General features: G+C 34.8%; 1 non-coding gene across 1 annotated transcript; it reads right to left on the reverse strand.

Moving 5' to 3' along the window:
* Positions 1–14864: 14864 nt before the first annotated feature.
* On the reverse strand, positions 14865–14971 carry LOC121205773 (small nucleolar RNA R71). The gene has a single exon (XR_005900848.1). It is a non-coding gene; the product is annotated as a small nucleolar RNA R71 (small nucleolar RNA).
* Positions 14972–72089: the final 57118 nt, after the last annotated feature.

A 72089-nucleotide genomic window follows, 5' to 3' on the forward strand; every position in this document is an offset into this window, starting at 1 on the left:
GACCACACGACATACCCATACGACCGTGTGACTCTCAAAAGTAGGAAATCTTTCTAAGTTATCCTAAAGTTTTTCAAAGTTCTCAGTTTAGTCCTGACCCATCCTCGATGTATGTTTTGGGCCTCGTAGGCCCATATAAGAGACAATTTGCATACGTATGAATGAAATTGATTTGAACAAAAGTTTTATGGCCCGGTTTTGTATGATTGGTTACATTTAGGTCTGGTAATGCCTCAAACCCTTTCACAACTTTGGATACGGATAAGGGGTGTTACATTTAGTGGTATTAGAGCTACAGTTTAGTTAATTCTCAGACTATGTAGCATGTGCTTGAGTCTAGCTATACATGCTATACATAAATTGTAATAGTATGATGACTCCTGACGATTTTAAACTGTGTTTTTCATATAGTAATGGATCCCGACAGAGTAGTGGTAGATGATGTTGAAAGTAATACGTCTGCTCTCACTGAAGGCGCGGTGCTGTCTGATAGTAGACCCACATCTGTTAGTAGAGTAGAATGAGGCAGAGAAGCCTTTCTCCATATGATAGATGCCTGGTACGCAGAATTCGTTCGAACGAACCCGAACGCTCAACCTCCTCTACGCCCTCTAAATCCCCAACCCGTACCCCAAGTGCCCCAAGGTACGAAATTTATGAGATTTCATAGAACTGCAGTTGATAAGATTCAAAAGCAAATAGTTGAGGAATTTAGGGCCAATGCTAATGATGACCTTGAGAAAGTGAAATTATGGCTTGAGAATTCTATTCGGGTATTCGATGAGCTATCGTGCACACTCGAAGAGTGTTTAAAATGTGCTATTTTCTTGTTGAGAGACACGGCATATCATTGGTGGAAGACATTACTTTCGGTGGTTCCTAAAGAAAGGGTTACATGGGAATTCTTTCAAAAGGAGTTTTGAAAGAAATACATCATTGAGTGATTCATCAATCAAAATCGTAAGGAAATTCTTAATTTGAAACAAGGCCGCATGTCATTTACTGAGCACAAAAGAGAGTTTCTCCAGCTTACTAAATATGCTCGAGAGTGTGTATCCTCCGAGGCTAAATGTGTGGAAGGTTTGAAGACAGACTTAATGAGGATATTAGAGTGTTAGTGGGTATTCTTGAGCTGAAGGAATTTGTTGTACTCATTGGCCGGGCTTGTAAAACTGAGGAGCTGACCAAAGATAAGAGAAAACCTGAGGTTGAGGCTAGAGATATAATGAAGAGGTCGATGAGCAAGTCACATCCATCCCAGTCTAAGAAATCTAGAGATATGTATTCCCGTTCTTATGTTTCAGCTGGGCATTCGTACAGAAATCATAAGAAGCTGAATTTAAGTTTTAAATCTCAAGCTACATCAGTGGCTAGTGTGGGTAATGATAGAGCTTCTAGACCCGAGTGCCAACAATGTGGTAGAAGTCAATTTGGTAAGTGTAGGGTGAGCGATAGATCTTGTTTCTGATGTGGTTCACAAGACCACTATATCAAGGATTGTCCTGAGATGGTTGAGAAAGAAAAATTTCAAAGTACAAGGCCAGGTAGTACGACTACAAAATGGAGACTCTTGAGAAATGTCGGTAATAGGGCTAGTAAAAAAATGTAATAAGGGATACAGCAGTGAGATTCGAAGTTAAAGCTCCTGCTAGAGCCTATGCCATATGTGCGCGTAAGGACGCATCTTCTCCCAACGTGATTACAGATACTTTTTCTCTCTATGACACTTTTGTTATTGCCTTGATTGACCCTGGTTCTATTCATTCATATGTATGCATGAAATTGTTATCTAGTATGAATATGCCTGTTGAGTCTACGAAATTTATGATTAAAGTGCCAAACCTGTTAAGCAAGCATGTCTTAGTTGATAAGGTATGTAAGAAATGTCCTTTGATGATTAGAGATCATTGTTTTCCGGCAGACTTGATGTTATTGCCGTTCGATGAATTTGATGTTATATTGGGCATTGATTGGTTGACACTTCATGATGTTATATTAAATTGTAGACAAAAAGTTATTGAATTGAAATGTGAAAATGGTGAAATTCTCTAGGTTGAATCAGATGAGTCAGATAAGTTGCCAATTGTGGTTTCTTCAACGTCTACTCAGAAATGTTTTAGAAAAGGATGCGAAGCGTATTTGGCTTATGTATTGAATACGAAATAGTTTGAATTGAAAACTGAATCAGTGCCTGTTGTATGTGAGTACCCGAATGTGTTCCCGGAAGAGTTGCCTGGATTACCTCCTATTAAGGCAGTTGAGTTTGGTATCGAGTTAGTCCCTGGAACAACACCTATCTCAATTGCTCTATACAAAATAGGTTTGACTGAATTGAAGGAACTAAAGTCACAATTGCAAGAATTGAGTGAAAAAGGGTTTTATGAGACCGAGCTTTTTGCCGTGGGGTGCTCCAGTATTATTCATAAAAAAGAAAGACGAATCCATGAGGTTATGTATAGATTACCGACAGTTCAATAAGGTAACGATTAAGAATAAGTATCCTTTTTCAGGACTGATGACTTGTTTGATCAGTTGAAAGCAGTGACATGGTTTTCTAAAATAGACTTGAGGTCCAGATACTATCAGTTGAGAGTGAAAGACTTGGATGTACCGAAAACTGCTTTTCGAACGAGGTATGGTCACTATGAATTTCTTGTATGCCTTTTGGTTTAACGAATGCTCCTGCCACATTTATGGACTTGATGAACCATGTTTTCCAACCGTATTTGGATAAGTTTGTTGTTGTTTTTATTGATGACAAATTGATTTATTCTTGTGATGAATCTGAGCATGCCGAACATTTGAGAACTATTTTGCAAACCTTGAGAGACAAGCAGTTGCATGCTAAATTTAGTAAAAGCGAGTTTTGGCTTTGAGAAGTTGGATTCTTAGGCCACATTGTTTTAGGTGATGGTATTAGAGTTAACCCAAGTAAGATCTCGGCTATTGTTGAATAGAAACTGCCAAAGAATGTAACTGAGGTTAGAAGCTTTCTAGGCTTGGCTGGTTATTGCATACGGTTTGTTAAAGGATTCTCCATGATTGCTACTCTGATGATGAAGTTGTTTAGAAGAATGTCAAGGTCGAATGGACAGAAAAGTGCCAACAGATTTTTGAGAAATTAAAGGCATTGTTGACTGAGGCTCCGGTTTTGGTACATCTTAAGCCTGGTAAAGAGTTTGTGGTTTATAGTGATACTTCCTTAAATGGTTTGGGATGTGTACTAATGCAAGAGGGTAAAGTCATAGCTTACGCTTTGAGACAATTGAAGCCTCACGAGAAGAACTATTTGACACATGACTTAGAGTTAGCTGCCATGGTGTTTGCTTTGAAGATTTGGCGACATTATTTATTTGGTGAGAGATGGCATGTCTATACTGATCATAAAAGTCTTAAATACTTGATAACTGAAAAGGATTTGAACTTGCGGCAACGAAGATAGTTTGAATTTTAAAAGATTATGAACTTGTGATTGATTACCATCTGGGTAAAGCGAATGTAGTTGCCGACGCTTTGAGTAGGAAGTCATTGTTTGCCTTGAGGGCTATGAATACACAACTAACTTGGTCTGATGATGGTTCGATTCTAGTAGAGTTTAGAGCTAGACCGACTTTTCTCCAATAGATTTGTGATGCTTAGAAAGTTGATAAAGAGTTTCAAGCTAAGAGAATTCAGTGTGAGTCCAGCAGTGAACCTCATTTTCTGAGTGACTCTGATGATTGTTTGAGATTCTGTGGTAGGATTTTTGTTCTGAAGGACACTGTGTTGATTCGGAATATTTTAAATAAGGTACACAACGGTTGTTTGTCAGTTCACCCGGGCAGTACAAAAATGTATAATGACTTGAAGAAAATGTATTGGTGGAATGATATGAAAAGAGATATCTTAGAATTTGTATCGAAAAGCTTAGTTTTTCAGCAAGTAAAGGCTGAACGCCAAGTACCCTCAGGCTTATTTCAGCCCATCACAGTTCCTGAGTGGAAATGGGACTGGATTATTATGGATTTTGTGACAAGTTTGCCTTTAACTCCGAGAAAGAAAAATGCTAGATGGGTTATTGTCGATAGACTGACTAAATCGACTCATTTTATTCTAGAGTGTACTGATTACTCACTTGATAAGTTAGCCGAATTGTACATTGGTGAAATTGTTAAACTTCATGGAGTACCTATATCGATTATATCGGATAGAGATCCGAGGTTCACTTCACAGTTTTGGAACTAGTTACAAGAAGCTTTGGGTACAAAGCTGAATTTTAGAACTGTTTTTCATCCACAGACTGATGGTCAATCTGAGCAAGTAATTCAGATCTTGGAAGACATGCTCTGATGCTGTGTATTGGAGTTCCAAGGTAATTGGGAAAAGTACTTACTATTGGTGGAGTTTGCCTACAACAACAGTTATCAGTCGAGTTTGAAAATGGAGCCTTATGAGGCATTATATGGGCGTAAGTGTCGAATGCCATTGTATTAGACCTAAGTGTCGAATGCCATTGTATTAGACCGAGCTCAGAGAAAATCAAATTCACGGAGTTGATCTGGTCAAAGAACCCGAAGAGAAAGTGAAGGTAATTCATGATTGTCTGAAAGTCATTTCGGTTAGATAGAAATCCTATACGGATTTGAAACGGAAAGAAATTGAATATCAAGTTGGTGACAAGGAATTTTTGAAAGTGTCTTCGTGGAAAAAGGTTTTGAGATTTCGCAAGAAGGGTAAGTTAAGTCCTAGTTTTATAGGGCCGTATGAGATCACCGAGAGAATAGGGCCGGTTGCCAATTGGTTGGCTTTACCATCAAGGTTGGAGAAGATTCATGATGTATTTCATGTGTCTATGTTGCGTCGTTATAGATCAGATCCTTCACATGTGATTTCACCGACAGAAGTTGTGATTCGACCAGATATGACTTACGGGGAGGAACCAGTTAAGAATTTGGCCCGAGAAGTTAAACAATTGAGAAATAGCCAAATGAGTTGGCTCATGAAAGTATTTTGATTATTTTGTATATGGCCATGTGAGGTGGCTCATAATGATTATTTGGGTTGTAACCCTAATTATTGGTGCATGCATGGAAATGTGGTTATGCTTTAATGTGGTTATGGTTGCTTATGGTTAATGAGTGTGATGGATGACATGTATGTTTGGTGTATGAAATATGATTAATGTGTATGTCAATAAAGGTGATGCAAGTGTGTAACTTGAAAGTAGGTTACTAAAGATGATAGAAAAATTTGAAATTGGTGTGGAATGCTATATGAAAGTATGATAGATTGAATAGGTGATATGTTGACATTACCAAGTCATAATTTTAACCATGAATATGAATGCTTGAGTAGCCAAATGTGCCATGTTGCATGCCATGAAGTGAGTGTAGGTATGTAAGTGTTTAAGGGTGGCAAATGGCTTGGAAATTAGCCTAGAAATTGTCTACACGGTTAGACACACGAGCATAGGTCTTGACCGCTAAACCTTCTCTACTTTTGAAGATAGACTGTAAAGCAAACTCAAAGAATAGCTAAGTGAAAGTTCCCCATGGGCGTGTGATCCGGCCATGTGTCTTTTGCACCCTAATTATGCAAAATAGAATGCCTAGTAGTAAACATATGGGCAGAGACTCGACCATGTGTCTTAGCCGTGTGAAGGACACGACATTAGGACATGGGCGTGTGCCCAAGCCATGTGAAGTCTACACTTAATTTTTGGAATTTAATTTGTCGCACGGCCTAAACATATGGACGTGTGAGTTGGCCGTGTAACCTTCAATGGTTGATGACATCATAGTCAGAGAGTTACACGGGCTGAAGACACAGGTGTGTCCCAAGCCACACGGGCGTGTGTGACCGCATGGGTATGTGTGACCGCACGGCCTACCCACACGGGTGTGTGACTCTCTAAAGCAGGAAATTTTTCTAAGTTATCCTAAAGTTTTCCAAAGTTTTTGGTTTAGTCCTAACTCGTCCCCGATGCATGTTTTGGGCCTCGTAGGCCCATATAAGAGACAATTTCCGTATGTATGAATGAAATTGATTTGAACAAAAATTTTATAGCATGGTTTTCTATGATTGGTTACATTTAAGTCCGGTAACACCTGGAACCCTGTCCCGGCTTTGGAGACGGATAAGGGGTGTTACAGAATCTGACAAAACTAATTGTACTACCAATGTTATATCGACAATTTCTGCTCAAAAACTGGTTAGGAAAGCTTATGAAGCATATCTTTGCTTATATACTAGATTCTCGAATGTCAGAATTGAAGATCAATTAGGTATCAATAGTTAATGAGTTTATTGGTGTGTTTCCAAAAGAATTACCTAAGTTAGCACCAAAACGAGAAGTTGAATTTGCTATTAATTTAGTTCCAGGGACTGATCCGATAGCTATCGCACTGTATAGAATGGCACCAACAGAGTTGAAAGAATTAAAATCATAGTTACAGGAGTCGATAGACCGTGGGTTCATTTAACCGAGTGTGTCATCTTGGGGTGTGCCAGTTCTATTTGTGAAAAAGAAAGACGGGACACTAAGACTATGTATCGATTACAGATAGCTAAATAAGGTTATTATAACAAACAAATATTTGTTACCTTATATTGATGATTTGTTCAACCAGTTGAAAGGAGCTACTATATTCTCAAAGATTAATCTCAGATCAAGTTATTACCAGCTTCGGGTTAAAGAACTACATACGGTCATTACGAGTTCCTTGTGTAATAGCCCAATTTTGGGCCTAGTCGAAAATGTGGTTTTAGAACCACTATTTCAGGGCTGGAGAAATTATTTTTATTGATATTTTATGTGTTATAGCATGATTATATGAGTGCATGAAAGTTTTGGTGAAATAATTTTAGCAATTTCATGCTTAGTTGCGAAAAAGGACTGAATTGCATAAAGGGAAAAAGTTTTGTTTTGCTAGCTAAATATGTTAAATAGCTAGAGAACCAAAATTTGGGGTGTTTAAAATGCAAACAGACCTTAAATAGGGTGCTTGGCTGGCCATAGGGAGAAAGAGTTTGAAAAGTCAAAGTTGTGGGTATTAGGTAGATTTTTTTTTTGGAATTAAAATAAAACAAAAAGAAAAAGATGTCATCTTTTCATCTCGAAAATACCAGCAAAATAGGGGTTTTGAAAGCTCAAAATTTAGCAACTTCTATCCCTTGCAAGTAAGTGATTTTGATGACTTTTCTTGATGATTTTTACATTTTTGGGACCCCTAAAGCTTAATCTAGCTATTGAGGGGACTATTTTGTAAAATGGTTGAGAGTTTAGGGTTTTGACATGAAAGCATGTGTGTTGTTAACTGAAATTTTATGGAAGAATAGGAGTCTTGGTTGTGTAATAAACAACTTTTTTGAAAGGATTTTCATGGAAAACACCTAAAAGGGTTATTTTGTAAAAGGTATAAAATAGGTTGTAATTGTGTGAAATAGTTGAAATTTGGGGTTGTCATCAGAGTAATAATTGGTTGGTTAGGCTTGGCTAATAAGGAAATTTGATAAAAATCAATTTCCAGGCCTAAGGGTAAAATGGTCATTTTGTGAAAGTTTAGGGGCAAAATGTTCATATTCCAAAAATGTGAAATTTTGATTTTCCAAATTTATTTAGTGATTAAATGAATGAATTTCATCATGTTAGATAAAAAAATCGAGATTTGGGCTTAAATCGAGAAAGTGCGTGGTTAAGGACAAAACGAGAATAATCAGCCAAAATTGCAATTGAGGTATGTCCATGTGATTAAATGAGCATGATATTTATGCCATTGTTATTATACTTAAAAATTTATCTTTCCATGATTGTATTAAAGTTTAGGTTGATGATATTGTATATGAGAAAGTGATGTCAAATGTAAATAACATTTATGTGTTGATTGAATTGCTTGGTTGTGGAAACTATTATGTTTGATGAATATTGAGATAGTAGAATTCCCGTTTGAACCTTAAGAAACAATTCGGATTTTGATTCCATGACATTCAGGTTATTTGTGTGCCAGCGTAAGACATGTCTAGGACATACATCGGCCTCGAGATGTAAGCCAGCGTAAGACATGTCTGGGACATGCATCGGCTACGAGATGTGTCAGTGTAAGACCATGTCTAGGACATCGCATCGGCACGGATATGTGAGAGTTGTGTAAGATCATGTCTGGGACATGGCGTCGACCTTGAATTCGATAGTCAATGTAAGACCATGTCTAGGACACGACATTGACTTGATGGATGAGCCAGTGTAAGACCATGTTTGGGACATGGCATCGACATTGTACCCTATGTTTGAGGCTTTGTGAATATCCGATAGCTTTCTAAATGGTTCAACGGTGAGAGTTATAGTTTAAGCTATATAAGAAAGGTTATGACCATATTATGAGTGGTACAAGTACTTACATGAAATTGATGAGTTGTGAATTCAATTCATGTTATATGATTAGTAAGGAATGAATATGAGCATGTTGAGTAACACAAGTATTTATGCCAAGCTCATGAGAAATGATTTCAGTTTATGATGCACATTTGGTGAAGATGTAAATAGGTAGTTCATGCCCATGAGAATGATTTTGTGATGACCTTGTGATTATAGGTCTATACTTATAATGTATGAATATGTAACCTTACCAATGTGGTGAAAATGAATTAATATGGTGTGATAAACTTAATATCGTTAATTTAAATTAAAACAGTTTTGGACAGCAGCCATAGTCCGATTTTGAAAATCCACCAAAAATTTTGGAATTTGATTTAATGGCTGAATAAAATATGAAATTAAATCCGTATGACTCTAGTTTCACATAGAAGAAGCGGTGTAAGCAAAAGAGTTTCATCTTACGAAATATTTAAATTTTTGTGAGACAAAGTCAAAATGACTTCGAAATCCCCTATTCTTATTTTATAAAATCATTTAAAATTGTAAAAAAATATTTATGGGTTATAATTATATTCTTATAATTCTTAATGAGTATATTTTCAATAAAAATAGATGGGAACATCATCCGAGTCCCGTATTATGAGATAATTAATTTTTAGTGAAGAGGGATCAGAACTGTTAGACAACAAAAAATGGGTAACTTTAAGGAAAAAATTTACTAATTGGTGCAACCAAAAATCCTTAAAATTTTTTTGTAAGAAGATATGTGAGTCTAGTTTTAGGTAAAATTAGCAGAACTTAATTTTGAGTTTCGTAGCTCCAGATATAAATGATTTAGTGACTATGACTCGAGAAAATAGCTTGACTGGAACATGAGTAAAAATGCAAATAGTGTTGTATTACCATGAGAAGCAAGTTGATAAATTGCTTCTTATTTTCATACGGTCTTACTAAGCTATAAAGCTTACTCCCTTCCTTTCCTTCCCTTTAGTGTTTTCAGGTTAGCTTGAGGTTGGAGATTGTCAAAGGCAGCATCACACTATCAAGTCGCTACCTTTGGAATAGTGAAGTATATATTAGAAATTTCAAGTGAGTGGCATGTATAAGGATCTAGTTGATTGCCATGTATCATTTTGCTTTGGCCAAATGTGTTGACATATATTGAGTTATATGTATATGGCCATGAGATGTGGCTCATATTGATTATGGCTTGTAAGCCTAGCTATTCATGTCATGTCTAATGTTTATAATGTGATTATATTTGTTTGCCATACATGGTTAGTAATATGACATGTGTGTAGGATATATGCTCTATGACCAATTGAGGTGGTCATAGTCATGTAGTAATTACACGTTATAAACACAACATGGTAATGATTTGAACATGAGTGCTTGATGGATAAGTTGGAAACCAGAGTATAATGGTAAAAATGGTCATCAAAATGACAAGTCTTATGAATGTGAAATAAGGAATCTAGACTTGGTATTGCATGATTAGATGCATTACTTGTAAGGGGACATGTTAATGTTAAGGATATGTGTTAATAAACAGTGTTTAATCACTAAAATGATGCCATGATTTGCGACTTTTTTGTGCATAAGGTTGTAAGAGATTATGGGTAACATGAAGGCTTGGAAAATAGCCTAAGTGTTGGCAACACAGATTGAGACACGGCCATGTGTCTCAACCGTGTGAAGGGCACGTCCTGGAGACATGGGCATGTGGCCCAGCCGTGTGGTTCGATGTGCATGCTCACGTCATAAACTGAGAGTCAACGGCTTGAGGACAAGGGCGTACCAAAGGCACACGGACGTGTCCCTATGTCCATACGGGCGTGTGACCCTAATTCATGGGAAAATTTTCTAAGTTTTCCTGAAACTTTTCAAAGTTCTCGGTTTAGTCCCGAATTAATTCCGATGAATGTTTTGGGCTTCATAAACCCAAATAAGGGATGACATGCATGTGTTTGAAAGGTTTTGAATTAAAAGAGATTTTATGGCTCGGTTTTTGCATGAATGTGTATGTTTAAGTCCGGTAATGCCTTGTACCCTGTTCCGGCGGCGGACATGGAAGGGGTGTTACACCTTGTAATGTCGTTTGGTCTAACTAGCGCCCTTATTGCGTCTATGGATTCGATGGATCAAATATGTAACACCCCTATACCCAGCTCGACCTAAGGAACCTGATATAGGAATATTACATTTGGCGCCAAAGTAATTTTGGCTAATCACTAATATATTTGAACATTAAAAAAATAATAAATTTTTATAATTTATATTTTATCCCCTACTACTTGGAACATACTTAATCTTCCTAAGTACATGTCATTCTATTCAAAATATTGAAACATACCCTCTTGGCACTTGGAGATGTGATGAGATGAATGCTCACAACGTCGATTACAATTCTTCAAAATCACTGTAACTAATCTGTGCACAGAAAACAAAGCATACGCTGATAAAAAAACTCAGTGGTATTTCTATAATTAGAATATTTAAAAATATATATATAATATAATAATAAGCACAATTAAATTTATAATGACATATTAATGTCTTGTATGATATCATAACTATCATTTTTCATTTATTAAACAATATCCTAATTCACACAATTGTTATATAAATGATTATTCACATATCAACCATATTTATTCGTACAATGGCATCAGTCATGCAGTACTCAATTCATGAATACATCATTTCATACCATACTCAATTCATGAGTATATAACTCATATACATATATTGTCAACATATGTCACATTCTATTTTCAATTCACTAAATCACTTCCATTTCTCATGTTATTTCATTTCAATATCAATTGTAAGACTTTATTATTCATTTACCCCTATTAACAAGACTCGGACTTGGATAGATACACGAATCCAACCAAAACACACCAGTTTGGCACCCAGTGCCTCATCGGATAATTCAAAGTAATAGATTGACACCCAGTGTCTCATCGGCCATGCTGAAGTAAATTGGTACCTAGTACCTCATCAAATTTATCCGAAGTAATAATTTGACACCCAGTGCCTCATTGACTCGTGGTCGAAGCATCCCTGGATTCTTTCAATCCTATGGCATGCCAACTATATCCGGCGCAGCCTGATACAGTTAATAGGGTTTCGGTTCACTTTTCAGACACAACCAATATTCAGTATTCCATTGTCACAAAACTCAAATTTCAATACCAATCAATAATTTCATTAATCACAAATTCATATAATCTCAATTCAATATCATGATAATAATAAATAGCACTCACCTTAATTACTTATCATACACATTAATTTAAAATACAACAAATAAAAATTTCTAAATTCGGATTATAGAAATACAAACCGTAGTTCTCGAGCTACTCCTCATTAATCTTGTCTTTTCTTTTCTTAGCTGAGGTCTCCGGCACAATGTTAGCTACGAAAATTAAAACAATTTCAAATCATTAATACAGACAATTTCATATTGAATATTTAAATTTTTATTCAACTTTTGCTCACATTTCAATTTAATCCTTAATCAAAAGTAGCTTTATTTTTTTTAAAACTAATTTCATATTTTCATTCAACTCCCACTTTAGACTAATTTCAACATTCAAATTTCACCAAAACCCTAATTTTGAAATTCCCTCAATTTAGTCCCTATTACTCAAAACTTATGATTTGTTTTACAATTCAATCCCTTTTTTACTTCTAACTTAAAATTCTATCAATTTAACCCCTAACACTTCAATTTATTCAACATGAACAACTTCAAAAAATTCACTAACTTCTAAAATTTCAATATAAATCAAGTAGTATTTTGTTCTAGGATTTTAAAAACATTAAAATTTTAAGAAAATTGACTAAATTGACTTACCACTTTGAGTTTGAACCTTAAAACCCTAAATTTTCTCCTTTCTTTTTCTTTTTCCCTTTTTCTTCTTTCTTTCCCCTGTTTCGTTCCCCAATAATATTATAATATAATATATTTTTAGTTATACAATAAGAACTACATGTATTATCATATACATATGATTATTATTTTTACACATGTATTTCACCAATACCATACTTTTGTCATAATTTTGTTTAATTACTTATTTATTTTATACTTTAATTATAATATAATATAATAATATTTTCTTAAATAATAAGTAAGTGTATATAATTATTACAAGTATACGTATAATATTGTTACACATGTAATTTACTACTACTATACAATTGTAAATTTTATGGTTTATTTGCTTAATTAGTCCCTTTACTTTTCTCTATTCTATTATTAAGCTTTCTCACTTTATTCAATTTAATTCTTATACCTAATTAACCTTAATTTAAACAAATTCACCTAACCAAAACCTAATTAACTACATTAGTAATCATCGTAAATATTTTTAATAAATATTTACGAATTCATTTTTTAAAAACGGAGACCCAAAATTATACTTTCCGATACCTAGTAAATCATAATATATACATGTTTTTACCCTATGCTTGGCATATTTTTGGAAGGATTATCATAAGATTTAATGAATTTGATGCTCCTAATCCTTTAATTGCATGTTTCATACTCAAGAGAGCCTAGGATAGCAAAAAGAGCAAGAAACGGGCCAAAAATGGACAAACTGGGTCTAATTCAGTGTTTCACACGGCCTAGGCACTTCCACACGGGTAATCCACATGCCCGTGTGTGACATACGGGTAGGCCACACGCCCGTTTGGCATGGTCGTGTCGATATTAAACCAAGTCAGAATTGCACACGGCTTAAGGACCTTCACATGGGTGTGGCACATTGTTATGTCCCCGTTGAGCCAAAGTCTAATTCTATTTGGAAAAGGCTAATTTTGGGCTATTTTAGGCATTCCGAAGTCTATATAAACACCCTATAAGAGGATCAAGGGGGACACGCAGAGTAGAAAAGAGAAAATACTCAAGGACAGCCATCGGAATTAGCTCGGAAGTAGGACCTACTTCAAGACTGAAGATCTCCATTCAATTTCCTTAGAAGTTCTTTGGGTTTCTTTATGTTTTGTTTTTTCTCCCAATTTTGAGATGTTTTCCATTATTATGAACTAAAATCCCCAAATACCTATGGGAGCTGAAACCTAAGATGGATCTGATTACTATTTGAATTATATGATAAATAATTGTTCTTATTCTTAATTGTGAGATTTAATCCTGTTTTAATATTTTAGGATATTAATTCAGGTTTTGATGTGCTTATTCAGTGGAGAAAAAGTCCCTGTTTAAGAGTAGATCGTTCATAATTAAGCGGAGTTGCATGCAATCCTAGAGATAGGACAACATAAATCTACCGGCTTAGAGTCAAATCTAATAAGGGAATCCATAGATCGAGCTAATGTGACAATAGGGGTTTTAATTATAAAGAGATTTCAATTAATCAACCTAGAGTCAGTTGTTCTTAGTCTCGAGAGAGATATTAACATAAATCAGGGATTTCTACGGATTAAGTCAAGTGAATAAATCATCTATTTCAGAAGTGATAAGTGAAGTCTAGGCGGATTCTTCCTTGGGTATTGTCTTCTCCATCAGTTTTCTAAACAGTATTTTTGAACTTTTACCTCTGTCGTAATCTTAGTTAATTAGATAATTAGTCTTAGTTAAAACATTCCTTTAATTTGTTAGGCTTGATAATAAAAAGATAGTAATTACTAGTACTTTTAGTCCTTGTGGATACGATATTTTCAGTCTCACCATAACTATACTACTGTTCGATAGTTGCGTTTGCCTTAGTCCAATTTTTAGTTAGTTTAGCGATCATTAAGTTTTTGGCACCGTTGCCGGGGACCAAGATATTAGCAACGCTTGATTTTTATTACTTTAGCCATTTTTACTTTTATTGCAATATACTTTTTGTTTTTAGTTTAATTTTTCTTTTCTAAATTTTTATTTTTAATTGCTTCTGGCAGGTGTCTCTAGTTTATGACTAGGAGGAACCCGTCAGGACCTCTGCTTTTTGACAGTGAGATTGAGAGCACAGCTCGCAGAAATCGAAGAGAAATAAGGCAAAGTTTACAATACATAGAGGAAGAGCGAGAGGATGATATCCGTACTACAATCGAGGAGATGGCTTATAATCAGAATAATCCACTACCTCTTATGGTTGTTGCAAATCTAGTAAATCAGAATCTTGCACCTCGTACTATGTATGATTATGCTAAACCTACTTTAACAGGAACTGAATCGAGTATAGTTAGACTTGCTATTTCTGCAAATAATTTTGAACTGAAATCTAACACGATTCAAATGATACAACAGTTTGTTCAGTTTGATGGTTTGCAGGACGAGGACCCAAACACTTATTTAGCAAATTTTCTAGAATTCTGCCACACCTTTAAGATCAATGGCGTTTCTGACGATGCCATTCACCTTTGGTTGTTTCCCTTTTCATTAAGGAATAAGGCCAAACAATGGTTGAACTCGTTACCACGAGGGTCAATCACTACTTGGGAACAAATGACCGAAAAAATTTTACTTAAATATTTCCCGCCAGCTAAAACGGCTAAATTGAGGAATGATATCTCTTCTTTTATGCAGATGGATTTAGAAACTCTTTATGATGCATGGGAGAGATACAAGGACTTATTGAGAAGGTGCCCTCACCATGGGTTACCTCTATGGCTACAGGTTCAAACTTTCCACAATGGTTTGAATCCTCAACTAGACAAATGATTGACGCAACTGCTAGTGGAACTATCAATAATAAGACACCTGAAGAGGCTTATAAGTTCATAAAAGAGATGTCACTGAATAATTATCAGTGGCAAGTCATGAGAACAAAGCAAACAAAAGCAGCCAGCGTTTTTAACGTCGATTCGATTGCTATACTTTCCAATCAGGTAAAACTTTTGAATAGAAAAATTAATGGTCTACTTGGTTCTACACAGGTTCATCCAGTAATGCAGTGCGATGCAAGTAGAGGTGGAACAAACAATTCAGAATATCCACCCTACGGTCCTAACATGGAGAACGAGAAAATGACTTATATGGGTAATAATCCTTGACCTCAAAATAATCCTTATAGTAACACTTACAATGTAGGTTGGAGGAACCACCCAAATTTCTCATAGGGAGGCCAAGGGAATCAAAGACCACCACCCCCTCCAGGCTTCCAACAACAAACTTACCAACAAGAGAAAAAGCCGAATCTTGAAGAGATGATGACAAAGTTTATTTCAGTAGCGGAAACCCATTTTTAGAACACTTAAATTGCACTTAAAAATCAACAAGCATCAATTCAAGGACTCGAGAATCAAATCAGATAGCTGGCTAAGATGATTTCAGAAAGACCACCAGGGAGTCTACCTAGTAACACCAAACCCAATCCAAAAGAGCATGTAAAAGCAGTTACACTAAGGAGTGGGACAGTGTTAGCTGAACCTGAAAACAATGAAAAATTTGGTGTTGAGGGAATATAAACCACCAATCCCATATCCAGCAAAGTTGAAGAAAGACCTCATACATGCACAATTCAGTAAATTTCTTGAACTTTTTAAACAGTTACATATTAACTTACCTTTTGTTCAAGCTATCTCACAGATGCCTACATATGCAAAATTTTTGAAAGATCTTCTAACAAATAAAAGGAAGTTTGAAGAATTGTTTACAGTGGAACTCAACGAAGAGTGCTCGGCCATACTCCAATATACACTGCCAACCAAACTGAAAGATCCAGGAAATTTTACTATTCCCTACTTAATTGGTAGTTTAAATGTTGAGAAGGCACTAGATGATTTAGGCGCTAGAATTAATTTGATGCCCTACAAAATGTTCAAGCAGCTTGGCCTTGGGGAACCAAAACCTACTAGGATGAGTATCCAACTAGCTGACAGATCTGTTAAACATCCTAGGGGTATTACCGAGGATGTACTTGTAAAAGTAGATAAATTCATATTCCCTGTTGATTTTGTTGTGCTTGACATGGATGAGGATGTTAAGGTGCCTTTAATTTTAGGTTGCCTATTTTTAGCCACTACTAGGGCTATTATTGATGTGGGTAACGGTAATCTTGTGCTTAGGGTAGGTAACGAAGAGATTATTTTTAAAATTTATGATGCCATGAGATTTTTTAGGGAATAAGATGACTCATGTTATTTTATTGATTCTATTAATCATGCTACTCAAGATTCTTTACAGGAAATCGTACATAAGGACACGTTGTAACTGTGTCTTGCCCAAGGAGAGGAGGTAAATGATGATGATTCTGCGATAGGTAAGGTAAAAGCTGAACTAAATTCTAATTAGCCTTCACTGAGACAAAAGAGCTACGAGGGTATTAAGGTAAACAATGAATTAAAATTAAAACCCTCTATTGAAGAACCTCCTAATTTGGAATTAAAGCAACTACCAAATCACTTAGAATATGCGTTTCTTGGAAATAATTCCACATTACCAGTGATTATTGCTTCAAATTTATAGCCAACTGAAAAGGACGAGTTACTCCAAGTGTTGAAGGAGCACAAAAGAGCCATAGCTTGGAAGATTTTTGACATAAGAGGGATCAGTCCTTCTTTTTGCACACATAAAATTTTAATGGAAGATGAATATAAACCTTGTGTGCAAGCTCAAAGGCGATTGAATCCTAACATGAAAGAAGTTGTAAAAGCTGAGGTAATTAAACTTCTAGATGCTGTAATTATTTATCCTATTTCTGACAATTCTTGGGTGAGTCCTGTGTAGGTTGTTCCTAAGAAAGAAGGCATGATTGTTGTGGCCAATGAGAAGAACTAATTAATCCCAACGCGAACAGTCACAGGATGGAGAGTTTGCATTGACTATAGGAAATTGAATGATACCACAAGAAAAGATCACTTTCCCTTACCGTTCATTGATCAGATGTTGGAAAGATTATCTGGGCATATGTATTATTGCTTCCTAGATGGACTCATTGGTTATTTCCAAATCCTAATAGCTCTTGAGGTCCAAGAGAAAACGACATTTACATGTCCATACGATACATTTGCTTATCGATAAATGCCTTTTGGATTATGTAATGCTCCTGCTACTTTTCAGTGATGCATGTTGGCCATTTTTGATGAACTCGTGGAAGACATTATGGAGGTATTTATGGATGATTTCTCGGTATTCGGTAACTCTTTCCATCTTTGCCTTGAAAATTTAAAACGAGTTCTAATAGGATGTGAAGAAACGAACGTTATACTGAATTGGGAAAAATGTCACTTCATGCTTCATGAAGGGATTGTGTTAGGCCGCAAAATTTCTAGTAAGGGAATCGAGGTTGACAAAGCGAAAGTTAAAATTGTAACACCCTGATTTTGGGCCTAATCGGAACAGTGGTTTTGGGACCACAAATCTGACGATGAAAATTTTATTTTTTATTATATTTTTATGGTCTGCGATTTCACGAAATAATTTCGTGAAAATTTCGTTCGAAAATTTTGACGTTCGGGCACTTAATTTAGTCAAAAGGACTAAATCGTAAAAAGTGCAAAAGTTGAGTTCTACATACTAGAGGTGTCCAATTGTTATGAAATTTTAAATTGAGGATCCTTAAATGGTAATTAGACCATTGGTTAATTTTTGGACAAAAATAGACATGAAATGGGTGTAATAAAATATTTTTAAGTTAAGGGTATTTTGGTAAACTAATAATTAAAAGAATTAAAAAAGGGAAATAAGCCAAATTAGCTATCATCTTCTTCATTCAACCATTTCTACCAGTAGCAGCCATGGTTAAGATTTTTTCAAACTCCCAAGCTCGTTTGTAAGTGCTCCCCAGCCCCGTTTTTAAAGTTCTTTACATTTTTGAAATCCCGGTAACTTGGTTAATCTTATTCTAGCAATAATTTAACCTAGGGTTTATATTTGGAAAAATCCCATAGGTGAAATGTGTTTATTTTTATGTTTTATGGTAGAATATGAAGCTTGAAATTGTGTTAAACAACTTTTACTAAGCTATTTTATTTGAAAACGAGTAAAACGACATAATCGGTAAAAATACCTAATGTTCATAAGTACATGTTAGAGTGCGAATTTGATGTTGCTATAGAAGGTAAAAATGACCAGCATGTCATAAAACATAAGGAAATAGGATGAAGTTTAATTTACGAGCCTAAGGGAAAAAATGTAATTTTGACAAAGTTTAGGAGCAAAATTGTAATTTTTCCAAAATATGATTTTCAGTTAATTTGAATAATCTGAGTCCTAATTATGCTATATTTGAAATGATAGAGCAAGGAAAAATCGAAATTCAGGCTAAAATCAGAAAATATCAGGTTGTGGACAAAATGGTAAAAATGACCATTTTCGCATATGAGGTAAGTTCATATGATTTTTAATAATGCAATGTGTAATTTAATGTTATTGCCTTGATATTAAATGAGATGTAAGTTCATGTGTAAATGTAGTAACATAATTATCATTTTAAGTAATTTAATGTTATTTATATGATATGATGATTATTATTATGAAATATTATACTTTGTGGATTATTATTTAGTAATATGCAAATTATGTGAGCTACTTGATAAGTATGAAATGCTACCAAGTATCGGTTCCAACATTCTGTGGAAGACAACAAAGATGTGTGATCGAGGAAAATCCCGTTTGAACCTTAGGAATAGATTAGGATACAAGTGACATGTCACTAGGATATTTGAGTTCTGAACTCGTTGAGTTGAGTCCGAGTTCGTGAGATGTAACTAGGCATTCGAACTCGTTGATTTGAGTCTGAGTTCACTTATGGATGCGAACAGCCGAGCTCGTTGAGTTGAGTCCGAGTTCACTTATGGGTGGGTTCATGGTAGCTTGGCTACACATATATTCCCCAGGCTATTGAGTTTGTCTAGCTGTGGGCATGGCACTTATGTGCATGCATTCCGTGTATCCGATTATATTTTGAGAGTTCAACGGGTAATTTAGCGAAGTATTCGTTGATGATCCCAATGAGATAAGCCATTGGTGAGTATGTCTTTGAGTTATGTTACAATTTGTACAGATATGTATACTAAACTTATTTGTGATGCCTTGACATGTGATGATCTATAATGTATATAGTATTTGGTGAATATTATGAAAATTACATGATTTGGAATAAGTCCTTGATCCCTGATGACATTGAGATTATGGATTTATGCTTATGAAGCATAATTATGCGTTCTTACCATTATGAATGAAATGATATTGTATGGATTTAGAGAATAATAGTAATGAATGAGTAAATTTAGCCTTGGCAGTTTTGGGTTACTGCAGTGGTGCAAATTTGTAAATTCACCATAAATTGTGGAAATTGAATTAGGGGCTGAATAAAATATGAGGTTAAATCCCAATGAGTCTAGTTTCACATAGAAGAAACGGTATATGCAATTGAAATTTATATTATGAGATATTTAAATCATTGTGAGACAGAGTCTGAATGACTTCGTGATCCCCTGTTTCAATTTGAAAAAATCATTAACAATTGTATAAAAATAATTATGGTCTGTAATATATAATATTAAAATCCTTAGTGAGTCTATTATCTAGAAAGATAGATTAGAGAATTATCCAAATACTGTACTATAAGAAAAATAATTTTTAGTGAAGAGAGGTCAGAACTGTTGGACAACAAAACAGGGGAAAATTTAATGAATAAACTGTACTAATTGGCTAAGCCAAAAATTCTGGAAATTTTATGGGAGAAATGTATATGAGTCTAGTTTCAAGAAAAATTAATGAAACTTAATTTGGAGTTCGTATCTCTAGATATAAATGAATTAGTAACTATAACTCGATAAAACAGCTTAACCTGAACAAGAGTAAAGTGTACAATTATGATGTTTTACCTTAAAAAAAACATGTGGGTAATTGCTTATTAACTTCATATGGACTTACTAACTGTAAAGCTTACACGTCCTCTCTACTTCTTCAGTTTTGATAGGTCGGCTTGGGGTTAGAGATCGTCGGAGGCAAAAACACACTATTAAGCTATCAGTTTTGGGAGAATTAATTCAAATATTAGAAATATCAAGTGAGTGGCATGCATAGGAAGTTGGTTTGTGATATGTGTTATTATTATGACTTTGACCATACGTATCGGTCTGCAATGAGTTATCGTATATAATCATGAGATGTGGTCCTTATCCATTATGGTTTGCAAGTTTAATTAATCATGCCATGTCCTATGTTTTGATGTGATGATATAGCTAGCTTTGTTTGTTATTGCATGATTATGGATGTGTAAGTGTTCATTTATGCCACGTTATATGTCTTTAAATATGAGTTTATGCATGTGTTTGAAAAGTTTTGAATCTATTTGTATGTTTAAGTCTGGTAATGCCTCGTACCCTATTCCTTCCTTGGATACAGGTAAGGGGTGTTACAAAAACTATTGAGAAATTACCTTCCCCCTAGTTCAGTTAAGGCCATTCGGAGCTTTTTAGGACATGCTAGATTTTATAGAAGATTTATTAAAGCTTTTTCTAAAATAGCTAAGCCTTTAACGAATTTACTAGAAAAAGATGTGCCTTTCAATTTCAATCAGGAATGTTTAAAAGCATTTAATACTCTTAAAGATAAATTAATTAATCTCCAATTGTAGTTGCACCTAATTGGAATTTATCTTTTGAACTAATGTGTGATGCGAGTGATTTTGCAATAGGTGCAGTTCTTGGACAGAGGAAAGACAAGCACTTTCAACCGATCTATTATGCTAGCAAAACATTGACAGCTGCACAAGAAAATTATACGGCAACTGAGAAAGAATTGTTGGCTGTGGTTTTTGCATTCGATAAATTTAGACCATATTTAATAAGTTGTCGTTTACACTGACCATTCTTCTCTTCGGTACCTCCTTACTAAAATAGATGCAAAACCTCGACTAATAGGATGGATTTTATTGTTGCAGGAATTCGATTTAGAAATTCAAGATAAGAAGGGAGCAGAAAATCTTGCAGCAGATCACCTATCTAGGTTAGAAAACCTACATCTCAAGGAGCTTGATGAACATGAGATAAATGACTCATTCCATGAAGAACAACTCTTTGCTACATCTGACTCCGAGGAACCTTGGTTCGCAGACATTGCAAATTATTTAGTTGCTAACGTTACACCAAAAGGGTTGACACATCAGCAAAAGAAACGCTTCTTTTCCGATCAAAAAAACTACTTTTGGGAAGATCCTTTTCTTTTTCGTATATGTGCAGATCAAGTCTTTAGAAGATGCGTTACGAAGTCAGAAGAAATTAGAATCTTGGAACATTGCCACTCAAGAACAACTAGAGGACATTACATTGGGACTAGGACCGTACATAAAACACTCAAATCAGGTTTTTATTGGCCCACACTATTCAAAGACACCAACAGGTATGTTACTTCTTGTGATAAATTCCAACGAACAAGTAATATCTCTAAACGTGACAAAATACCTCAAACGTACATGCTTTCATGTGAAATATTTGATGTATGGGGTATTGACTTCATGGATCCATTCCCTAGCTCATTTGGGAATAAGTATATCTTAGTAGCCGTTGATTATATGTCTAAATGGGTGGAAGCCCAAGCCTTACCTACTAATGATGCTAGAGTGGTGGTGAGGTTCCTTAAGAAACTCTTCTCTCGATTTGGAACACCTAGAACAATTATCAGTGATAGGGGTACTCATTTTTGTAATGCTCAATTTGATAAAACCCTTAAGAAATATGGAGTTTACCATAGAACAGCTACTCCTTACCATCCTCAAACCAGTGGACAAGTCGAAGTTGCAAACTGAGAGCTTAAACGTATCCTAGAAAAGACTGTAGAGTCAAATAGGAAGGATTGGGCAAAGAAAATAGATGATGCTTTATGGGCCTATAGAACTGCTTTTAAGACCCCCATAGGAACATCTCCTTACAGACTTGTTTATGGAAAGAGTTGTCATTTACCTTTCGAACTTGAACATAAAGCATTTTGGGCTATAAATTCCTAAACTTTGATCCTAAACTCGCAGGTGAAAAGAGATTGATGCAGCTGAACGAGTTAGATGAATGGCGAGCTAATGCATATGAGAACTCACAACTATATAAAGAAGCCACGAAGCACAGCCATGATGCTCGTTTAAGGCAACACAAGCAATTTGAAGCTGGAGACCTTGTCCTGCTATACAACTCAATGCTCAAATTCTTTCTTGGGAAGATAAAATCACGATGGTCAGGTCCATTCATAGTCCAAACCGTTTTTCCATATGGCACAGTAGAGGTAAGTCATCCAACCCAAGGCACTTTCAAAGTGAATGGACATTATCTTAAACTTTATAACGATGAGGATTTTAAAGACAATGGAGAGGAGATACGGCTCAGCGAATCTGCCTAAACATACCCACAAGGTAAAGTCAAGCTTAGACTCTAAATAAGCGCTCCTCAGGAGTCAACCCGAGCACTAACCCCACTAAATAACTTTAGTTTGTTTTTCTATTTTTTATAATCTAACTGCAGGTAATCACGGCACACACGGCCAGACACACAGGTGTGCCCTAGGCCGTGTGCTCACCACGGGTAGGAGACACGGACGTGTCTATGACCGTGCTAAAACAGGACAAACATTTTCCCCAAGACAGGATGACACACGGGCTGCAATAAATAGCCACGGCTGTGCAATACGTCCGTGAGCACAACACAGGTAAGGGACACGGGCATGTCCAGACCGTGGTGAAACTGTACTTTAATTCCCCAAAAATCAGCTAACGCATGGCATGTTAAATCACCACGGCCATGCGAGGTAGCCATGGAAAGCACACGGTCATGAACACGGGCGTGCCTGAGGCCGTGTGGGAACTTGCACAAACAACTAAAACTTTCAACAAGTCAGAATACAATACGAACGTATGGCACGGCATGCCAGAAAGCCGTGTGCAATCCTAATTACTAGACACGGGCGTGTTGGACTTACCACGGGCATGGGAGAAGCAAATGAAGCACCACATGGCAGTACGATATGGTCGTATCGGTCACACAGCCTAGACACACGGGCTTGTCCACAGGCCGTGTGCGATACTGACTTAAATCATCAGACCATAAGCACAAGTCATGAACACGGGCGTGGGAGAAGCGAACGAGCATGCACACGACCTTGGCACACGGGCGTGTCTAAGGGGCCGTGTGCGACATTGACTTAAAATTTCATGAAAAACACGGGCTAGAAGCACACCACACGGGCATGGGCCACGGCCGTGTGGACAAACACGGGGTTGGCATGACCATGGCCCCCTTTTATTCCCCTCCCCCAACCCTAATTTCTTTTCACCCCTATTTAAACCCCACTATTCATCCCTTTCACTCCCTTTACTATTCATCTCCCCTACAGCCGCCGCAAGTCACAACCTCTTTTACTTCGGCCACCATTCTCTAACGAGCCGTCGGTGACAAACTTTCCCCACTATCCTTTCCTACTCACACTTACCCCTTCTCCCTTCTTCCTCCTTGTTCACCCCCTCACAGCCACAAAACCTCTCCTCTCCTCCCTTTTTCCCCTGTACCACTCACACAACCACCCATACCTTCAACCAGTAACACCGACTGTTCAACTACCGTCCACTACCACCGACCACCACTATCGGTTCCCTTTTTTGCACCCCTAAGTGCTTTGCAATATTTTAGTTGTTTTATTACTATTAGTATTTTTAGTATTATTATTCCTATTACTTTACTCCTGTTTATCATATTAATTCCATACATTGTTATTGCTCCACTGATATTATTGGTTCTTGTTGATGATTTTATACCTAAGTTAAGTTTTAAACGTTCGTAGTACTCTGCATCTATATTTTAGGGTCATTTGTTTGTTGATTTAATACATATTTTGCTGGCTCATCTATATTCAGTAATCATTTAGTTAGTTTCTACTAGGGGTTAAGGGTCTACTATTTCATCTGCTTGATTAAAGTAGACTATGGCTGCTTCCTAGTTTGCCCATTATATTAATTTGTCCAAATTAAATTCTATGTTTACTTTCGCAGGACATTATGACAAATACTCGCGGGAAAAAGGCTACAGTCCCCGCTTCTAAAAAGCAGAAAGGCCTAGGAGCGACATCCTCAGGTGCCACCACTGAGATACGCCATGCATTCCTTCAATTTCCACCAGATCCCCAGGAGGAATTATTTCAGATTCTACATGCCTGACCTATTGGTGTGGGCCGATGCATCGGTTAGGCCGCATTAGAGCAGGTCCACCTAGCTGATTCAGTTTGGGCCCTCCTCGCTACCGCTCCTTGGGACCGCTTTTTCGACATCATTGAGGCGACATACCTAGAGCTCACCTTGGAACTTTGCTCGACCTTTCAGCTACAGACAGTTATGGCGAAGTACGATGACCTAGGCACAATCCAATTCCGTCTTGGCAGACTTGTGCAACAATTAAGTATCCTAGAATTTGGGGTCGCCTTGGGACTTTATACAGAAGACTTCATGGAGGCCGACAATTTCCCCCATCTCCACCGTCACATCCATTACGCACCCTTCTCTTGTTGGGCTTCCCTCATGCCTGCTACCGGCGTCTATGATCCTAGCTGTTCCAAGGCATCGGCTCTCTCTCCAACATTGCTATACCTTCACGCCCTTTTAGCTCACACCTTAACAAGGCGATGAGAGAGAACCGGCGTCGTTAACACTCATGACGCATACTTTCTATGAAGCATGAGGTAAGGGCATATTTTTTATCTCGCATACTCCATTGCCTTTTCCTTTCGCCATCAAACCGAACGGCACTGAAAGGGAGTCATCAGCATCGGCCCTTATGTGACTCGACTAGCTCGACACTTTGGGCTCCTGAACACATCAGCATAGTCCTCATCGCTCACACTCATGGGCCAGATGTCCCCACAGGGCATCTCGAGTATGCTCTACATGAGGATGATAGAGCGTCGTCGTGGGTTCGATCCTCCTCAATATCGACTAGCACGAGCCACTGATGAGGATGACCCCGAGGATATTCCTGACGATATCTCTTCATTTCATGAGGACCCATCGTCTCTGCCACCACCAAGACACCGACCAGTTCATTCAACTGCTTCATTAACAAAAATTTCTGACCACCTAGATCGATTTGAGCAATATTGTACTCGGCGATTTGACAACATAGAGGTGACTCTAGAACAGATTTGCCAGCATTTCCACATTTTGCCTCCAGTAACACCACTGGACGATCCAGCTGCCGATGAGGACTTTTGAGTCCATTTATTCACTTTAGTTGTTTTTCTTTTTCTTTTTCTTTTTCCTTTTATTTTTATTTCTATTTCTATTTTTTTATGTTCTAAAAAGACTTTGATTAGTATATTTTAAATCCCTGAATTCTATAGTTGTTCCTTTATAAGTAACCCTAACAACCCCATCAATATAACTCTCTATAACATCACTGGTGATATCGCAGTTTCAAAAGGCTCACTAGATTGGTGCTACTCAGAAATATACAAACAGACCCATGAGAAAAGAGAATCCACGACTGCCATGTCCTGCTCGACCACGACCATAGCCACCACGACACCGACCACCACGATAACCTCTTCACTGGGCGCTGTGATTATGGAACCCAACCTCTACCACCACCTTCACTCCTGTCTAATGTCACATGCACATCACTTTCAATGTCTATAAACCCACTTTCGCTCTTCCAAGGACTACATCCAAATTCAGGGCAGTTTCACTTCTCCCCCTACTCTATGATATTATGCTTATATTATTATTATATATCTTTGTATATTGAGGACAATGTACACCTTAAGTGTGGGGAGGTTCTGATATTCTGTTTATCAAAAAATCCTTGAATCATATCGTGTTCTTAAATAATTTTCTCATATCACTATTAGAATGGATTTTGATTGATTTATAATGGTTATTGATATGTTTTGAATTAAATCATAGGTAATTATGCTTTGAATGTTTAAACTTTAAGTCATTATAGAATCAAGCATGATAAGTTAACTTTTGAGTAGTAAAATTGTTAGGTTGTTTCCCTGAATTGAGGTATTATCTTGAAGTTTTGAATTTCCAAGAGTGACATCAAATACCTATAATTTTCATGAGATTTTGAGTCTTTTTGAGCATATATCTTTCTTGCTCACTTATTTTATTGGTTATGAGTGTGTCAACATTGATTTGCTATTCTAGAACTTGCATCGATTATACATGTCGAGAGCACACCTTTGAATTACTAAAATGATAAAGGCACTTAGGTTTTAACACATTTACCCCATAAAAAGCCTACCCACATAATTGACCCCTAGTGAACCTCTTTGAGCCTTAACCATTGTTTCATGATTTTCCCCTTAACGATTTACCCATGACTGAACCCTTTTTGATTCGTTAAGAATTTCTTTTTTTATTGACTCCCTTTTTATCGAGCTTTGATTTGATTAGTTACCTAACTATTTCCGTCCATTTTAGTTTCTAAATTATTATGTACTATCTATTACTTGTTCTTATTCTAAAAAAAATGTATATTTATATTCATTCAATTACATATTATTTTAAAGAGCTTGGATAAGTTAAAGTTCATATATTGAGGGAAAGCTCACTTCATCTTAGAAAGTTTTATTTCAGGCACATGTTTGCAATCAGTAATTTGTTTTTTTTTCTTCTAAGTTGGGTAATTTATTAAATTAATCTCAATTCTAACCCTCTTTTTCAACCTTTATCCACACCTTTAACCCAAGCCCCATTACAACCTTGTTAAAGACCTTTTGATTCGTGAATCATCTCATTTTTTGTGGTGAGGATTTGATTTTCATGCAAGCCTATGGTAATAACTTTTCATGTTTGACTATTGAATGTTTAATTATTGAACCTTAAACACTTTGAGTGATTTGAGTGAATCTTTAGTGAGGATATCAACTCTTGTCAATTTGGAATTAAAGGTGATTACCTAGAAAAAGGGGGAAACATATGATTTTATGATTAAAATGCTCAACTTAGATTGTTTGAAACTTTGATGTTCTTTTAGTTGAATTCTCAATGTGTGATTATCTATGGATTACTTCGAAACATTTTTTATGAGAATTATAAGTTAAGAAGAATTAATTTTAATTGTGAGTTGAAAATTTTTGCTTGAAGACAAGCAAATGCTTAAGTGTGGGGATATTTGATAAACCATAATATATACATGTTTTTACCCTATGCTTGGCGTATTTTTGGAAGGATTATCATAAGATTTAATGAATTTGATGCTCCTAATCCTTTAATTTCATGTTTCATACTTAGGAGAGCTTAGGATAGCAAAAAGAGCAAGAAAGTGGCCAAAAACGGACAAATTGGGTCTAATTCAGTGTTTCACATGGCCTAGGCACTTCCACACAGGTAATCCACACGCCCGTGTATGACACACGGGTAGGCCACACACCCATGTGGCATGGCCGTGTCGACATTAAACCAAGTAGAATTGCACACGACCTGAAGACCTTCAAACGGGCGTGGCACACGACTGTGTCCCTGTCGAGCCAAAGTCTAATTCTATTCGAAAAAGACTAATTTTGGGCTATTTTGGGCATTCCAAAGTCTATATAAACACCCTAGAAAAGGATCAAGGGGGACACGCAGAGTAGAAAGGAGAAAATACTCAAGGACAGCCATCGGAATCAGCTCAGAAGTAGGATCTACTTTAAGACTGAAGATCTCCATTCAATTTCCTTAGAAGTTCTTTGGGTTTCTTTCTGTTTTGTTGTTTTCCCAATTTTGAGATGTTTTCCATTATTATGAACTAAACTCCCCAAATACCTATGGGAGATGAAACCTAAGACGGATCTTATTACTATTTGAATTATATGATAAATACTTGTTCTTATTCTTAATTGTGAGATTTAATCCTTGTTTTAATATTTCAGGATATTAATTCAGGTTTTGATGTGCTTATTCTGTGGAGAAAAATTACTTGTTTAAGAGTAGATCCTCCATAATTAAGCAGAGTTGCATGCAATCCTAGAGATAGGACAACATAAATCTGTCGGATTAGAGTCAAATCTAATAAGGAAATCCATAGATTGAGTTAATGCGACAATTGGGGTTTTAATTAGAAAGAGATTTCAATTAATCAACCTAGAGTCAGTTGTTCTTAGTCTCGAGAGAGATATTAACATAAATCAGGGACTTCTACGGATTAAGTCAAGTGAATAAATCGTCTAATTCAAAAGTGATAAGTGAAGTCTAGGCAGATTCTTCCTTGGGTATTGTCTTCTCTATCGGTTTTCTAAACAGTATTTTTCAACTTTTACCTCTGTCGTAATCTTAGTTAATTAGATAATTTGTCTTAGTTAAAACATTCCTTTAATTGTTAGGCTAGTTAATAAAAAGATAGTAATTACTAGTACTTTTAGTCCTTGTAGATATGATATTTCCGGTCTCACCATAACTATACTACTGTTCGATAGGTGCGCTTGCCTTAGTCGAATTTTTAGTTAGTTTAGCGACCATTAATACCCATGACTATCGAGTCGTTACAGGATACTTCAGTCATATCTGGATAAATTTGTTGTTGTATTTAATGTTGGTATTCTAATTTACTCAAGGTACGAGATTGAGCATGCTCACCATTTGCAAATTGTATTACAAATTCTGTGAGATAAACAGTTGTACGTGAAGTTCAGTAATGAATTTTGACTCTGAGAGGTTGGATTTTTGGGACATGTAATTTTTGTGCATGGCATCTGAGTTGGTCTGAATAGGATTTCTGTAATTTTGAGCTGGAAACCTCCGAAAATTGTTACTGAGGTAAAAAGTTTCCTAGCCTTACTCAGATATTATAGATGATTCATTAAAAGCTTTTCGATGATTGCTTTACCATCGACAATGTTGTTATAGAAAAATGTTGATTTTGTTTGGTCAGAAAAGTGCCAATAGAGTTTAGATCGATTGAAATCCATGTTAACAGAAGCTCTAGTTTTGACTTAGCTTGAATCCGGGAAAGAATTCATCATTTAATGTGCTGATTAATTAAACGGATTAGGTTGTGTGTTGATGTAGGATGGTAAAGTAATAGCTTATGTCTCTCGACAATTGAACCCACACGAGTAGAACTATCCAACACACGATATAGAATTAGCAGTCGTTGTTTTTCCTTTGAAAATTTGGCGACATTACCTGGATGATGAGAAATTTCATATCTTTACCGACCATAAAAGTTTGAAATGCTTGATGACTTAGAAAGAATTGAAACTGAGGCAGCGTCAATGGCTTGAACTGTTGAGATATAATGATCTGGTCATTAATTCTCATCTAGGTAAAGTTAATGTGGTACCTAATGCTTTGAGCCAAAAATCTCTATTTGCATTGGGAGCTATGAATGTCTAGTTGACTATGAGACGTGATGGTTTTATTCTAGTCAAGATAAGGGCTAAATTGTTATTCCTGCTGAGAATTCGAGAGTTACAAAAGGATGCTTCAGAGTTGCAAGCTAAACAAGAATTGGTTAATAATGCACAGACAACTGAGTTCAATATTAGTGATGATGAGAATTTGTATTTCCACAACCGATTGTGAATACCAAATGCTTCTGAGCTAAAACAAGACATTTTACACAAGGCACATAACAGTATTTATTCTATACATCTGAGCAGCAACAAAATGTAAAACGATCTAAAATAGACTTATTGGTGGTCAGAATGAAACGTGATATCTCAGATTTTGTACCAAAGTGTTTGGTATGTGAGCAAGTGAAAGAAAAATATCAGGTTTTGTCTAGTTTGTTACAACTTGTTATGATTCTGGAGTGGAAATGGGAGCAAGTTACAATGGATTTCGTATTGAGTTTACCTTCGACACTAGAAAAGAAAGATTTGATCTGGGTAATTGTTGACAGATTGACTAAATCAACTAATTTTACTCTAGACAGAATTTATTATTCACTTAGTAAGCTATCTGAGTTGTATGTTGCTAAGGTTGTTAGGTTACTCGATGTACCATTATCCATTATTTCTGATTGTGAACCAAGGTCTACCTCTAGATTTTGGGGTAAATTACAGGAAGCTTTAGGGAGTAAATTGAACTTTAGTATAACTTTTCATCCTCAGACGAAAGGACAATCATAACAAGTAATACAGATTCTAGAATATATGTTCTGATGTTGTACCATTGAGTTTGAGGGTAGTTGGAAGAAATTTATGTCGTTAGCTGAGTTTGCTTATAGTAACAACTACCAAATGGGCATAAAAATGACACCGTGTAAGGCCTTATGTGGGTGCATATGTAAAACTCCATTGTATTGATTCGAGTTGAGAGAAAGCAAACTTACAGGAACTGATTTGATTTGTGAGTGTAACACCCCTCACCCTTATTCAACGTCATAATAGGGTTACGGAGTATTACTGGACTTGTAACATAAACAACCATCCAATTTGAATAAAAAATATCAACCAAATGTAATTCCAATCAAATACAATCACATTGTCCCTATTACAAGCCTACAAGGCCCTAAACCTACTGTGGGAGTGGTTCGAGAATAAATCGATAACTCAAGAAATTTTTACAAAGCTTAGAAAATTTTCTTAAAAACAACGGACTCACGCCCGTGTGGCCCGGCCTGTGTCTCACACGGCCAAAGACACTCCCGTGTCACAGGCCGTGTGGACATTCAAAATAGGAGTACATGGCTATGTCTCAGCCCGTGTTCAACCCCGTGTAACTCTCTGAATTGGGTCACACGGCCAACACACATGCCCATGTGGCTAGCCCGTGTGCCCTAAAAATGGCAATGCACACAACTATGTGCCAGGCCATGCCAAACCTATAGGTTATACTGACTTATGCCACACAGTCATGTCACACGCCCGTGTGTGAGGCCTTGTGAAGCATACTAGCTTGATTTCTAATTCAACACCAGGGGACACACGACCATGTAACCTGACCATGTATCGCACACGGCTGAGACACATGCTCGTGTCTCTACCCGTGTGGACAAAAATAGGCTATTTACCAAGCCAATTTTCCACCCAAATTTACATGTACCTACACAAACCAAATGGTACATATTAATAGCATAAATGAACATCTAACTTAACCACAATCAAGGCTAAATCATACCATTTCTAGTGCTAGCAACGAACATGCTTATAAACTCATGTTTTACTCATTCAAAACATACCAAATAAACATATACGAATCAACTAACTAAACCTTTCCCAAACATACATTATTTTGCACCAATTCACAAGCACAATTCATATCTAATATCAACCATTTAACAACTATATTACCTATCACAAGCAATTATGAACTCATCAATAAAGAGCAGTAACACATATATATGTATATATATACATCACCATCTTAGACAAAATAAGCCAACACAAATGGCCAAAATACATATACCAAAAAGACCAAATCCCTATACATGCCATATACTTAAAATACCACAGTTCATAGGTACCAAGTGATAGGTGGATAGTGTGAAGTGATCTCTGACAATCCCCAAGTCCGAGCTAGCTTGATAACACTATAAAACACAGAAAAATAAACAAAGTAAGCTATAAAGCTTAATAAGCTCGTATAAAATAAACTCAATTCAATCACAAGATTATAATTCAACAATTTGAATATATCAACATTTAGCATATATTAGCTAACAAACCTTTCATATACACAATTATGATATTTATCACATTCTTCACAAGTTTCTTCGAACCAAAGCTTATACATGTCACGTACGTACCTATACCATCTTATATCATTCTCATACTCAATCACATCATTCGTTTACCTATTGAACCATTCGAAATAGAAGTCGAATACTTAAGAGTCTCACACATTAAGTACCTATACCATGGCTAGAAGACAAATCAAGGTAAGCTTATATCCGAAATACTTATATTATGGTCCGAAGCAATATCAGCTAATATTCATGGCCCGAAGCCAAATCAGTATAACTTGTACCCGAAGTGCTAATATCATGGCCCGAAGCCAACTCAATGTATCCCCTAATGACATGTCACTAGTATCCTAAACTATTCATAAGGTTCAACCGGGATTTCAAATGTCGAATCGTCGTTGAATCACTATCGATCATATCCATAGTCTCGTATTCACTATTTATGAAATATCAAAGCATATGAAATACATTTTTATTAAAACTTATAATATACGAACTTACCTCGGGTTTAAAAACAATGAAATTGGTCGATTAATCGATTACTTTGTCATTTCCCCGATCTAATTCCAAATTCCACTTTTCTTGATCTATATAATATCAAATTCAGCTCATTTAATTATCCCTCTATTAAATTTAGTCCAAAACACACTTTAAAGCATATTTACACTTTTGCCCTTAATATTTCAAAATTTTTACAATTTACTGCTTATTTTACAAAATTACAAATTCATGAAATTTAATCACAACCCATGCTCACTAAATTACCATTATACCCCTAGTAGCCCATACTTTTCATTTATTACACATTTTAACCACTAAATTTACACATTTCATAATTTAACCCTTAATTTGCATTTTCACTAAAAATCACTTAACAAAACTTTTATATCTATCAACAAGCATTCATAATCTATAAAGAAACTTCAAAATACATGCTTCTTCATCAATGGCAACAGTCAAAATCTTTAACAATTTTTCAAAATAGTCCTTGGGCTAGCTAGACCTAGTTTGTAACACCCTTCACCCTTATCCAACTACGGGACAAGGTTCGAGGCGTTACCGGACTTAAACATTCACAAACATACAAAACTGGGTCACCAAATTTCGCCCAAAAATAAAAATTTTCAAACACATGCATATCGTCCTTTATACAGGCCTTCGAGGCCTAAAACATACATCGGAGAGGTTCGGGAGAAAACCGAAAACATTCAATAAACTTTGGGCAACTTAATAAATTTTTTTACTTTCAAGAGTTACACGTCCGTGTGGGTGGGGCCGTCTGGTCACATACGCCCATGTGGCTTGGGACACGCCCATGTCCTCAGCCCGTGCAACTCTCTGTTTTTGATGTCAGTAAAATAATTTATACCGCACGGCTAGGCCACACGCCCGTGTACTAGGCCGTGTCCTCCACACGGTTGAGATACATGGCCGTGTCTCTGCCCGTGTAACTAACGCTTAGGCTATTTTCCAAGCCTTATGTTGACCCAAAACTTTTACACATCATAGGCACAAATTATAACATCAATTTAATGTTTAATCAAACTTTGGTGAAATTCAATTAAATAATTTACATGTTGTCATACATGTGTTTATTACTCAACACTTAATCTCTACACATTCAACAATTGTCCATGTTCAATCATTATCATCTTACTACCATGCCACACATTCAATCCATGGCCACGACCATCTCGAATGGTCCTAGGGCATTCATCATGTACATGTTTCATATACTTCTCAGACATAATGAACAAGCATAATCACATAACCACATCACAAGACATTAACACATACCACGGACGAATAGGCTTACAAGCCAAAATCATTATAAGCCACATCTCATGGCTATATACAATAAATTAATATAAGACAACATCTTGGCCAAAACATAAAAACACATATCAATAATTAAGTCCCTATACATGCCACTCACTTCAAGAAATTAAGTTTCAACAATACTCCAAAGATGGTAGCTTAATAGTGTGAGGTTGCCTCCGACGATCTCCAACCCTGAGTCGACCTAAAGACACTAGAAGAAATGGAAGGGAGAGTAAGCTTTACGTTTAATAAGTTGATATGAAAATAATAAGCATTTTAACAACATGTTTCCTTAGGTAAAACAACTATACTTACACTTTTACTCATATTTTGGTCAAGCTGTCTACTCGAGTCATAGTATATAAATTATTTATAACTTGAGCTACAGGACTCTAAATTAAGATCTATTAATTTTCCCTAAAACTAGACTCATTTATCTTATTATGATAAAATTTCCAGAATTTTTGTTCTAGCCAATAAGTACAGTTTATTCTTTAAACTTTCCCTTATTTTGTTGTCTAACAGCTTTGACCTCTATCTACTAAAAATCAAATATCTCATAGTACAAGACTCGGATAATGTTCCTGTCTCTTTCTATTGAAAATAGACTCATTAAGGATTTCATTCATATTAATTTTAACTCATAATTATTTTTGTACAATTTCACGAGATTTTCAAAATTTAAGACAGGGGAGTCTGGAATCACTCCGACTCTGTCTCACAAGAATTCAGATATCTCATAATAAAAAATCCTTTTGTGTACATTGTTTCCTTTATGTGAAATTAAAATCATTAAGCTTTAATTTAATATATTAGTAAGCCTCTAGTTCAACTTCTACCATTTATGGTGATTTTTCAAAGTCGGGCTACTACTGCTGTTCAACACTATTTTGGAGCAAAATCACAATAGCTATCATAATTTCATTATCACATTGATCATGGACTTATTATTTCCTAAATCCCATATTCAATTACATAATGTAAGTTAACATGATATTGCAACACAAGTCATAATCATAAGCATAAAGATGGTTCGTCTTTCAAATCTTTTCACTTGTTCATCATGTATACACATACATATGCATGAATTCACTTACTCATCATTTATCACATTTCAATAAGGCATCACTTATGAGTATAATGTACGTACCTGTACATATCCATAGCATATTGATTAACTTTACCTTTATCACCACACCCATCTCGAGACTTTCATCGCGTTATTCATTATAATACCCATTGAATTTCTTGGAACTCTCGATGGATAGTCTATTTATCGTCAAGTCATACAAGTGATCATCACAAGTACGCGCTCCTGCAAACCTCACATCTTACGGGGGGATTACCTGTCCAGGCTAAATCCCCCATAATATAAACTCATAGAGTATTGTCGGGATTACCAGTCCAGGCTAAATCCCCTACGACGACATATACTTAAATGAGATCGGATCTGAATTACCAATCTTCAGATCCTAATCGGATTACTCGTCCGGGCAAAATCCTTACTGCACACATATTCTTCAGGAGGCTCGATCACTCAAGGAACACCCGTCCAAGCTAGATCCTTTTCTATATTTGAGATCAAAGGATTACCCGTCCGAGCTAAATCCTTTTCTGCAACACATGCAGGATCTCAAGTCATGTAAGCCATGGTTTATCCATCGGATTTCCCTTTTATTCAATCGGGATTTTTCTCTTTTCATCAAGTATCTCATTATGCATAGCTGATCATGCAATGTACATCCAATTCAACACATTTCCATGTTTATTTAGACATTAGTCCATGAAATAAACATGGTATTGCATACAATTATATTTAGGCATTTGTTACAATATATAATCTTTATATCAACTAAATAAATATCCATCACACAATGCTAATACATCAATTTAAGTTCAAGTATGAACGATAATATGATTGCATTGTCATTGACATATGAACTTACCTCGGTTTCGAGTACGACTATTTATTTCAAGTTTGTGCTTAACCTTGTTCAACCTCGTTCTAAGCTCGAATCTTGTTTTCCTTGATCTATAATATCACATTTAACCTACTAATTAGTCACATTATTCATATGGGTCTAAAAATCATATTTTTACAAATTTACATTTTGACCCTTAAACTTTCACATATTTTCACTTTTTTTCCCAAGACTTGTAAAATGATTTTTATTCAATTTCCTTCCATTTCAAGCCTAGCCAAATCATTTTCATAACTATCACAGCCCTTAATTTCCACTAACTCACCCTTTTATGACCAATTTTACAATTTTTACAAAACGGTCCTTTCAAACATTTTCATCAAAAACCGCTTAGTAAAAGTCGTTTATTACACACCGAGCCTTCATATTCTACCATTAAACATCAAAATACATGCATATCATTTATGGGTAAATTTTTAAACACAAACCCTAGCTCAAATAAATGGTAGAAATAGCTAGAACATGTTATCGGGACTTTAAAAATGCATAGAACGTTAAAAACAGAGCTCGGAATCACTTACTATTGAGCTTGGAATCTTGGTCAAAACCTAACCATGGTTGCTCTTGGTACATTTGGCTGAAGCAAGAAGAAAGGGACACATTTGGGTTTTAAAATTTATCTTTTAATTCATTTTACCCCGAAATGACCAAAATGCCCTTTTATATTCTTTCAAAATTTACCCAACCAAGGCCATTTTTGTCCAAAACATTATACAATGGTCTAATTACCATTTAAAGACCTCCCATTTAAAATTTCATAACAATTAGACACCTCTAACATGTAGAACTCAACTTTTGTACTTTTTTACAATTTAGTCCTTTTGACCAAATTAAGTGCCCAAAAGTCAAAATTTTCGAACGACATTTTCATGAAATCATTCCTTGAAATCGTAAACCATAAAAATATAATAAAAATAAATTTTCTTACGTCAGATTTGTCGCCCCGAAACCACTGTTCCGACTAGGCCCTAATTCTAAATGTTACATTTCTCCCCCCTTTAGGGATTTTCATCCCCAAAAATCTTACCAGAAAAGTGGTTTTGGTATTTCACTTTATAACACTTTCACTAAAACTTAATCTCTATCAAAAAACTCATGTACTCAAAAGTCTGATCCATACCATCATGTTACATATACATTTGCACCTGAATCCTTTCGGATTCGAATAGTGAAACTAGCCAGTTCATCTCGGACTCATACTCTTTATAATTCCATACAGGCCAATTATTTGCCAAATCAACTCTCAGTTACCTTTCATTTCAAAGCCTCCTTTGGCTTTCCTAAGAAATCATGCTATGAATCCCATATCTCAATCTGATTAGTGGATATTAAAACTTCAAGATATCCAGCAATCATAAAAACACAAAATTCTATGAATCTAATGAACAGACATTTAGGCATACTCGCATAATTTTACAAATCTCATGACGTTTAACAACACTACATGTTACTTTCCTCTTTCAAGGACAAGAATAATCCGACAAGAAAATCCATATGAACTTTCTCTATCTCCATCCTAATGTCTAAACGACAAAAATAATTTTGAGGATTCTTTCTATACATCCTCAAACTTTTAACATTCCAAGAATTTATACTCAAAGATCAATAATGATCATTTCATCATCTTTTATACTCAGATCATTCTATTGTATCCAAGTCTTCTAAGAAACATACACTTCTTAATCAGACTATTCGTCTCTTTTACACGTGAAGAAATAAAATATTATTCTCAAGCATGAACATCTCATTAAATTCTAAACATATATTCCATACAGATTGAGCAGTCAAGTCGACCTCATTCATCCGTAATTAATATTTCAAGAAATTCTCTCCTTTAGTCAACAGAACAATTCAACATGCATCATTCCAAATTCACTCATCATGCCAACCGAAGATGATAACAAATGCATTAGCATAAGTAGTACTGATATCTCAATTGAATATATTAGCTCTGATTAACTTACTTGAGAAAAGAAATCCACCATACAAATTGGGACTTGAAGTTTCACCACATTATCAGGATCAATTCAGAGGTATAGTCATACGTGTTCTTTATGTATATCAATCACAAGCTGGAGTTCATGCTCTAAATCCAAGCCATGATAAACAAGTTACAAGAAAAAAAATCCAAAAAACCCATGACAGAGAAATCTGAGACGAAGAAGCCCAGAATAAAGAAATCCAAGATAAACAAATCCATGATAAGGAAATCCAATTTACAATACTGCATCAGAAGACTGAGAACCAGACTCATAAAAATATGAAAGATCACAATGGTTTTTCAAAGAAAATAAATCCAGAATAACATCATTCCAAACAACTAACAACAAATATTATCAGAATTATATGCTTATCATATATATATAAAATCTTTCGGAGCAATGATCAGTAGAGACAGAATCATAACACCATACACAATTTCTCATCGATTCCCAACAGGCAGAATATAACAAAATACTAGAGAAAAACAGAACCATGCAGATCATAAGCCAATCAGACTGACAACTTATTCATCTAACTTTAAGATCAGGGAACATTTTCATAATATAAGAATTCATCAGAGATTAGATAGTCCCAATAACATTTTCGAGGTCAAAAAATCTCATATAATATCTCAATAGAGACAGTCACAAACTATTCACTGTAATTACCATACTTGAACATTTAATATGTCGTACATCATTCCTTTAACTATTTTTGCTGTCCCAAATTCCATAATATTCCTTTCACTAATAGAACTAGTTCATGAGGGAATTTCAATCAATACATCTCTCAACATCATACCAGGATAGATCATTTTACCAAAATTAACCTTTTCCACTAACTGCGATGTTGAGAAAATTAAACAATCTTTCGGTCAATCAGATATCTTTCTAGCTCATGCATGTACTTATCAACCCATTCTCAATCTCTAACCATGCTTATAACCATTCTACAATTGAAATCTTTGGTTTCTCACCCGGAAACTCATTCAACACAAATCTCAGGAATTTCTATTATAAAACACCACCTTGGTAAGGGGGAGGGGGATCATAGGGCCTCTGACTCGACTCATTTACATATACATGTAACACAATTTTCATAATCATATTTATCTCATTCATTTCAGGTAAACTAAATATCATATTGATTTTATGCCCACTTTCAGTTATCTCATTTTAACAAGTATACTTATACATGCATTCTATGTTTTCTGGATAACTTTACTTATCTATTCATTTAATCATACAAGTCATGCACATGACATCATATACATCGTCCAACACAGATAAATTTATCACAATCTATACTTTTATCTCGTACACCATCATTTAGACATATTGTTACAATCATATAAATTAGTCCAAGCAATTTAACACATTTACTTAAGCTATACGAGCTTATCAACCATAATCTTTCATATAAGCGTACGTGAATATTCATTCCATCGATATCTTTAGTAAGTTATCTAAACACGTGCATTTACTCAAGCAAATCGACCATTTACATCATAGAATTATCTATTAATCATAGATAAGCTCATTCCACCATATACACATTCCATGAATCCTCATTCGTACCTTTCCAAGGTTCAGTTCATCATGACTATACTTTAGTCAAATATTTTAGCATCACATTCAACATGGTCGACGTATCTTGGTTGAGGAGTACCTTTGTCTAAACAAAATGGCTCTCATGCGCGTCGGGAGACATCACACTATCACAGATCGATGCCATGTGTAGCTGAACTCTCATACATATGCTAGGTTAGCCTGAAAACTGACTAAATCATAGCTCTGATACCATTAAATGTAACACCCCTCACCCGTATCCAACTCCGGGACAGGGTTCGAGGCGTTACCGAACTTAAACATTCACAAACATACAAAACCGGGTCACCAAATTTTGCCCAAAATTAAAACTTTTCAAACACATACAAATCGTCCCTTATACAGGCCTTCAAGGCCTAAAACATGCATCAGGGCGGTTCGGGACAAAACCAAAAACATTCGATAAACTTTGGGCAACTTAATAAATTTTCTTGCTTTGGAGAGTCACACGCTCGTGTGTGGTCACACACGCCCGTGTGGCTCGGGACACGCCCATGTCCTCAGCCCGTGTAACTCTCTGTTTTTGACGTCAGCAAAATAATTTATACCACACGGCTAGTCCACATGTCCGTGTACTAGGTCGTGTCCTCCACACGATTGAGACACATGGCCGTGTCTCTGCCCGTGTAGCTAATGCTTAGGCTATTTTCCAAGCCTTATATTGACCTTATTTTTCCCCCATACTTTTACACATCATAGGCACAAATTATAACATCAATTTAATGTTTAATCAACCTTTGGTGAAATTCAATTAAATAATTTACATGTTGTCATACATGTGTTTATTACCCAACACTTAATCTCTACACATTCAACAATCGTCCATGTTCAATCATTGTCATCTTACTACCATGCCACACATTCACTCCATGGACACGACCATCTCGAATGGTCCTAGGGCATTCATCATGCACATGTGTCATATACTTCTCATACATAGTGAACAAGCATAATCACATAACCACATCACAAGACATTAACACATACCATGAACCAATAGACTTACAAGCCAAAATCATTATAAGCCACATCTCATAGCTATATATAATGAATTAATATAAGCCAACATCTTGGCCAAAACATAAAAACACATATCAATAATTAAGTCCCTATACATGCCACTCACTTCAAGAAATTAAGTTTCAACAATACTCCAAAGATGGTAGCTTGATAGTGTGAGGTTGCCTCCTACGATCTCCAACCCTGAGCCGACCTGAGGACACTAGAAGAAATGGAAGGGGGAGTAAGCTTTAAGCTTAGTAAGTCCATATGAAAATAATAAGCATTATAACAACATGTTTCCTTAGGTAAAACAACTATAATTACACTTTTACTCATATTTTGGTCAAGCTGTCAACTCGAGTCATAGTAGATAAATTATTTATAAATCGAGCTATATGACTTTAAATTAAGATTCGTTAATTTTCACTAAAACTAGACTCACATATATTCTTACCACAAAATTTCTAGAATTTTTGATCTAGCCAATAGCTACAGTTTATTCTTTAAACTCTCCCCTATTTCACTGTCTGACAACTTCAACCTCTATCTACTAAAAATCAAATATCCTGTAGTACGAGACTCATATAATGTTTTTGTCTCCTTGTATTGAAAATAGACTCATTAAGGATTCCATTCATATGAATTTTAACTCATAACTATTTTTTTTTACAATTTTTAGTGATTTTACAAAATTAAGACAGGGGAGTCTAGAATCACTCCGACTCTGTCTCACAAGAATTCAAATATCTCATAATACAAAATTCTTTTGCTTACACTGTTTCCTTTATGTGAAACTAGGCTCATTAAGCTTTAATTTTATATATTATTCAAACTCTACTTTGACTTCCACCATTTATGGTTATTTTTAAAAATCCAGCCATTGCTGCTATTCAACACTATTTCGGAGCAAAATCACAATAGCTATCATAATTTCATTATCACATTGATCATGGACTTATTATTTCCTAAATCTCATATTCAATTACACAATGTAAGTTAACATGATATTGCAACACAATTCATAATTATAAGCATAAGGATGGTTCGTCTTTCAAATCTTTTCACTTGTTCATCATGTATACACATATATATGCATGAATTCGCTTACTCATCATTTATCACATTTCAATAAGGCATCACTTATGAGTATAATGTACGTACCTGTACATATCCATAGTATATCGATTAAATTTATCTTTATCACCACACCCATCTCGGGACTTTCATAGCGTTAGTCATTATAATACCCGTTGAATTTCTCAGAAATCTCGATGGATAATCCATCTACCATCAAGTCATACAAGTGATCATCTCAAGTACGCACTCCCGCAAACCCCACATCTTACGATGGGATTACTAGTCCAGGCTAAATCCCCCGTAATATAAACTCATAGAGTATTGTCGGGATTAACAGTCTAGGCTAAATCCCCTACGACGACATATACTTAAATGAGATCGGATTTGAATTACCAGTCCAGGCTAAATTCAGATCCTAATTGGATTACCCATCCGAGCTAAATCCTTAATGCACACATATTCTTCGGGAGGATTGATCACTCAAGGAACACCCATCCAAGCTAGATCCTTTTCTATATTTGAAATCAATGGATTACCCGTCCGGGCGAAATCATTTTTTGCAACACATGCAGGATCTCAAGTCATGTAAGCCATGGTTTATCCATCAGATTTCCCTTTTTATTGAACCGGGATTTTTCTCTTTTCATCAAGTATCTCATTATGCATAGGTAATCATGCAATGTACATCCAATTCAACACATTTCCATGTTTATTTAGACATTAGTCCATGAAATAAACATAGTATTGCATACAATTATATTTAGGCATTTGTTACAATATATAATATGTATATCAACTAAATAAATATCCATCACAAAATGCTAATACATCAATTTAAGTTCAAGTATGAACGATAATATCATTGCATTATCATTGACATATGAACTTACCTCGGTTTCGAGTACGACTATTTATTTCGAGTTTATGCTTAACCTTGTTCAACCTCGTTCTAAGCCCGAATCTTGTTTTCCTTGATCTATAATATCACATTTAGCCTACTAATTAGTCACATTATTCATATGGGTTCGAAAATCATATTTTTACAAATTTTCATTTTGACCCCTAAAATTTCACATATTTGCACTTTTTCCCCAAGGGTCGTAAAATGATTTTTATTCAATTTCCTTGCATGTCAAGCCTAGCTGAATCATTTTCATAACTATCACATCCCCTAATTTCCACTAAATCACCCTTTTATGACCAATTTTATAATTTTTACAAAATAGTCCTTTCGGATGTTTTCATCAAAAACTGCTTAGTAAAAGTTGTTTATTACACATCAAGCCTTCATATTCTACCATTAAACATCAAAATACATACATATAATTCATGGGTAAGTTCTTAAACACAAACCCTAGCTCAAATAAATGGTAGAAATAGCTAGAACATGTTATCGGGACTTCAAAAATGCATAGAACGTTAAAAACGGAGTTCAGAATCACTTTCTATTGAGCTTGGAAGCTTGGCCAAACCCTAACCATGGCTGCTCTCGGTTCATTCGGCTGAAGCAGGAAGAAAGGGACACATTTGGGTTTTAAAATTTGTCTTTTAATTCATTTTACCCCTAAATGACCAAAATGCCCTTTTTACTATTCTTTCAAATTTTACCCAACCAAGGCCATTTTTGTCCAACAAATTATAAAATGGTCTAATTACCATTTAAGGACCTCCCATTTAAAATTTCATAATAATTAGACACCTCTAACATGTAGAACTCAACTTTTGCACTCTTTACAATTTAGACCTTTTGACCAAATTGAGTGTTCAAACGTCGAAATTTTCGAACGAAATTTTCATGAAATCATTTAGTGAAATCGTAGACCATAAAAATATAATAAAAATAAATTTTCTTACATCAGATTTGTTGTCTCGAAACCACTGTTCAGACTAGGCCCTAATTCGTGATGTTACATAGTTGCAACTATCTCAAAAACATAGAAATCATTAAAAACGGAACAAAATACATACCTAATTGAAGGAAAATAGCTTGCCAAAAATTCAAGCCCTAAAATGGATTTTCTTCTTGATAGAATTGGCTAAGAAGATGATAATGAACTAAATTTTTGTTTTATTTTATTTAATTAACCTTTAATAACTAAATTACAAAAATAACCTTAATAAACATTAATTATTTCAAATTTACCAAGCCACCATCATCCACTATTATAATAATAGTCTAATTACCACTTAAGGACCTTAATTTTAAGGTTCCATAGCTATTAGACACTTTTAACTAATAGAACAACACTTTTGCACTTTACGCGATTTAGTCCTTTTTACTGAATTGAGCATTCAAACGATAAAATTTCTAAATAAAACTTTCACACAATCATATATTCATGTTTTAGACCTTAAAATAATAATAAAATAAATATTTTAACCTCAAATTTGTAGTCCTGAAACCACTGTTTCGATTTGACTAAAAACAGGCTATTATGGTGAGACTAAAGAAAAAGTCAAAATTATTCGAGATTGTTTAAAAGTCAATTCAGACTGTCATAAATCATATACTAATCTGAAAAGAAAAGGCATCAAATTTTAGACTAGTGATAAGGTATTTCTAAAAGTCTTGCCCTAGAAAAGAATCCTACAAGTCGGTAGAAAAAGGAAACTCATTCTTAGATTTATTAGGCCATATGAGATTCTCGAGAGAATCAGACCTGTAGCATATCAATTATCTTTGCCTCTAAAATTAGATAAAATTTAAAATATGTTCCACAAGTCAATTCGTTACCGTTCCGATCCTTTCCACGTGATTTGTCAAAATGAAATAGAGTTGTAACCCAATTTAACTTACGGTGAAGAACTAGTGAAAATTTTAGCTTGGGAAGGGAAAGAATTACCAAATAAGCGAGTACCATTTGTGAAAGTATTATGGCACTGACACGGTATTGAGGAAGTTATGTGGGAATTGGAGGAATCAATGAAATCTCAGTATTCGAATCTATTCTCAGGTAAAAATTTCGAGGATGAAATTTCCTAAAGGGGGAGAGCTGTAACAAACCATTTTTTGGTGGTGCCAAAAATGGTGGTTTCAAAACCCATTGAATTAGTATATATTATTTATTAATATTTATGAGTCTATTATAGTGTTATATGGATTTTTAGTCTGGTAATTTTATTGATCGACTAGGAATTAAGGTACACTAACTAAATCGTAAAAGTTAATCGCTATTAATTTTTATTAGTTAAAAAGACTTCAAATTTAATTATTCAAAGGTTTAAGTGGTAATTAGACCTTAATGTTTTGACATGGATGGTTACTGTTTAATTTTGAAGGGGATTATATGTTAAACTAATGTTAATTGATTTTTATAAAGTAAATAAAAACATGAAATGCATAAAATAATAAGTCATCATCTTCATTTTACCCTTCTCCATCGATTCCACCATTGTTGAAGATAGGAAAATTTGGCCAAGCTCTCATCTTTGCATGGTGAGTGATTCTAAACTTGTTTTTCATGAATTTTATGTTTTTGATATTTCAATAGCTTAATTTAGCTAGCCGATGGATTAAATTGAGAAAGTGTTAAAGTTTTAAAATGTTTCCATTGATGATTTTTAAAGTTTTTGTTGTTTAAATATTAGTTTATAAGCTTAGAAATGAAAAAAGGATTATTTTGTAAAGTGAAATTTTTTAATTTGAGTATAGGAATTAAAGTGTAATTACTTTGAAATTAGCACGAAATTTCTATAAATATAGGTGCTATATGGCAGAAGAGGGATGAGATTGAAATCAGATTAAAAAAAGGGACTTAAATGTGAATACGCTCAGATGAACGTAAGAAAATATAGGATACAATTGACATGTCAATAGGGTTATTTGTGTGTTGTACAAGATATGGTATGTAATGAGTTGATATACTGAGAATTCACTGTTTATACTAGAATCCAACATTTGTTGCAAATTATCGAGCTTTGTCTCTACGAAGACCACTATTACTGATTGTCTCTACGGAGACCTTGGTGTGTTCTTGAGAGATGTCATCTCTTATGACATATGATGCATATGAGCTTAGCACTTCAGTGCTTAGGTGTTTATCAGAGTTATCACTCATACGAGCAATCAAGTCTGGTAATTACTTGTGTATTGGTATTTGTTTATTATAGTTCATCGGGCTAATCAATTAATGCAAAAGGGAAATGACTGAATGATGATATGTAGTGTTTTGGAAATGTTTATATGATATAAGTATGGTGTGAATGAAATGTAATTGATGAGTTTGATTGAATGGCACTGAATGGGATTAATTCGTACTAATTGAAATGTTTATGTCTCGGTTATTTGACGTACTCACCTTGTTATTGTGAAATGTGGTAATAAGAAATTATATTCATGTAGCTAATTTGATATGTTAATTTTGAAATGAGGTGTATTTACTGTTTAACTCCTATGAATTTACTAAGCATACATAATGCTTACTCGGCTATGCTTCCTATTTTGTAGTTGTCTTTTGCAGAATGAGATGATCGGAGCACTTCGGAGTTCACACTATCAAGTCTTCGATTTGGTAGTCTTTTAATCATTCTAGACTCGATTATGTGGCATGTATATAGGCAATGTTATGTTTATATGTACTTGAATGATGTTGGTACTTTGGATCTTGAATGTGTCATATATTTTGAATGGTATATGTTATGTACTTAAGTTTACATATTGGTAATGTGTAAGGTTTTAGATAAAACACTTTGATGATAAAGTTAATGGTGATGCTAGAGTAATTAATGAATGTGGATGGTATGCAATGTGAAAGTAATAGTTATTTGCATGATTGGTGAAAAGATGATTGAGTAGGTATTGAGGTTGTGTATAGTTTATTTGGCATGAAATGTATAGATGAAAGTTGCATTTTGAGGGCCATTTGAGGCATGTTGTTGGATATGTTTGTATGTGAAAAGGTGCAAAAATGATGGCATATTAGTTGTTGATAGTTAAGATTTTTAATATGGGATGTTGATGTATGCTTGAATGGTGTTTTATACAGGTTATATGTGTACTTAAGGTTCTTTTTTAATTGATTTTGGTTTGAGCATGAGAAATGGTATCAAATATGAGATTTTTAACCTTCTGGCAAAAAGTATCGATATTATAGGTTGAAGTATCGATACTTTTCCAAATGAAAGTATTTTAAATCAACAAAATGCCAATTTATTATTGATACCCATATAAGTATCAATACTTATTTTTCCAAGGAACGATACTTATAAAGGTATTCATAAAAATTGGCTCGTTTTCAAATTTTAAAATTGGCAGAATGTGAAAACGGTATCAATACCTAACTTGAGTACCGATAATTATGTATCTTAACTTGATTTTTGCAACATCAAAATTAAAGATGGTATTGGTACTTGATTTGAGTATCGATACCCATGCTCAAACTTTGAAAGTTTATAGTTTGATCTTTATTCATGCTCGAGTCAAATTTACAACTTTCATAAGCTTATTTAAGTCTCGATTTTAATTAATTAATGTGTGGTGCATGTATTTATATTAAGAAATAAGGATTGAATGAATTTTTGTTGAATTTTTAAATATAAATTGTTCTGGTAACAGAAGTAACATCCCGTAACTCAGGTCCAACGGCTAGGTCGGGTGAGGGGTGTTACATAGTTTTTCCTCGATTACCTCTGATTTGATCCAATTTTTATGATCTATACAATTATTTCATACAATCCATTAATACCAAACATTTACACATTATGCCATGACATGAATGAACCTATATAATTTCATTTTTCGATACCCCTAAGTTTTACTTTTTATTCAACATTTAATCCCTAAATTCGAAATAGCAATTACTTTCAATTTTTAGCCTCGATTTAAAATCTGGCTTCAATTACATTCATTAGGGACCTTATACTCTTTATATATATATTGAAATTTTATAATAATTTTACATTTTATTCACTTTAGTCCCTATATGCAAAACTAGCAATTAAACTTTACAATTTAGTCATTTTCATAATCTAAACTTAAAATCTATCAATTTCACACCAAATTCTTCAAGAAATCAACAATGGAAACTTTGAAAAAATTTAATAGTTTTACAAATTGATACATAGGCTAGCTAAATCAAGCTCCCATAACCTCAAAAATATAAAAATTAGAATAAAATGACTTGAAATTGCTTACCAATTAAGGGTTGGAAGATAAGAGCTTCAAAAATGGTTTTTTCTAAAGTTTCTAAGCATGGTCTGCTAGGAGAAAATGAAGAAGATGAAATGATTCACTAATACTTGATATATATACTTTATTTAAATCTTTAATCACCTTATTAAATTAATATAATCATATTTTATTAACTTAATCCGTCTTTAATTAGTATATAAGCACTAATTCATATTACAAAATGGTTTAATTATCATTTTAAATCTTTGGCTAATTGCAATTTAAGTCCCTAAATCTTTGGTTGATTAAAAACCTATAGTGATTGGACTTTTACAATTTAGTCCATACACCTAAATTAACTATTAATTCAACAAAATTATCGGACCGAATTTTAATATACTTTTATACAAACTCCATAAATATTCATATTTAATATTTTTGGACCCGGTTTACAGAAATGGGGTTCCAAAACCGCCTTTTCCGGCATCACTGAAAGTTGGGATGTTACACTTAGGTTTAAAAATATCTATTTTAGTCACTAAAGTTATTAAAATTTAATATTTTGGTCACTCTTTTGTTAAATCACTAAAAGTGACTTTTTTATTAGTATAATAACAAATAATAACAAATTTAGTTCTCCAATGTTTATAGATTTTATCAATTTAGTCCTAAATCTAAAAACTTTAATGAATTTAGCCCTCAACTTTACACATTCTATCAAATTAGTCTTGACTCTTAAAAGAATAAAAGTAAAAAAAAAATAAAATTCATTTTTGATAAAAATACATAATATTTTATAAAAAAATGTATACAAAATTGTAAAAAAATATTTTTAAATAAATGAATATCTATTTTCTCATTTTCTAACATGAAAATTATTTATTAAAAATAATAATATTATAAATAAATAATTTAAGGGGAAAAGACCATAAAGAAGACTTCACTACAACAAAATTTCAATTTATTGGTGGACAAAATTCGTCACTATAAGCATCAAAAGCTGTCGATATAAGGCTCAAAGACCTTTATTGATGGTCAATCAGGATAACCCAATGGAATTTTGTCATTGCTATTGGGGTGTGTTGGTATAACATTTTAGCATCGACCAGAATCTGTTGGCATATTCTTTTAGATTGTACTGGCGGCTATTCTGTTAGTAAAAACTGCTTTAATGTTTGCTACACCTCAAAGTTTTTGTTGAGGGTTTTTCTCCAACAGTATAATACTATATCATACAGTGACAGATTCAAAAATGATTCCTAAAAAAAATATTTTTAATTTTTATTAGTTTTATTGGTATTTACAACTGATAAAAATATAAATTTTAAAATATTTTATTGGTATAATAGTTGGATGACTAATTTTATAATTTACCCGGTATTATATTAAGATTTTAGCTTGAGAGATGAAATACCATTTTAACAATGCCTCACTTGGTTCCAATATAGAAGTTCTTAAAATTATTTTTTGTAAAGTTTTTTTTATTCGCCCACACTAGTATGTTTAAAGAACTTAAACAAAGCAGGGTTGTTATAATCGGCCGTAGCATAACGCTAGCCTTATTTCTAATGCGCATCCCACCAGCTGGATTCATCTCGTTCACAAGTCATCCCCTATAACGTAATGGTTTATCGGTAAGCCCGCTAAGCCAAGATGGACCCCAAGCAGATCAGGCCTGTTATCCTTCCACCGCCGAGAACGAGAGGTTGTCGTTGCTCTGTGAAGCCAGCCTGACGCAGTACCCTCCACTCTAGGATCCACGAGACCCAGAGTTTTCACTCAAGTCCCATAGCTCAGTTTCCAGGTTGGTACGGGCAAGCCAGAGTTCAAACCACTTGAAATCCGACAAAGCAAGTCATCAATCCTGTGTTCCATTACCTTAAAGCTCTCACTCGAGTTACAAGCTTACGTTACTCGGCTCGGCTACCATTAATGAGAAGAGTGTATAAAATAAAAAGATAAGATTTGTTCTTCCTAGTGAACGTGGGATTCTAGTTTTGAGTTGGGGAATTCTTGGAAAAGTTAATTTGCAAATTTAGGGTAAAAGTGATGTTAAAAAATATGGATATCACATATATAATAAGGGTAATTATATGTTATTATTTACTATTATGATAGGTTAGCCCAAATTAAAAGTGATCTAATTTGGTTAAAATTTTATTGGGCTTTAATTATTAAATAAAATATGAGTCAAATATGTGTAGATACTCTAGTAATTGAATTATAATCAAAATCTAATTAATGATGGATAATTAGAATTTGATTAGAACTAATATGCCAAGGTTATAAATATTAGAGTTATAGTCCCCAAATGATACACAAGATATCTTTTCTAATATCCCATCATTAGGAAAGAAAGAGCAGATATTCTCTGAATTTCTTGTGTGCTAATTTAGAAGATCAAATCCCCAAGATCCGATAAAACTATGGATTCAGGTACGCTTCCGCATTCAGTTTTATTCTTGATTTATTCTTGATGATTTAGCATGATAGATCCTGATTTACAGTTCTAATTTTATATTAGATGTTATTTAAAATTCTAACAAGTGGCATCCGAGCTTTGTCATGTTGAATTATTTAGAATGAATTGATTCTTTATTAATTTTGGATTGATTCATTTTTCTTTTTTTTTAATTTTATGGACTTGATATTTTAATTATATATTATGTTGAATCTTTGAGATTCTTGATAAATTTTTTGTTTTGATTCTTTAAATAAAATTTTAAGGTTTTAAATAAAGTTTTAAGGTTTTATTTTTTGTATAACTGGAAAGATTTACAGTTTTAATTGAGAATTAAAAAAAATTGAGGATTTTGTGTTGTTTGTAAAGTTTTAATAAATATTTAAAAAAGCTTTGTAGGTTTAGGTTTCATTAGAAACTGTTTATGATATATATTTGATTATATCAATAGATGGATTGTTAATCGCTAATTGCTTATTTTACAGTTTTAAGGTTATATATATATATATATATATATATATATTGTTTTGGAGACACTTTAGTAATTATGTGCAGGATTTTATTCATGTTTAATCGAGTTTCAGATAAGGCTGTAATATTTGGATTTTAATTTTCCCTTTTTTTATATGGTTGAACAAATTCAATGTATAGTTTACATGATTATATATGGTTGGTACAAGAAATTGCTTCAAGTAAAGTGTCTCTTACATACCGATTGTTTATCAATGAATTCATTATATGTTGAATCCTTAAGGTTGATGGTAATATTTGTTGGTTTTAATTTCTTTTATCGATTCAATTTTAGGGTTTCATTATAATCGTTTTTAATTCAAATCCGATTCAACAATTGTACAATTGAATTCAATTTTTATAATCATTAATTCTTGAATTCAATATATAGTTGATAGAATATATTATTTATTATTGATTTTATATGCTTATTCTTTTCATACTATTCAGTTTAAGCATATATTTTGGATTTGGATTTACTTAGATATGCAAGTCAAGTCGATCAAGGTTATATTTTTATGGTTTAATTATGATGAAATTAAATTTTGATGCAAATTGATGTTAATCATAATATGTGTTTTTAATTTTGGTTCTATATTCTTTGGTTTTGGCATATTATAGTTCCAAATATTTGGTTAAATTATGATGATATGGTTTATTGTATGAATTATGGAATATGCTAATTATTATGATTTTATTTTTGAGATTTATTGGTTCGGAAATAATTTTTTAAGTATTCATGCAAATATTTGTTTAATCATAAATACAACTTTGAATTTACATGGTAAATTCAGGGTAAGTTTTTCTATTTGATTATGAATATATGTATATGCGTGAATTGTTTTGGTGTTTTTGTCCATGCCAAAATTATGAATACATGTGTTTATTAATTATTTGGCTTTGAACCACTATATTATTTCTGTTTGGTTTTGATATATGTGATTTTGGAACCAAAAAAAAGAGTCAAAGATTAAAGTTTTCGGTTTTGATATATGTGATTTTGGAACCTTATTTTGGGTTATTTCAGAGTTTATAAAGCAATAAAAAAATATAGTTTTGACATTAAACTATTGGGTTAGTTTTAAATTTGAATATTTGTATGTTTATATATTTTTTAAAATAACTTAATTGAAGCAATAAGTCACCAAAGTGATTTTTTTGTATAAATTATTTTGTTTTAAAATATAAAATGTTATATGCATATTGATCAGCCCAAATGAAGGTTAATAATATTACATGTGCAATTATGGTAATAAACATGTGACAATTATTTAGTTTTACATGTAAGCAATAAATTGGCCCAAAAGAATATTTATGGTTCGACATGTTCTTATTGTCAATGTTTGATTATTACACCAATATATCACTTACAAGTTAATATTTTGTCCAAAGATAAAATATTAATGGAGTGTCAGATATATTGAGATGAGGTTTACCTTTATTCAAATTATTTTTGTTTAAATTTAAAGTCTTATGTGAGGTTGTTTATGGTTTATGATTTATTCAACTATTATTATATTTGCCAACATCATTTTTTGTTGTTTTGGGATAAATATATATACATATATATACTATTATCTTTTAATTTGATTGAAAGATGAAATTAAAAGAAATATTTTGAAACAAATAAATTCATATTTTGGCTTTAGGTTTTACTTAAGGATGTCAAATACTTTAAAACTAGCTGTCGAAACCATTTTCAAATCGTGTTTTGAAAAATGGGAATTAACTTTAAAAACGAAAACGGGAGTCGCCACCAATCTTTTTAGGTGTGATTGGATCACTTTTAAAACATTTTGTTTTAAAATCATTAGTTTTGGTCTACGAAATCAGAAAACGGGTTCGGGAGTCGGTTACATACGAGGAAGGGTTAGCACCCTCGTAACGCCCAAAGATTGGTACCCAATTGATTATCAAGTGTCTTTAATGTCGGAGATTTAAAAATTTTAAGATGATATCCTTTTTAGAATGTTTTTAATTTTTTTTTTGAAATTAAAGCTCACTTGTATCAACGTATTGATATTAAGCTAGTTTTTTAGAAATCCCTATTTCGAAACAACAAAACGCTATATCCAATAAGTTAGGACATATTATTTTGCAATCCCAAGACAGTCGCTCACATTTTGCAAACATTTAAAAACTAAGGGTACTTGATTATTCGAACTTAATGAGAAAAGTTGCAACCCAATAAGTTAGGGCACTACTTTCTCGAAATTTCCGAACACCAAGCATTGCCTTTATGTTTTTTTGAAAACTTTTGGGCCTTATTTTTTAAAAAAATGATGTGTTATGAATTGTATTATATTATAAATCATACATAATAACATATTATTGTAGTAGGTAAGTGATACATGCATTTAAACAGAATAGAGACAATAATAAAAAGATCGTGCTAGATGCATAAAGATCATATATACATGGCAAATATTAACAATATGCATACAAAGATATATATATAGCGTGTATTGAAAATGAATAAACAAAATATACAAACATATAAAGTAATAATTAAATAATGCATGATATACAAAAAATAATGCAATATCAATGTACATGTTCATGAAATGTAATATCAAATAATAAATATAAAATAACATATAACACATGATATATAAAATGAAATAAGTTATTGTTAACAAAATATACATATAACACAAATAATGACATAATTTAATAATAATCTTAAAATAGTATTTGCTATACAATATATAAAACATAATAACAAAATATTTATAAAAGAATGATAAAATATAGTGGTTTTTTTTAAATATATAAAAAAGAGTATGTAAAAGAATTTATAAAATAACACATAAAATATCATTTTAAAATAAAATAATACATAATAAGTAAATAATTAATAATTTAATGTGTGTATAATATGAGTTAGAAATATAATTCAATTTACAAATTTTAAAATTTTAAGTAATATAATGAATAATAAATAATATAATAAACAATATATACATAACATACATAAAAAAATAAGTAATATAGAATAAAAATAATAAACGTTATAGAATAAAACATAATTTGAATATATAGGAAATAAGAATTATAATAGATATGATATAAAATAACGAAAGTATATATGTAAGGACAATATATATATAATTAATAAATATATAATACAAGTAAAATATATAAATAATATATAAAAATAATGATAATAATAATAATAATTTGTGAAAAATAATATACGATAAATAATAATAATGTATGATAAAAATAATCTTATAGTATATAATATAAAAGTAAGGTTAAAAAATCAAAATAAAAAATAAAACAATATCTACATATAAGAATATATAAATATATATAGAATAATAAAAAAAAATGAATATATAGGGCTAAATTGAAAGTGCAGCAAAATTACGAGACGAATTTAAAAGAAAATAAAAATGAATTAAGGCCCAATTTAAAACGCGCATAAAACGAAAGTGACTCATTGGGCAAATCGTCCTATTCCCAAAACGGCGTCGTTTCCCTTAATATGGTTTCAAAACACTGTGAGGGTTAAATTGAAATGGAATTGAAACATTAAGGCTAAATTACAAATAAATATTAATGAAATTATGAATAATTAAAAAGGAGGACCAAATGAGCAATTAGCCCAATTCTCAAAACACGCGGATCCTCCCCGGGTAACCGGGTCAACACGCGGATCCTGGGGCTTCAAAACGTCATCGTTTTAAGCTTATTAGACTAAGCTAAAACGATGTCGTTTTGTTAAGGTTATTTAATCCAAAACTAAGGCCTAAAAATCATTTCAAATATCGTTTTAGGGAAAAAAAACAAAAATCTTCTAAAGAGGACTAGGGGCCGGTCATCAGAGTTCAGTGGAGTCTCCGTCCACCAGTCCCCACACGCCTACGCGCCACCACGTACGGCGGTCGGAGGGTTAAAAACCCTCCCCTTTTTCAATCGTAATACAGGTAACTTTCTTTCCTTTGTAAAACCTCAGTAATTTCTACTTAGAACAATTTATGTATGCATGCTAAAATAAAAAAAAAAAACAATGTACACGATTAAATCACCTTTTGGAAACTGTTTGTATTTCTCTCTGAGTCGAATATATAAGTGTTTTTCTATTTTCAAAAATTCGATCCCTTACAATGGTTTGATTTCGAGCTTTTATAGCCACGATTGTGATTACATAACCTGGAAAGAAATCAAAGATTTCTTTCCATTTCTTGTCTGCTGTATCATATCTTTGATTGATCTGCTGAAATCTTTTTAGTTTCCTTTTGTTTGCAGGTAACCTGCAAGAATATCGCTTAATTACTGAGGTTTGCACGCTAATGGAACCAACACCAGATTCTGGCGTATCTTGCGCGTTGATGGTGGCGCGTCGATTGATGACAGAGTCGAGAAGTCACAGCGTGCTTGGTGGCGACGATTGAGATGAAAGGTCATGCCGTTTGAAGTGCCTGAAGCTTCTAGAAAATCCTTGCGGCGCGAGGAGGGAAGAAACCCTAGGGTTTGCTATGTGTTTGGGGTTCATTGGGCCTGCTAAGAATTTGGGCCATGACTGTATTGGTGTATTGGGTCATTGTAACAGGCTATGGGGTTATTGGGTTTATTTAGGTTGCTGGATAGTAGCAATGGGTCTGCTGGGTAGGACCCTGTAATTTGGACTTTTTTAAATGGACATTTTTAATTTTTATTTTTTTGCTTTCAGCCTGGTCAAATTTGGGCTATTACAGCTGCCCCTCTTTGCTAATTGTTGTATAACAGGAATCGAGCAAAGACTCATAGAAAGACCAAATTTGACCGGTCATAGTCTTCAATCTTCTTGACTGTCATGTCGATATCTTCGATATGCTCTCTGCCGAACACAGGGACGTCAAAACTGCTTCTTCGATTTATTCTCTGACAATACAGAGGTGCCAAATTATCTTAGATTTGTTTCATCGTAAGCACGTGAAAGCCAAATCAGCTATGTCTTCAATTTGTTCCTTGTAAGCATAAGGATGACAAATCATCTTGGATCTTGCTTCAGTCTAATCGTCTGAAGATCAGATCTGCCATGTATCTGTTCCCCATTGAATGTGGAGATGCCAGACTTCGATTTGTTCTCTGACAATACAGAGACGACAAATCATCTTAGATTTGCTTCATCGTAAACACGTGAATGCCAAATCAGCTATATCTTCGATCTGCTCCCCGCCGAATACAAAGAGATAAGATATGTCATCTTGGATCTGCTTTAGTGTAAACATCTGAAGGTGAGATCTGCTATGTGTCTGCCTTCCATCAAAGTGGAAATGCCACACTTCGATTTGTTCTCTGACAATACAGAGACGACAAATCATCTTAGATTTGCTTCATCGTAAACACGTGAAAGCCAAATCAACTATATCTTCGATCTGCTCCACACCGAATACAGAGAGATAAGATCTGTCATCTTGAATCTGCCATGATAATGGTCAAATCTGCTACGCTGCAGCCTGTTACCCTACTGTTTTGGGTTTTAAAGCACACTGTATCCTGTAAAATGGTTATGCCTGATAATTTAGGATGCTATATTTGAAGTGAGTCGAATGTTTCTAATAAATCATGTTATGATGCAAAATGTTGTGAATATGACCCCTATCCTAGACATTATTATTCATTCCTTCATTTGCCTTTTCTTTTCTCAAAGTTTCATTCATGCTCAGCCTGTAAGCCGTCCTCCAATGCTACGATCCACTAAGGATGTCTGTAAGAACTGAATTATTGGCTTTGTCTATTTTCCTTTTGGACTGGAGGAATTCCACAAGTTCTTTCATCCCTTACGTACGCGAATTTCTCGAACAATTGTCTTGTCTTAGTTTCTTGTATTATCTAAAAATTCCAGAGTAATGCGCAAAACCTCATTTGTGAACATATTTAATTCATCTATTATTATTTCAATGCAACATACTTAAAGAATAATAGAAGATGAATAAACTTTTAAGAATAATTGGATTTGAATGAATTATCAAAAAAATACAAAAGGGAATCAATCTGCTAGCCTATCTTTTAGAAGAAATAGAATCTAAAGATAGCCAACAAGATAGAAGTTAGATCCTCTAGATATCACCGCTTGAGCACCTATACACCAGCTTCATGAAGTCTTTCTTGAGTTCAACATGTGTTTAAAAGATCCAAAGTAATTCGTTAATGCTTCGATATGTAACATACTTCACTTCTCGTCGAATCCGGTATAGTAAGGTCACTGCATAACTTTCCAAATTTAAGTTGCCCTTTCGGGTTTTCAACTTAAAACCCTTTTGGTCTCAAGGTGCCCTTTGAGGGTTTTCACCTTGGCCTCTCCGTTTTTTTTTTAAATCTCAAGGCGCCCTTTGCGAGTTTTCACCTTAGATTCTCTTTTTCTTTAGACAAAGTGTTTTTTAACTGAGTCCGAGTTCATTGGATTGGGTAAACTTTTCTCATCCATTTCCGCTAAGAGCAATGCACCATCGGAGAAAGCTTTCTTCACAACATACGGCCCTTCCCAATTCGGCATCCATTTTCCTCTAAAATCCTTTTGAATAGGAAGGATCTTTTTCAGTACAAGGTATCCCTCATGGAATTCTCTTGGTCGAACTTTCTTGTCATAAGCTCGCATCATTCGCTTTTGATACATTTGACCATGTCGAATGGCTTTTAACCTCTTTTCCTCAATCAAGTTCAACTGGTCATAACGTGATTGAACCCACTCAGCTTCGTCTAACTTTACCTCCGTCAAAATTCGAAGAGAAGGTATTTCTATTTCAATAGGTAACACTGCTTCCATCCCATAAACTAGCGAGAATGGGGTTACCCCGGTAGAGGTTCTGACAGATGTTCGATAGGCCAAGAGTGCAAATGGCAACTTCTTATACCAATCTCTATAGGTCTCAGTCATCTTTCCCACTATTTTCTTAATATTCTTATTGGCAGCTTCCACTGCCCCATTCATTTTTGGACGATAGGGAGAAGAATTGTGATGCTTGATCTTGAACTAGTTGCAAACCTCCGCTATCGTTTTGTTATTTAAGTTCAATGCATCGTCAGATATAATCTTCTCAGGCATTCCATACCGACAAATGATCTCCTTCTTTAAGAATCGACTCACAGCTACTTTAGTAAAATTCGCATAAGAAGCTGCCTCTACCCATTTTGTAAAGTAGTCAATTACCACGAAGATGAACCGATGTCCATTCGAAGCTTTCGATGATATTGGTCCAATGACGTCCATGCCCCACATGGAAAAGGGCCATGGAGAAGTCATAACATGTAAAGGTGAAGGTGGTACATGAATTTTATCCCCATAAATCTGGCACTTATGGCATTTCTTGGTGTAGTTGATACAGTCCCCTTCCATAGTGGCCCAATAATAGCCGAACCTCAAGATTTGCCTTGCCATCGTAAACCCATTTGCATGCATCCCACATACACCTTCATGAACTTCTTCTAAAATTAGCTTAGCTTCCACAGCATTGACACATCTCAAAAATACTTGGTCTTTTCGTCTTTTGTATAGGATATCTCCATCTAAAACATAGTCGCAAGCTAACCTCCCCAAAGTTCGTTTGTCATTTTCACTGGCCTGCTTAGGGTATTGACAATCTCTCACATATCGCAATATATCTTGATACCAGGGGTTATTGTCATTTCCTTCCTTCTCAATGTTACAACAATGAACTGGAGCAACATAAACACTCATTTGAATTGGTTTCATTTCTTCTTCTTTATTCGCCTTGATCAGTGAGGCCAAGGTTGCTAAAGCATCTGCCATCTGATTTTCATCTCGTGGGAGATAATTGAAAGTGATGCTATCAAATTCCTCAAGAACCCCAAAACTACCTTTCGATAACTAATCAATTTAGGGTCCCTTGTCTCCCATTCACCTCTAAGCTGATAAACAACCAACGCCGAATCTCCATATACTTCTAGGGTTTTTATACCTCGCTTTATAGCTGCTTGAAGTCCCACGATGCATGCTTCATACTCAGCCATATTATTCGTGCAATCAAAGTCCAACTTGCACTCAAAAGGGTAATGATCACCATTCGGAGATACCAAAACTGCCCCAATTCCATTTCCGACTGCATTAGAAGCCCCATCAAAATTGAGCTTCCAAGAAGAATTTTCAGTTATTGCTAGACACGTCAACTCCTCGTTTGGAAAATCGAAGTTCAATGGCTCATAATCCTCTAGAGCCCTACTGGCCAAAAAGTCTACTACCGCACTTCCTTTTATAGCCTTCTGACTTATGTAGACTATATCAAACTCTGAAAACAAAATTTGCCATCTCGCCATTCGCCCATTTAGAGCCGTTGACTCCATCATGTATTTCAACGGATCAAGTTTTGAGATAAGCCAAGTGGTATGGTATAGCATATACTGTCTTATTCTCCGAGTTGTCCAAATCAGCGCACAACACAACTTTTCAATTGGTGAATATTTCATCTCACAGTCAGTGAATTTCTTACTGAGATAATAAATTGCCTTCTCCTTTTTCCCTGACTCGTCATGCTGGCCAAGCACACATCCCATAGAATTACTAAACACTGACAAGTACAGTATTAACGGTTTATCTGGGTTTGGTGGAGATAATACCGGAGCATTCAACAAATACTGCTTGACCTTTTCAAAAGCATTCTGACATTTCTCATCCCAAGTTCCTTGATTGTGCTTACTGATGAGGCGAAAGATAGGATCACATTTCTCGGTTAGTTGTGAAATGAACCGAGCAATCTAATTCAACCTTCCTAGGAATCATCAAACTTATTTCTGAGTACGTGGTGGAGGTAATTCTCATATGGCTCTGACCTTGTCTGAGTCGACTTCAATTCCTTTTTCACTGACTACGAAGCCTAACAACTTTCCCGATCTAGCTCCAAAGGTACACTTTGCTGGATTGAGCTTCAACTGAAATTTTCTCAACCTTACAAACAATCTTCTCAAGACCTCGATATGTTCTTTTTCCGTACGCGACTTGGCAATCATATCATCAATGTATACCTCAATATCCTTATGCATCATGTCGTGGAACAAGTTCACCATGGCCCTTTGGTACGTTGCCCCTGCGTTTTTTAATCCAAATGGCATTACTTTGTAGCAAAAGGTGCCCCACAAGGTTATAAAGGTGGTTTTGTCCATGTCCTCTGGATGCATCTTTATCTGGTTGTATCCTGAGAAACCATCCATAAAAGAGAACAACGAATATCCCGCTGTGTTATCTACTAAAGTGTCAATGTGGGGTAAAGGAAAATTATCCTTTGGGCTTGCTTTGTTCAAGTCTTTGTAATCAACACATATTCGTACCTTCCCATCCTTCTTAGGAACAGGCACAATGTTAGCTACCCATTCGGAGTACTTCACTTCTTGTAAGAATCCTGCGTCAAACTGCTTCTTGATTTCATCCTTTATTTTCAAAACGATATCTGGCCTCATTCTTTGCAACTTCTATTGGACTGGCTTACAATCCTGTCTTATCGGAAGACGACGTACCACAATGTCAGTACTCAACCTAGGCATATCCTGATATGACCAGGCGAAGATATCCTTGAACTCTCGAAGATATCCTGATATGTCAGTACTCAACATGTTTCGATTTTCAACTCCTTCCTTTCCTCTAGGGCTATATTCTCTATTGTCTCTTTCTCATGTGGCATGATTTGTTTCTCCTCTTGCTTAACCATTCTTAACAGATCGAGAGATACGTCACAATCTTGAACATCTTCAAAATCCTGAGGTTCCCCTAAACACATGTCTTGCTCACCAGAGAAATTAGGAGCTGTAGTATCAGCGTTCATATCATTGATATCTAGGGACCTGTGAGGGTATGAAAGAATATACAAAGAATGAATGAATAAAAGAATGATTGTTTATGTGCTATGAATAAAAGAATATGAATTGCTAGAATTTGGAGGAATATTGGTCGATAAAAATGAAACAATACTCGTTTAAATTGATAAAAAGTTATGTTTTATTTAAATAATTATAGATGAACATGGGCCTCTTCTCACAAACATAATCTTATTACTCCTAGGCCCTAGAGTAACAAACATGTTTTGAGAATTACTTTGAAAAATTCCTAAAGACTACAGGAAGGTCTTCCGCGATCCAATTGTTCAGAGAGCTCCCCGATTCGTAAGGGCGAATGCCCTCGAGGTTTTCTTGTTCCAATCCCTCACTGTGTACAGCATTAACCTGATGAATTTCCTCTATCAGGAATCCTCCTGACTTAAAGGATTTGGATATAGGTGGGAACGTCATCGGTTCCCACTCCACTTCTCTTCCATTCAAATGCGTCTTTCTTCTCGCTTGGCGCTTCTCCATTTCTTGCCTCCTGTACTTATGGTCCAGCTTGAAACCCAAACCAAAGTGATCCTTCTTCTCACACAGTTTTGGGATTTGAACCCCTCCTTACAACTGTCTTCCTAGCCCTTTTCCCGGCAATGCTCCTTTCCCCATCATCATTTGCAGGGCCATCCTCGTGGCTCTAGAAATTTTGGGTATCGACACTTCGCTTCCTTCCAAAATGAAGGTGGCATTAATGACTTCTAAAGAGCGGAAAGAGCATTCAATAGCCTCTTCATTTGCCTCAACATAAGGGGTCTTACTGGTAACTCCGCTATAATGTCCTCTTCCGCATTGATGGTTATTAAGTGACCATCTGTCACTAACTTCAATTTTTGGTGTAGTGAGGAGGGCACCGCTCCTGCCGAGTGTATCCATGGTCTCCCCAACAAACAATTATAGGAGGGTTTGATATCCATCACCAGAAAATCAACTTCATATGTATTCGGACCAATCTCCAGAGAGATGTCAATTCGTCCCATTACTTTCCTTTCAGCTCCATCAAAAACTCTTACCAGGTTATGACATGTTTTCATATGCGAACTATCAATAGGCAATCTGTTCAAGGTGGATAGCGGCAGGACATTCAAAGCAGACCCATTATCCATGAGTACACTTGGAAGTGTGTATCCTTTGCACCGAGTAGTGATGTGTAGGGCTTTGGTTGACCCTATGCCCCCATGTAGAATTTCATCATCATTAAAATAGATGAAATTGTCAGCACTGATGTTGTTTACTAACCGGTCCAGGTTGTTAACTGATATGTCATGGGTGACATATGTTTCCTTAAGCACTTTTAACAACGCATCTCGATGCACCTCAGAACTCAAGAGTAGGGCTAACACTGATATACGTGTTGGCTGCTTGCGTAACTGCTCGACCACACTATACTCACTATGTTTCAGGAATTTTAGAAATTCCTTAGCTTCTTCCTCCTTTACCGGCTCATTAATGGGTACTTCAGTCTCCTTCTCCCTTTCAACCTCGGCATCTTTCGTCTTTGCGGGCTCAGCTCTGGTATTCCCCCCGTCATAACGTTTCCCACTTCGTGTATGGGAACCTTCATTTTGTGTGCCCCTGGTCGCGTTAGCTATACTCTCTACCTCAGGTATTGTTATATTGCAGTCATAGCTCCATGGCACCCTCCTGTCATCCTTGTAAGGGAAAGGATTGGGTTTATGGATGACTATTTTGGGTCCAGTTTGCGACCCCGCCTCATTAATCCCTGGCAAGGAAATAATGATTCTTGGTTGGCTGGTTCTTTGTCGTTCACTCTCCAGCACACATATTTGTCCTTCACAAGAACTACCGTCAGAAACCTGTAGCTCTTTGTTAACCATAAGGCCTTGTACCATGGCCCTGAACTCTTCACAATTTTGGATCATATGACCCACCTCTCCATGGAATTCACAATGCTTCTCTATTCATTCTCCTCCTTTTCTAGAGGTCAGCATACCCCTCTTCACAATTTCTTCCCATATTACTTTCATAGGTGTCTTCACCTCAGCAATATCTTCCTTGACTTTTCCTTTCTTTGTTTCCTCAATGGCATTCACTCCTTGACTGCCATGATCCGGTAATGGATTTTCAGCATTAGGGGTACTATCAAATTTCACAACCCCCAATTTGATAAGCCTCTCCACGACCTTCTTGAACCCAGTGCAGTTTTCAATTGAGTGCCCCGATATTCCCGCGTGATATTCACATTTAGCATTTGCATCATACCATTTGGGGTACGGTTGCTACAGTGGTTTCAAGTGAAACGGAGCAATGGCATGTGCATCGTATAAGCTCTGGTAAAGCTCACGATATGTCACAGGGATAGGAGTGAATTGCATCCTCTCCGAATTCTATCTTGTACCCGATTCCTGTCTTTGAGTACTTTGTTGCTCACCGCTAGCTGCTTTAGGTTGTCCAACTGTGATTGTCCTGGAGTTAAAACTATTCATGTTATACACCTCATTGTCTTTTCTCCTTGGGGCCGATCTTTTAGCCACTTCTCCCTCGATTTTACCGCCCCTCATGGCATTCTCAATCATCTCACCCGCCATAACTATATCTGTGAAACTTTTCGTGGTACTACCAATCATATGTGTGATGAATGGCACCTTCAAAGTGTTAATAAATAACATGGTGGTTTCCTTTTCCAACAATGGTGGTTGTACTTGCATTTCCACCTCCCTCCATCGTTGTGCATATTGCCTAAAACTTTCATTAGGCTTTTTCTCCATGTTTTGAAGTGTGATCCTATCTGGCGTCATATCAGTCACATGGTTATACTGTTGCATGAAATCCTGTGCAAGATCTCTCCATGAACCGATTCTTGCATGACTCAACTGATTGTACCACGTAGCCGCTGCTCCCACTAGGCTGTCCTGAAAACAATGGATCAATAGTTGATCATTGTTCACATAACCAGTCATTCTCCTGCAAAACATTGTTACGTGTGCCTCTGGGCAAGTAGTCCCGTTGTACTTTTCGAACTCTGGCATCTTAAATTTATGAGGAAGCACCAAATCTGGAACCAAACTTAAGTCTTTGGAATCAATCCCATGATGATGGCCAATGCCTTCCAAAACCTTAAACTTCTCCTCTAACCACCTGCAACGATCTTCCAATTATTTCGCGGTTTCAGTGGCCATTCTTTCCTTTTCCATTAAATCTAAATCAGGAGTGATAGGGTTGATCAAGCTATCACCCAAATTATTTCCCAACCCAGATGGGAAATTTACGGGGATTCCAGCATCCACTGGCCCATGTTGAGGCCTCACGGTGACAGATGGCCTTCTAAGAGGTGCCTCTATTTGCAGGGGCACATGAGGTGGAGTAAAACCCAGAGGAAGACCTTTATTTTCCTCTTCAGTGATTGCCATGGGAGCTTTTCCTTTATCAGTGGCTCTCAGCAATTGAGCCATTTCAACCATCATGTTTCTCTGAGCCTCTAGCATCTGCTCTCTCATTTCGTTCTGCATTTTGGCCAACTGCTCTTGCATTTGATCTTGCATATCTTTTTGTAATTGCTCGAACCTTTGATCCATACTCTTAGTTTTAGTACGAGTGCCGTAAGGATGTGTAATTTCCAGATTTTCTTTTCTACCTTTTGAAATAAGCTTTAACTAATCAGGGTCTTTCTATAACTTTGAATGCAAATGATGTGATGAAATGCTATGAGATGTAAATGCATGAATGCAAAAAGAATATCGATTCTGGTTCAATTTCATTTAGAAAATTTTATTTAGAAAAAGAATATCTTTACATATAAGAGGATTACAAATACGCTTTCGCCCTAAGGCCCAAAGCTTTAACTCTATCTAATAAAAGGGCTAACTCTCGTCCTACATCCGACGATGATGAATACATCAGACTCAATACACCAGCTCGAATTGCTAAGTCTCGTACATGTTCAGCGACCTCCCGAATCTAGGCTATGGCCTCACCAATAACATGATCCCTTTCTCTGACCTGTCCCCTAGCCTGATGAAGCTCTCCCTTCAAATAGTCCTCCTGCGCCTCGAGCTGCTAAACCCGGAGTTCACCATTATGCAATGCCATTTTCAAATCATCAACCTTGTTTTTTAGCTCCTTTAACTCGACCGTAGAGTTATGGTTTTGGTGCCAACGCAGGGATCTTCCAAGCTCAATTACCTTAGTCTTCAATCCTTTATTCTCTTCCTCTAATGCCAAATTCTGCACTTGCATCTCTTGGAACTTCCTCTCCCAATACTGAGCTCTAGCCTTTTCCTCTTGGACCTCTTTTTGTAACTGCTCTGAAGATCCTCCTACTCTCTCCCTCCTCAATGATACCTGTGCCCTCTTGTAATGCTCCTTTAGATCATCTCGATCTTCCTCAATCTCCCTCTTTTCTTTCCTCTCTTTCTCGACCTCCATCTTTTCAACCTCGACGTCCAAACTCAAGTACATATTTTCTTCTTCGAGCTTTGCTGTCCTCTTCTCGAACTCCAAGTTTTTTCTCTCGAACTCCTGCTTCATAATTTCTAACTCTGAGGGCCTTACTCGCAAATATTCCTCCATTGGTCGAGCTCCTTCCACACTTGGCTTAGGGATATTATCATTAACCCTTCTACCTCTCCATTCAACGTATTCCGGCGTGGTTGCAGGGCTAATAGCTACTCCTTTCAACTGACAAGTCTTTTTCCAAGCACTAGAAACTTCACTAACCCTCCTCTTGTAATCGGCTCCTCTATATACGAACTCACTTTGAGCTAACCCCTGAGTCGCTGGTACAAACTGTCTCAATCCATGCTGCCTTAGCACGAGCAAAGGGGCATAACCAATGGCACCCCAAATTCCCAATAAGGGTACCTAATCAAAACTGTCGCATCGATAAAGAACCTCACCAGGCATCATTCACGGAGCCCTCCACTCGACATCTTTCGCCTGAAGGTTCTAAAGTAGCGCTATCCAATTCTCTTCTGGAACATCAACTCTCTTAGTTGAAGCTACTATATCTTTCAACGGTGAATAATCCTCGAAGAAAACCTGACAAACCACCCTATCTATCAACCGAAAATGATTGTAGAACCAAGCCAAAAGCAACTGAGCACACCCTATAAACCTGCCATCACCAGCCCTCCTACATGCACCTAAAGACCTGAATGTTTTCGCCAAAATTACAGGGATAGAAGTGACCTTTTTACTAAGTCGATGAAAAAGATCCGTGGTTGCCTCATCCATATATCCCAAAGCCCTAGGGAAAACCATCAATCCATACAAACTTAAGGCAAAGACATCTACCTTCTTCGTCTCATCAGGGTGTGTCAAAATCAAATCTTTCAAAGCGTCCCACGAAATGCACTTACACTCACCCTTTTCCTTAATTCGGGACGTGGCCCACTGCTCGCTCATCTATGTAATAATCATCAATTTTTTCCAAAAGGTAGGGACACAAGCAGCTCGAGAATAGATCCTATCGTTCTGAAATCTGGGATAACGAAGCAAGGCCGTGTACTCCTCCACAGTAGGTACCATGCCTACTTCCCCAAAAGTGAAGCAATTGTACGCCGGGTTCCAAAATTGAGCAAGGGCTCGGAATAAGTGCTCGTCTATGTGAACATCAAGCAAGTAAGGTAGGTCTCCGTAATGACCGTAGAATAACTGCTTAGTCTCTTTGCCCCACTGATCCCAAATTTCCTTAAGCTCTTGGAGATTATTCTGCGTGACACTAATGCGAGTGTAATCTGACAACTCCGACACGTATCCCTCAGCTATACTATCTCCCTTTTCTAGTTGAGTTTGCTCAGACCATCTATGGACGTTAGCATTGCCTTCCACTTTATCGAGAAGTCCGTTCTCCATAATAAAACTTCCTAACTTAGAAACTGATCGTGAATCGATATCTTTGTAAATGCAAAATGGCATGCAAATAAAAGAAAAGAAATAGTCAGTATCACATAATATCAATAACTTCAACAATAACTTATAAGGGTAATATCTAAAGTTTTATCCTAACTAAGTTGGGCTCATACGGTCTTTCGATATGAGGTTGGTTCTAAAGTTTAAGTACCCAAACCAGCAGATTCCTCGATCCTCACCCATTATAAGCTCATTCGAATCGAGTTCAGTTCAGGGGAATACATTTTCCTATGGCTACACGAAGATGAAAATCTCACGAAACCATAGGTACGGATGTATCCCAAAAGTGATCCACTATCCTGCACGGAGGCGAAAACCTCACGAAGGCGTAGCTTCTCACTCCCACTTAAGGGTGTGACCACAACGGTCATGCAAATGCAATACGTATCAGAATATAGCAACACATGCAATAATACAAACACATGTAATGCAAAGAGGATTAAATTTTAAAATTTTTAATTTCCGACATTAAGACAAGAGATAATCAATTACATGGCTTGACTCTCTTATTAGTCCCCAGTGGAGTCGCCAAGCTGTCGAAACCATTTTCAAATTGTGTTTTGGAAAATGGGAAATAACTTTAAAAACGAAAACGGGAGTCGCCACCAATCTTTTTAGGTGTGATTGGATCACCTTTAAAACATTTTGTTTTAAAATCATTAGTTTTGGTCTACGAAATCAGAAAATGGGTTCGGGAGTCGGTTACGTACGAGGAAGGATTAGCACCCTCGTAACGCCCAAAGATTGGTACCCAATTGATTATCAAGTGTCTTTAACGTCGGAGATATAAAAATTTTAAGATGCAATCCTTTTTAGAATGTTTTTAATTTTTTTTTTGAAATTAGAGCTCACTTGTATCAACGTATTGATATTAAGCTAGCTTTTTAGAAATCCCTATCTCGAAACAACAAAACACTATATCCAATAAGTTAGGACATATTGTTTTGCAAACCCAAGACAGTCGCTCACATTTTTCAAACATTTAAAAACTAAGAAGGGTACTTGATTATTCAAACTTAATGAGAAATGTTGCAACCCAATAAGTTAGGGCACTACTTTCTCGAAATTTCCGAACACCAAGCATTGCCTTTATGTTTTTTTGAAAACTTTTGGGCCTTATTTTTTAAAAAAATGATGTGTTATGAATTGTATTATATTATAAATCATACATAATAACATATTATTGTAGTAGGTAAGTGATACATGCATTTAAACAGAATGGAGACAATAATATAAAGATCGTGCTAGATGCATAAAGATCATATATACATGGCAAATATTAACAATATGCATACAAAGATATATATATAGCGTGTATTGAAAATGAATAAACAAAATATACAAACAATAAAGTAATAATTAAATAATGCATGATATACAAAAAATAATGCAATATCAATATACATGTTCATGAAATGTAATATCAAATAATAAATATAAAATAACGTATAACACATGATATATAAAATGAAATAAGTTATTGTTAACAAAATATACATATAACACAAATAATGACATAATTTAATAATAATCTTAAAATAGTATTTGCTATACAATTTATAAAACATAATAAAAAAATATTTATAAAAGAATGATAAAATATATTGGTTTTTTTTAAATATATAAAAAAGAGTATGTAAAAGAATTTATAAAATAACACATAAAATATCATTTTAAAATAAAATAATACATAATAAGTAAATAATTAATAATTTAATGTGTGTATAATATGAGTTAGAAATATAATTCAATTTACAAATTTTAAAATTTTAAGTAATATAATGAATAATGAATAATAAATAATATATACATAACATATATAAAAAAATAAGTAATATAGAATAAAAATAATAAACGTTATAGAATAAAACATAATTTGAATATATAGGAAATAAGAATTATAATAGATATGATATAAAATAACGAAAGTATATATGTAAGGACAATATATATATAATTAATAAATATATAATACAAGTAAAATATGTTAATAATATATAAAAATAATGATAATAATAATAATAATTTGTGAAAAATAATATACGATAAATAATAATAATGTATGATAAAAATAATCTTATAGTATATAATATAAAAGTAAGGTTAAAAAATAAAAATAAAAAATAAAACAATATCTACATATAAGAATATATATATATAGAATAATAAAAAAAATGAATATATAGGGCTAAATTGAAAGTGCAGCAAAATTACGAGACGAATTTAAAAGAAAATAAAAATGAATTAAGGCCTAATTTAAAACGCGCGTAAAACGAAAGGGACTCATTGGGCAAATCGCCCTATTCCCAAAATGGCGTCGTTTCCCTTAATATGGTTTCAAAACACTATGAGGGTTAAATTGAAATGGAATTGAAACATTAAGGCTAAATTACAAATAAATATTAATGAAATTATGAATAATTAAAAAAGGAGGACCAAATGAGCAATTAGCCCAATTCTCAAAACATGCGGATCCTCCCCGGTTAACCGGGTCAACACGCGGATCCCGGGGCTTCAAAACGTCATCGTTTTAAGGTTATTAGACTAAGCTAAAACGATGTCGTTTTGTTAGGGTTATTTAATCCAAAACTAAGACCTAAAAGTCATTTGAAATATCGTTTTAGGAAAAAAAAACAAAAATCCTCTGAAGAGGACTAGGGGCCGGTCATCAGAGTTCTGTGGAGTCTCCGTCCACCAGTCCCTACATGCCTACGCGCCGCCACGTACGGCGGTCGGAGGGTTAAAAACCCTCTCATTTTTCAATCGTAATACAGGTAACTTTCTTTCCTTTGTAAAACCTCAGTAATTTCTGCTTAGAACAATTTATGTATGCATGCTAAAATAAAAAAAAACAAGGTACACGATTAAATCACCTTTTGGAAACTGTTTGTATTTCTCTCTGAGTCGAATATATAAGTGTATTTCTATTTTCAAAAATCCGGTCCCTTACAATGGTTTGATTTCGGGCTTTTATAGCCACGATTGTGATTACATAACTTGGAAAGAAATCAAAGATTTCTTTCCATTTCTTGTCTGTTGTATCATATCTTTGATTGATCTGCTGAAATCTTTTTAGTTTCCTTTTGTTTGCAGGTAACCTACGAGAATCTCGCTTAATCACTAAGGTTTGCACGCTGATGGAACCAACACCAGATTTTGGCGTATCTTGCGCGTTGATGGTGGCGCGTCGATTGATGACAGAGTCGAGAAATCACGACGTGCTTGGTGGCGACGATTGAGATGAAAGGCCATGCCGTTTGAAGTGCCCGAAGCTTCTAGAAACTCCTTGCGGCGCGAGGAGGGAAGAAACCCTAAGGTTTGATGTGTGTTTGGGGTTCATTGGGCCTGCTAAGAATTTGGGCCATGACTGTATTGGTGTATTGGGTCACTATAACGGGCTATGGGGTTATTGGGTTTATTTGGGTTGCTGGGTAGTAGCAGTGGGTCTGCTGGGTAGGACCCTGTAATTTGGACTTTTTTAAATGGACATTTTTAATTTTTATTTTTTTGCTTTCAGCACGGTCAAATTTGGGCTATTACACTTATGTAAGGTTGTTTATGGTTTATGATTTATTCAACTATTATTATATTTGCCAACATCATTTTTTGTTGTTTTGGGATAAATATATATACATATATATACTATTATCTTTTAATTTGATTGAAAGATGAAATCAAAAGAAATATTTTGAAACAAATAAATTCATATTTTGGCTTTAGGTTTTACTTAAGGATGTCAAATATTTTAAATAGATTAGTTGAAACAAAAGGTCACAAAAGTTTGAAATATTAAGATGATTATATGTTTTTTTGATTCGTGCATTTATTGATTGGCCCAAAGGTAAATTAATCTTTGACAGAATTTCAACGACATTTGTGGTGATAAATGTGTGACAGTTATAAGGTATTTTATGTGAGCAATAAGTTAGTCCAAAGATTAATTCATTGTTTGACATAATTTCTTGTCAATGTTTGATTGCTACAACAAGAGTACTGCTTATTGTTAATATTACTGTCCAAAGACTTGATATTAATGTTGTGTTTGGTATCTTGAGATGTGATTAGCCATTATCTTGAATTTATAGTTTACTTATGAATATTGATGTGAGCTTATTTTTTGTTTTATATTCAGTTAATTCATCTTCTACTGCCACAATATCTAATAATATAAAGTCTATGTCCATGCTTAATGGGACTAATTTCAATGAATGGAAAAGGCACTTACTTATAGTGTTTAGCTCTATGAACATAGACCTTGCACTAAGGGAAGAATTACTCATACCTCTCACTGCAGAAAGCACCCCCTATGTTAAAAGGGATTTTGAGAGGTGGGATCGTTCAAATTGCATGAGTCTAATGATCATGAAGTACAACATTTCAGAAGCCTTTAGGGGCAAAGAATCTAAAAAGATTACTCAGGCCAAAATTTTCTTGACGAAATTGAGAAACATTTTGCTAAAAACGATAATGTTGAAATGACATCACTTCTGACTTCTTTGATGTCTATAAAGTATAAGGGTCAAGGAAATTTTGAGTGATTTAAGAGCTATGAGTTTTATGATCTCACAGTTAGGAATATTTTTGAGATGAGAATTGCAACATTCTTTTAAGATGTTGAGTTTTGAGGGAGAAATAAGGTTAGAGACATTGCTTTTAAAGAGGAATTGAATTCTAACTCAGTTCCTACTATCACTTTTGACGATGCTTAGGTTCTCATACTTATCATTGATTAAGAAGTGAATCTTACCTTTATAAGACAATGTTGAACAAATCCCTATTTAAGATGAGGTAATTGTTCCAAAAGAATAACCTCAAGAATGAATGTCATTAAAAAAGCCCACTAGAGAAAGGGTTATAATGACTTTAGTGGAATATTTTGACCTTAAGCTACATCAGATGAATATAAAGTTAATGGTTTCTCAATGGTAACATTGATCAAACATTTATATGGTGCAATTAGAAAACTTTGTGCCTGATGATGCAAAGATAATGATTTGCAAATTAAAAAACTTCAACTATGGGCTTAAGTAAACTTCTTGTCAATAATATTACAAAATTTACCAAATGATTATCTCATTCGATTTAGAGATGAATTTTGTTGATAATCGTATATACCATAAGTTTAGTGGGAGTAAGGTTCTATATTTGGTTTTATATGTTAATGACATACTGCTTGTCAATAATAAGTATAGCCTCAATCAATGCCCTAAGAATGATTTTGCGATTACAAAAATGCATAAGATTGTTTACATTTTAGTAGTGGAAAGTCTAATGTACATTGAGGTTTGTATACATTGGAATATTATGCACATTATTAGGATGATAGACAGATATTTTAAGCAACCCTGGTTTGGACCATTGGATAGCATCTAAAAAGGTTATAAGGTATTTTTAGAGAATAAAAAATTACATGCTCACATATCAGAGATCTAATCAGTTAGAGATCATCAGGTATATAGACTCCGATTTTGATGGAATATGGATACAAGATTTTGTCACTAAGGTGCAAACTGTGAAAACAAATTGCAATCTTTTATTCCAATAGCAACAGATTGCAATCTTTTATTCCAATAGCAACAGTAGCACATCAAAGTCAAAACACATAGACTTTAAGTTCCTAATTGTTAAAGTAAAAGTTCAGAGTGGTTAGGTGCCTATAAAGCATATTAGGACAAACTCCATGATTGCGGATTTGCTTACTAAGGTACTACACTTAAGGTTTTATAAGAGCACACTGCTCATATAGGTGTAATGTCATTTAAAGGATATTTGGTTTTAGTGGGAGTTTGTATTTTTAAATGTTTTTATGTTATAGACACATTTTTAGTTATTTCAGTTTAAAGATATTATAAGTTTATTTTCTGCAGAAATAAAGTTTATTTGGTTTATTCACACTTTGATTTTGGTAAGGTTTGATCTCACTAAGGATGACTAGTTGGAAATAGACATG

This window comes from Gossypium hirsutum, chromosome A08, assembly GCF_007990345.1.
Source record: "Gossypium hirsutum isolate 1008001.06 chromosome A08, Gossypium_hirsutum_v2.1, whole genome shotgun sequence".
In the NCBI taxonomy this organism is placed as follows: Eukaryota; Viridiplantae; Streptophyta; class Magnoliopsida; order Malvales; family Malvaceae; genus Gossypium; species Gossypium hirsutum.